We start from the raw sequence: 58,074 nt of genomic DNA, 5'->3' as shown, positions 1-58,074 counted from the left end.
ACTTTATTCACTGTGAAACTTTATATGTTTCTTGTCATGTCTGGTTAGGACAGATTTATCATCAACATCAGATCTGAAAGTGCTGGATATGAAGATGATCTAGTTACTGTGATTATTTTTTGTATGTCTGCGTAGATCAGATGAATTATTGAAACGCTTCCCACATTCAGTGCAGTGATACAGTTTCTCTCCAGTGTGAACCCTCATGTGTTTCAGACTTGATGACTGACTGAATCTCTTGTCACAGTGTGAACACTTGTAGGGTTTTTCTCCAGTGTGAATCCTCTCATGCACTTTTAAACAGTGAGCTGCAGTGAAAGTCTTTTCACACTCAAAGCACATGTACTCTTTCACACCCATATGTGTTTTCTGGTGTACTTTTAAATATTGTAAACATGAAAAACTCTTTCCACACAAATTACAAGTATGTGGCCTCTCATTTGAATGAACTTTCAAGTGTTTCTTCAGTACTGAAGCCCACATAAATGATTTGCCGCATTGATCACATGCGTGCAGCTTCTCTCCAGTGTGGATGTTCATATGATCATTAAGGCTTGATGATTGTGTAAAACTCTTCCCACATTGATCACAAGGAAATGGTTTCTCTCCAGTATGAACTTTCATATGTGCCGTAAGGCTCCCTTTTATTGTGAAACTCTTCCCGCATTTATCATATGTTTACGGTCTTTCTCCAGTGTGCATCCATTCGTGTGTTTTCAGGTCTCCTGAATGATTGAATCTCTTGTCACATTGTGAACACTTGTACGGTTTCTTTCCAGTGTGGATCCTTTCGTGTGTTTTCAGGTCTCCTGACCGACTGAATCTCTTGTCACAGTGTGAACATTTGTAAGGTTTTCCTCCACTGTGAATTCTCATGTGAACATCAAGATGACATTTGTATGTGAAACTCTTTCCACGCTGAGTGCAGATGAAAGATTTCTTGGCTCTTCTTTTCTTTAAATCTTTCCGTTTGGTTTGAGAGCAACTCAAACGTTTTTCTCCAGTTTTGACACAATTTTTCTCTTCAACTTCACTCAATTCTTCTTTCTCCTGGTTCCCTTCAATCAGCTCTGAAATAAAAGTAAAAATTGTGAAACCTGATGTCAAGTAGATAGTTGCTATGCAAAATGTGGATAATTCTGATGTATTTTTATTAACTCTGAAACTTTCAATTAATGAGGTACATTGATCTTAAAAATTACTATTTTTAAAACATCATAAACACAAATCCCATGTTTCTATAGGGAGAACTAATAAATTTGTTTGAGCAACTACATAATTTAATAATATATTTTGTTGAAAAAGTGTCTCCTATGATTTGCAACTTCATCTAAATTAGTGATTTTCAAACTGGGGTACACATAGTGAGGGAGGGGTAGGCCTATAACAACTTGAGGGGGTAGGTCACGATAACAACTTGTTTGTTGAGTGATATATTGCCCCATAAAAAAAACTGCGATAAGCGATATTATTGTCATTTTATAACCATTTTATGCAATTGTAAGAATAAGTCATATATTCTTGCCTTCGAGATCGCAATTATAATTTCTGGTTCAGGTTAGGCTACTGAGCAGAGGAGACCAGGTACCCGGGACCAAAGAATGAGACACACAAAGTGCAGTTCATTCTAAGCTCAATTTTATTATGCCCAGTGGGTCACATATATACTACAGTTTGCGGAAATGAAACAATCAACAGTCTGGAGAAAACTTGCCAGACCAGCATAACTAATTCCATTACATAATGATTAGATCAAAATGTCACAGTCAGCAAGAATTAAGTTTGGCACTTCACTTTAGAGCACAATGGCCCAATGTCCCTAGACACAAGATACAGGATACAAGATGTTCACTCAGAATCTCACAATGGCCACTTTAAGACAGTCAAAGACATGTCTTACTTAATCGTGAACAGTCTTGGGCATCATCTTAATAAACATCACATTTTTGTAGATATAAGACTATATGTGAAATCATCCTTTCAGTTAGTATGAACACTCATATTTGTTAGACATAATGATAATACATCCAATATAAAATCAGTAATCCTTAAAATGTAAAACTTTAACTTAATTAGTCCCAGTACTTATTCATCATTTTCTTCAGAATTTAACTCATATGTGTGTACATAATCTTCCCCTACATAAGTATCAGCATCAGATTCAACTTCATCTGTGTTAATCACATGCATCTCAATTTGTTGAGCATCTGTGTCAATTGGCAAGACCGGATTGGTTACTTGCATCATCGCTTGATAAGTACCCCTGGTAGTGATTGCTGAAATAGAATGCATAATAGAACTACTAATACATTGCATCACACAGGGTGCTATCAGAACCAAAATCAACAATAATACAACAATTGGTACGACAGTATGCAAAATCCAAGTTCCCCATCCACCCCCACAGGCCATCCAGCCATTCCAACCATGAGGAATCAGCCCTCTTTGGGTCAGGGATGGATTCTTTCATATGATCCACAATATTCGTTATGTTGTCTTGTCACACTCCTCCTTGTTGCGAGGTCAAGAGGTCAAGCACTAGTCTGTTTTGGACAACTGCTTCTCTCATCTTCTTTAACTCTTCTGTAATTAATCCTAAAGCGTGAGCAGTATCATTCTCTAATGACAAAACCTGCCAGGCTAAACCATTAATCTTATTTAAGGCAACTGCAGTTCCTACTCCTGGAAAGAAACTAGCTATAGACCATCCTACATTTTCCCATGGAGTGGTCCAAGGACTAGCTATCTTGTAACCATTATAACGATCAGGTATACTCTGAATATCTCGTTTCTGTCTAGTATGCTTTACCTGTTTCCCACAAGTATCAATGTCTTTCCTTGTTAGGACTGTAGTTCCTGTAGAGAGCAGAGCTGGGTAGCAACATCCACGCCAGTCTCCCTCATCTAAATGATAGTAAGCCATTCCTCCACAGGTCCAACTTATACCTGGGGCACTATCCAAATAGGAAAATGGACAATGAAAATTCTCAACAGTTTGATTTTCATACTTAATAGTACAATTATAATTTCCATTTACAGTGTTTTGAATCAGAGTTATGACATTCTTACATGTTGACATTCCCACATAATGTTTCCCTTTGTTTGAACAAATACACAAATCTGCGAAATGTGACTGTACATGGAAAACTGGTCCTTTGAAAGGCAGTCTATCATATGAACAATTATAATCTTGAAGAGAAAACAACAATGCCTTATTTGCTCTTAGATTATTTGTCATCTGTAGAATCTTAGACATCTGTGGTGGTATATCACATCTATCCCTTTCAGGGCATACCATATTTGAAGTTACTGGATGTGTTTTTCATGCTGAATGTAACTGCATACATATCCAACATTCTCCTTCTACTTCCTCTTTCAGAGTTCCTCTTTGTAACAATGCCAGTGCACATGCATAATTCCCTTCACATTTTGCTTTTGCTGTTCTAACTTCCTTAACATTATCACTTAGATCAGAACTCATAATAAGCTCTACATCTTTTTCAGATGCATCTTGTGGTAAATCAATCAGGTTTGGAGATAAATCAGAAAATTCCCTTTCAATGATTTGTTCTTCTTCAGTCATCACAACAGTAATCTGAACACTCTGATACACATCTGCTCCTTGTATAGACCATGCGCAGTAATATCCTCCAGTGTCTGTGTACTGTACCTTGGCTATGGTGATATTTAATAACCATGCATATCCCTTACTCCCATCTCTCCAAATCATTCCAGATTGCTCTTTCTTTACTATGTCTATCTTGAATCTTTCATCAACTTCCCATGCTCCTGTCCCATAGTAAGCTTTAACATCAGACCAACTACAAACTTCTGAACAGAAATAAAATTCAGTACCATACAAGTTTCTAATATTCTTCAGATTCATCATTGGTCCTACACTTACAGATATAGGATCACAGAGAAAACTCTCATCTCTTCCATGTCTGAGAGTAAGTATCAATGGATTGTCATGAGGGAGACTTCCCTTTGAGTTTGATAGTTCCCTCTTTTGTGGGTTTGTGTCATTCTGTCTTACTTTCTCTACTTCCCTTAAGAAAATCACTGAGACAATTATTACAGCTATTGTCACTAAGACACATGTGGTTCCTCTTATTCCACACATACCAGGCAATCTGAATGGGTGCCACGGTTTTGAATTCTCTCCTATTCTTCTTGACATAGGAACGTATAATGTGCTTCCACTAATGATTTTGTGCTTGTATCTATCCTATAAATGATTAGCACTCCACTCTGGTGTACCTCTTTTGGCCTAATTATATTGACTAAAGCAGTATTTGGAGGTCTTCTGGCTATTCTGGTTTGCACCAATGCCCATGCGTCTATTGAACTATCTGGTGGATCTGTATATATTTTAGTAACTCTCCCTGAAATTAGACTTGAAGCAGGTAATCCCAAATTACTTAATGCACTTAGCGCTATTTCATACCAGGTTTGTCCCTGCGCTAATGTCCATTCTCTTACTAACTCAAATAAGGACATTAGATCATTTCGTTTTCAGGATCCCAATATACTTCACTTCTGTATGCTTCAAAAACTCCGTATTTTACAGTAAACAACCAAAATGTGGTTCTATTTGGAAATACTCTCTTTATCTGGAGCACAGTTATGTTTACTCCAGTGCTCTAGATCAACTTGGGTAGGTTGACTCTGCAAAATCTTAATGTCTATGTCAGGTACATTTGTTATATGCACTGCCATAGCTACCTGATTTTTGATTCCCATATCAAATGGTGATTTGATTTGAGCCTTGGCTGCTTCTTTTGCAGCTTCATCAGCTTTTCTGTTTCCTACAGCCTGTTCTTCCTCTCCTATTGCGTGACCCTTTACCTTTACTATGGCCACTTCGGAGGGTAGCTGTACTGCTCTGTTTAACTGTCCTATCAGATTTGAATGTGCTATTGGTTTACCATCTGCAGTTTTGAAATCTCTAGCTTCCCATGTTTTAGCAAAGTAATGTACCACTCCCCAGGCATACTTTGAATCAGTGTAAATTGTTACCCTTTTTCCTGCCATCAGCTCACACGCTCTTATTAACGCTACCAATTCAGCAGCTTGAGCTGAATTATAGTCTAAAGCAAAAGCTTCCAGTGTTTCCCCAGTCTCAGACACCAGAGCATAGCCACAGAGGTAGACACCATCAGAGGGTTTTGAACATGATCCGTCAACATATATAAGGAGTGGGGGCTCGTCCTATGCATGTTCGGGTTACAACTATTGTGAATCTTCTGGAATTGGGTAAGTTTTGTTTGGCTGCTTCGAACTTTGATGGGTGAGGAAGTTCCATTGTGTTTTTGAGAAAAAAAATGGAATTTGATTTAGTAAAGTTCTCACTGTCTCCGTCAATAGAGGAGTTTAATCGGTGTAGAAAGAAAGATCTGTTAGAGCTAGCTGACTTTTACAACATAACACTAACTTCTAGAAGTGCAAAGAAAAGTGTGATAAAGGATGAGTTATATCGTAAATTGGTAGAGGTGGGTACTTTCACAGAAAGAACTGTAGAGCAGGGGATAGAAGCTGTAACTGATATGGAAGCGCCGTCTGATATTTCAGGTTCAGTCAGTAGTAGTGAGAAAGTATCTTCTCTGGATCCTAAAATCACACTGCGGTTAAAAGAGCTTGAATTAGAACTAAAAAAGCAAGAGTATGAGACTCAACGCCTTCGTTTGAGAGCTCTTGAAATTAAAGCAGATCGTGATATTAAACTGCGTGAGCTTGAGACACGATCTTTATATGATAGGCCGGTTCCTAAACCACGTTCCTATCCTGATTCTTTAACTCCTAAAGCTGATCTAGATATTGGTAAATATGTCAAGTTAGTGCCACCCTTTCGTGAGACAGAGGTAGACTCTTACTTTATTGCCTTTGAGCGTGTCGCGACTAAATTGAGTTGGCCAAAGGATATGTGGGCTTTGCTGCTTCAGTGTAACCTCGTTGGCAAAGCACAAGAGGTGTGTGCGGCTTTGCCAATTGAGGCGTCATTGGACTATGACACTGTGAAAGCAGCTGTTTTGAGAGCATATGAATTGGTGCCTGAGGCATAGCGGCAGAAATTTAGAGCATGTTCAAAATATTGTTTCATGACATCAATGTAGGGAATTCTCTTCCAATCAAGCAACATCCATACAGAGTGAATCCGGCAAAGCGAGCGATTATGAAATCAGAGGTAGATATCCGTTGCAAGAAATACAGCTGAAAGGAGAGTTTGCTTTTATTGTCTTGATCCTGGCCATTTGATCAATGATTGTCGAGCTTGGAAACAGAGAAAAAAAGCAACTCAAAAGCCTAGGCATGTAGCATTAATACAATCTGCTCCTGATTTGTGTGCCACGGATACCTCGTCTTTTGGACCGTTTCTTCGGCCAGGCTATGTGTCTTTAGCTGGCAGCCCTAATGTTGAGTGCGTGCAAATTTTGAGAGATACGGGATCAGCACAGTCCTTCATTTTAGAGGATGTGCTGCCTTTCTCTGACGCTTCGTATACCGGCGCAAATATTTTGGTACGTGGAATTGAGAGAAGGAAGCTCTGGCACTAGTAATGGCACTTAGGCATTTTGAAGTCTATGTTGGAGGTAGTTGTACCCCTCTTGTTGTTTACACTGACCATAACCCTCTTGTCTTCCTGTCTCGCATGTGCAATTGGAATCAGCGTTTGATGCGGTGGTCACTGTATCTACAAGAATACAACTTGGACATCAAACACAAGAAAGGCTCTGAGAATGTGGTGGCAGATGCACTTTCCAGAGCCTGTGATGGGGACTAAAGTGTACTGTACATGTAAAGTATTAACTGTTTATAAGCCATGGGTTATAAACTTGGTGATGGGGGTGTTACGTCCTGTGACGTAGTTTGTACTGTTCTGGGGTCAGTCAAGAGCTTGTTTGTTCTCAGTCGTCTTTTTCTCTCCTGTGCTGTGCTGATAGGAGCTGATTACTGACACCTGATACTCGTGATGACCAATCAACTCATTCACTGGCTCCTCCAGAGAGGAACCAGCTATAAAAGCCACCAAGAAAGCACAGTTGGGGGAGAGAGGAAAGGAGAAAGTTTGAGCCATCTCCCTCTCCCTGCATGGACCCTCTCTGCAGCCCCAGACTAGTGTTGTACTTTTGGTACTGTTGTTAGTTGATGCCTAATGCCAATTTTGTGCTAGAGTTTCAGTTTGTGTACTGTTGCTTTGCTGCCCCCACTTAAACTGTTGAACTCCACTCAATATTGTTAATACTTCTGTAGTCCTGTCTTCAATATTTAAGTTGTCTACTTTATAACTTGTAGGGAGGAGGGTGCCTATTTCTTTTAACTCCTTTTCTCCTGTTTTTTTGGAAAAGTTAGGTAGTTAAGGAAGTATATTGTCTTTTTGTTATTTATTTTGTCCCTGTGCTAGGTAAGTTAGTTTCAAAATGGAGTAAGCTGCTGTTTTGTTTGTTATTTTGGCTATGCCCCCCTCCTGAAGCCTGTTTGCTTTGTTCTTGCTACTCCTGCATGTGTTAAAGAAATATAATAAATCAAATTATAGTGGATCCTTTAGTGGTTGGCAGTGTTCTTCAGAGCTGGGACTGGGATGAGAGGCTCCATGTGGATTTTCCTTTTCTTTGTTACGTATTCCTCCATTCCCCTAGACTAATTAAAGAGTGGGAACGTAACACCCCCCCATCCAGGGGCGAATCCAAAAGATTGGCCCTGGAAGAACATGAGGAAGTCAGTTCAATTAAGCAATCATGCTCAGTAACATAATCAACCATGTCAGCCATTCCTAAAACTCCCAACAGTGCCGGGTTAATGGACGCTGTTAGATGAATCATTAGATTTTTGGTGGCCAGCAAAGTTGCCTCGTACCCCGAGCGTCGTTGCGCTGTCATGTCTTGTGTCTGCATATTATGCAAAATTGCGCCTACCTGATGTGACGTGTACAGTGTCATAGCCTTTTACACAACCATTCTCCCAACCATCTGTACCACCAGAGCAGCTGCAGCCACGGCACGAAGACATGCTGGCATACCTGTAACAATGTTATCTAATTTCTTAGACAAGTATGCTAATGGTCTATATGTGGAACCATGCTGTTGCAACAGAACCCCTATGGCTACCCCCTCTGTTTCTCGGACATGCAAATGAAAGTTTTTCCGATAGTCAGGCAGACCCAAAGCTGGGGCCTGAGTGATCGCTGTCTTCAATGCAGTGAAGTGTAGTTCTGCTTCTGCAGTCCAGTTCAGTAGCATAGTGGGTGGAGCATTGTGGTCTCTCAGGCTTCTCAGGTGCCTGTCATGCACCGCACAGTCAGGTATCCAGGATCTACAATAGTTGACCAGTCCCAGAAAACTTTGGAGCTGTTACACAGTTCGAGGAGACTTCATCTTCCTGATCAGCTGGACCCTATCTGTGGATATTGCTCTCAGACCTGGCATAATAATGTATCCCAAATAAGTCACCTTGGACTGCACCCATTGCAGTTTGTCTCTTGAGGCTTTGAATCCTGCCTGAGCGAGCACATTGCAGACTATGATAGAGGCGTGTTCACAGTCATCTTCTGTTTCACCCGATATCAGGATATCATCTGCATATTGAAGCACACAGACTGTAGAGGGCAAATCATTCATCTTTGCTAATGTCCTCTGTACGGCAGCCGAAAAAACAGCGGGAGAATCCACGTAGCCCCGAGCCAAACGTGTCCATGCAAGTTGCTTTCCTTGAAAGGTAAATGCTAATAAAGGCTGAGTGTCTGGATGTACAGGGACAGAGAAAAAAGCTGCACAGAGATCAATGACCGTAAAATATTTGTGCGTACATGGAATAGAATTAATAACAGTCGGTACATCAGGCACAATTGGAGCCAAAGGTGTTATCAATTGATTGATAGCCCTTAAATCTTTAGTCAAACGCCATGTTTTGCCATCTGCCTTAACTATAGGGTTAATTGGCGTGTTATAAGGCGAATGAACAGGTACGAGGACACCCTGCTGGATAAAACTCTCAATCACTGGCTGTATACCCAGTTCTTTATCTTTGGATAAAGGATACTGTTTAATATACACTGGTTTGTTCGTGTTCAATTTAGCTCTATATGGTTCCATGTCTATAAAGCCTGTGTCATCTTTATACTGTGACCATAATGATGGGTCTACCCGAGTTTCCACTGCTTGTGGCATCTCAGACCTGGGCTTACACTCGTGTGGCTGTGCTTCGCTGTCTTCCCAAATCGGTAATGGGTTCACAGAGACCTGTAGACTAGACAGGAAAGAGAAAGAAACCAGGTTATCAGTGAATTTAATGTCCATGTTCAATTTGTGCATTAAATCTCGCCCTAATAAATTTAGTGGAGCTCCAGGGATGATTGTAAATTTATGGAAAAATGGAATTAAACCAGGAGCTCTTACCTCCAAGGGAGGCGTTACTGGACATGGTATGTCAGTTCCTGAAATTCCTACAGAGTTAATTATTTGACTAGAAAGAGGACCCTCATAATGTGCACTAGTCATTGACGTTGCATCAGCTCCAGAATCTAAGAGGAACGTCTGTGGTTGACCATGCACTAATAATGTAATGTATGGCAAATCTTTATTGTTATTTGTAAAGGTGAGGGTCGTCATAGATACATTGGAACTGACTGCACTCTGTAGGCATCCCTATTGTTCTTCATGGTGTGCATGATTTTGCCATGTAGTGGGGTAAGTGGAGTTCACTGTGCCTGTGCCTCTCTGCTGTGGCTGTTCTATTTTAGACTTCCACTGCACTGGGTTTCTCTGAGGCTGACTTTAAGACAGATTTTTCCCTGACCTTCTTTCTCTGTAAATTAAGGATGCACACTATTGCTGAAAAACACAATCCCTACTTAGCAGTCAGATGTCTGTATGCATAATGGCACAGATCCCTAAACAAGGCCATATCTGCAGATGAAACTTTTTTTGTAGAAGCATTTTTTAAACGTGAACTAGCACCTCATGAGTACACCACATTATGTATGAGAAGCTACAAAAGACACAGGCGCAAGTGGAATGCAAAAAAAAAAAAAAAAAAAAAAATTTTTTGTTATTGTGTATTTTCTGGTGTTTTTTTAATGAAAATATAATAGGTGATATATTGTGTCACCAAAATGCACATATATTGTGCGATAAGTTGATATACTGATTATTGCGACAGGCCTAAGGAGGGGGTACATGAACAAAATTAATTATATCACATTCTAAAATAACATTCAACTGAGCGTGTGTTTCTCACAAACAGGTTTTGTGCCTCGCAAAGATCTGTATCCTTACTGCAAATCATGCTTTAAAAACTTGATGCCCTTCCTGACTATGTACCTTTGCATTCTCAGCACTTACTGGCATAAAGAACAACATTGGCACAGACCGATTCTCTCTCCGACACAGCCAAACATTGCAGAGATATCATATCAAGCAAGCACACCGTCTTATTAAATGGGAATTTATTAAAAAAAAAAAACTAAATAAAAAACTAAATAAATATATTAATAGCTTTATAACCATCAGCCTCATTAATGAAGAATTAAGACTAAACACCAACCTGTTTGTTCTTCAGTGTGTTTGATTCTGCAGGGTTTTGAATCTCTCATCTTCTCTCTGTCCTCTTTAATAAACTCAGTCTTTGCAGATTTCAGCTCTTCTGATGATTTGATGCTCGTCTTCACTTGGAAACTGATGGGAATATTCCAGCATTTATTGGTGACTTGCAGAATGTGAGATTGTTGTGAGAGGAGATTCACTGAACATGCATTTCTGTACGTGAAGCAGATTTGCCAAAATCATGTAAATGTTAATAAATTAACTTTTTTTTAACTAATTTACACATTTAAGCATTTATAACCATGTTATAGTTTAACTGAAAGTGATTGTAATATACTTAAACAGAAAGAGTACCACAAACCAAATTTTTAATGCTTTATGTTTCACAACATTGTTAACGAAAAATTAAGAATAAACACCAACCTCTTTCTTCTTCAATATCTTACTGCTTCACTGTTGAAGGGTTCTGGATCACTCGTGTTCTCACTGTACCCTTCAATAAACTCTATCTTTACAGGTTCCTCTTCTTACTGCTGCTTGGCGCGAGGACCAGTATTAACCACTGTTGACCAGTATTAAGAACCGCTGCTTTAGATCATTTATTTTGAAACCATTAAAATTATGTGAATCCATTAGAATTGTTAGAAGACAGAATCGTAATTCATATATGAATAGTATATTGCATTATTGATAACAGTGTTGTTTAATAAAACCATGAAATTAATTGCTTTTGATACTTTATTTGAATTAATATTGCCTCATTGTCATTATATACATATTCTAAATAATTTTAAGGGCTGTTGTTGTCAGGACTGGACCTGTTGTCAAGTGTTTCAGTTCCTGTTTTGCCTTATTTGGTCTGTTTCCTGTCCTTGTTTAGTTGATTATTAGTTGATTCACTGCACCTGTCTGTTCCTCATTATCCTGTCTTTATAAGCCCCAGTCCTTTCAGTTCAGTTTTGTTGGGTCTACCAGTTCCATATGTGTGTCTTCCTCCTGTTCGCCATGTCGGATTTACCCCTGTGTTGGATTAATTTTTAGATTATCCTCAGCTCCGTGTTCCTTCCGGCACAGTAGTGTGACAGTTGTTCACTTAGGTCTGTTTTTTTTTTTTTTTTTTTTTAATCTGATTACTCGATTTAGAATCAAAAAAAGGACCAGTCCTTAATTACCAAAGTAGTTTTTAATTAATATGTATAAAATTATAGCTTGTTTTGTATACAACTATAATAGTAGGTATTATTATTTTAATAGGGATTTAAGTTAATGAACTAAATGTACAACATTGCTCCTCCAAAACGTATATTTTAAACAGTAAGAAAACACATTCAGTGAACAACTTGCCATAACATCCTCTTTAGGCAACCAGCAGTGGGAACGCCTACTAGCAATATTTGGCGACATGAAGTGACAAAGTGGTCGCTGTTGATGTGAACAGGTGGTTTAGAGAGGTTTACTGCGTGTTAAAGTGGCTGACAAACGACCAGGGAATATGGTTAATGCTTTTGTGTTGTTCTTTGTGTGCTTGTGGGGTCTGGTTGGTAAGTTTTTAATTAAAATGCGCCTGCATAATAATCAGTGTTTTTAATTATGACAGTCCATTCATTTTTATAAACAAATGCTTGCGTTATGGTGGTTTTCTTTTTCTTTTTTTTTTAAAGTGTATCAGTTTCGTATCTCTTTAATATCTTTACAAATGTAATTTAGTAGTTTTGACCCCAGCTGAGTAGTAGTGGAAGGAAATCCCAACAAAGTTTGATATTTAGTTTGAAATCAGTCTGACACAAAAACAATTTTTTGTTTCACTTCTGTTTTCATGAGCGAAAAAATACCTGAAACTGAACTTCTGAACTTTCATCGTTTTAATGTCTAATAACAACCACTTTAAATTCTTACATCATTATTACTGCAATTCATTCAATTTTCACTTAAGAAAATGCATAATACAAATCACTTTAACTGATAACTATAGTCTGTTCCCATTTTTCTGTAGATGTGAAGACAGTATCGGTGATGGAGGGAGATTCTGTCATTCTAAACACTGATCTTTCTGAAGTACAGAAATATTTGTTGATTCAATGGATGTTTGAAAGCACAAGAATAGCTGAAGTCGACAGTCTCACACAAACCAACTCAACATATGATGGTCCTGATGAGAGATTCAGAGACAGACTGAAGTTGGATCATCAGACTGGATCTCTGACCATCACAAACACCAGAACCACAGACTCTGGACTTTATAAAGTAACAGTTATCAGCAAAGAGACCAGCTACACACGTTTCAATCTTACTGTCTTTGGTGAGTGAAAAAAAAAAAATGTAAACATGACCATTCTTCATTTGATTTATATTTTGATATTCCTATGGGTCTACTATAAATAAAGATCGAGACTGACGTCAAAGTATCTGTCATTATCAGAACCTCCACAAAGTACTTCATCACCAGAAAGTTCATCAAGCTCCAATTTTCTGTCATCCAGCAGTGCAGTAAAATTTTTTACTGTCAACCAAACTGAGGACACTAACATTACTGAACTCCATCAGCCGTGTTCAGGTACATCACTTATAATATATGTGAGAACTAATATTTCACTCTGAAAGTCAGAAATCCCACTCATGCAGTTGTTACCAAACATATTCTTATGTGTTACTGTTGATGGGTGCTAAACAATCCACCACGTAAACCAATTAAAACTGCAAGATGTGAATTTACATTACATTTATGCTTTTGGCAGATGCTTTTTCTTACATTTCATTAAAGGTTTATTTGATCAGCTCATGCATTCATAGAAAGATTAAAATGTTTGTGCAAATAAGTGCACTTCCTTTTATGTCCTTCTGTGATTTCACTGGAACAAAGAGCAGACCACAGAAGAGCGACAGCTGCAGTGAAACAGGTGTCTGAGCGTGAGCCGTGTTGCTTTATAAAACATAGAGACAAAAAAAAAAAAGATTCACATAATCGCACAGGTTTCTATGAGAGCTGAGATTACAGAAGAGGCTGAAGCTTTTAAAAGAGTCTAGAATTATGTTAATTATGTTGAACAGTTCTAGCTAATGCTGTTTTGGGAAGTTTGGGAGTGTTTGCAAACACACTCAAACATGCAGACAGTAAAGCTTGTGAATGTTTTTCCTTCACAATGAATGCTTGAAAGGAGGTAAATGCACAATTCTGATTTAGCGTTCCTCATTTTTCAGATCACTTCCACTGTTGTGGTTTTATTGAACCTGTGATCCGATTGGTCGTCTCTGCTCTGGTGGGCGTGGCTGCTGTTGCTTTTATTGTTTATGACATCAGATCTACAAGAAGTGAGCTGAACAGGATGGACGAGACTAGATATCACCGTCAGATCCATGGAGTGAAATCAGACCAACAGTATAAAATGAGCAGAAGCGTTAGTTCCAGATATGTTTGCTGAAGTTTGTGTGTAACCCTAGACATAAAACATGCATTAATATGACCTGTACTTGCATTGCTATCTATTAACAGACTGGGTTTTGCTGTTGTTTTTAATTCATTTATTAATATGCACATAATATGATTTTGATTGATTTACAGCATTAGTTGATTATTTAAATAGCTTTAAAGATAATTACCCTAAGAAATAAAACATAACAAATTAATTAAAAAAAGGTAGCACCACAAATGATGCCATTGAATGATCTCAGCTCTTGTTTCTGTTGACTTTCCCAGAGGAAATTTGTGACTTTTCATAAAGATTTAGTTTTACAACAGAGTGAAAGTTTGTGTTTCAATATAATTCTAATAGCGGTTGAATGTCATTTACAGAATTCATGTGAAGCTGAACGACTACATGAAACACAAACCATGCACACTTTGTCCCTGATGTTTTTATGTACATTTATTTTGAGAAAAGATAGTTTGACTGACGGATGAACTGACTGGAATAGACACACAAGACACTGTAAATACAATAATGTCAAGGCTGATGAATAAAGTGAATTACTAAACTGCTAGTGATCTTCACAGTAATATGTTTTTAACATTTTAATTCCTATGGTCAAAATTTCACATAATATGAAATCACTGTAAAAGGCCACTGGACAAACTTGTTTTTTAATAGGATGTTTTGGTCCTCACAGTGATGTTACAATATTTGTGTTTGCACTGGATTGTTATATAAATCAGTTTGACAGGTCTCAGAAATTTCCCGGTACTGTCTGATTACCAGCGCTGAGCTTTAATGACCACTATGGGATCATTTATGTATTCACACATTATATATCGTCAGCCATTAATATCTTTTTCTTTTTTGGTTTATCATATAGATTAAGATGTTTAAACTGTAATATACTGTACATGAAGGCAAGTTTATTTATATGGCACATATATCTGCACACAAATCACTTCCAGTTCAGAGAGCACAGGGGTGATGCTCCATTTGGATGATTCCATTTTACTCAGGTTTGTTAAAAGTGTGATTGAATGATGTTAGTTCATTTGCGTGACAATGTATTTACTATAACAATCAAAATATTTGTAAAAACTGTTGTAAACAAGTAATGATGCAATCCTTTAAATCTTAATTTCTTTAGTTAAGCAGAATTCAATGGATGTAAAATTATGTCACGTGACACATTTTATTTAATGTGACATAAAAAAAGTAACACCAGTGACATATACATAAGACCAAACATCCTTATTCTTCAACTATAATTAAGTAGATACAACTAAATTGTTACATTTGGCAAACATTTGGCATTACTAACGCCCTCTTAAATAACAAAAATACTGTGCCATTGACTTTAGACCAGGTTTTACTTGGTCAATGGCGCTGTCTATTTCAGTTGTCTGAAAATAGCTATGCGCCAACAATGTGTTTGTTTTCAGACCAGCTCGCCCATGAGCACACAAATGAGTGCAAATGCTATTTAAACAATGTGGCACAGGAGGTGAAAATGATAACTGTGTCAGGCTGAAACTAGCTGAGGCCATCGATGCGGTATGTGGGCAGAGGGAAAAGTTGTGTGGACCGGAGCTGGGCCAGAAAACGTACAATTGCTATGTGGGTGTGTTGTTTTGAATTTGAAATTACAAATAACCAATATCAAAAATATCCTTAAACACAGTCGGTTATGTCTTAAGTCCCAGATGGACACATAACCCAAAGATGTTGTTTTTCATGCTAAACATGTTAAAATTTTTGGGGTTTTATTTTTTTTATTTTTAATCATTAGGCTTTTTTTTAATCTGTTCATTATTTTTAATTAGGCTTCTTCTTATCATTGTCGCGTGTTTTCATTGATCTTATATTTCATATTTACACGCTGCAACGTTTTGTGATTTTCAACAAGATATATTACTGAAAAATTAGCTCGTTTTAGTCCTCTGATCCTCACTCAGGAATCGGCTTTTTGAAAAGAAGAAAAAAAAAAAAAAAAAAAAAAAACAGCGCACCTTATAGACGCACGCAAGTGATTTCTATTGATTTTCCTCGTATTATTTCTCTCCTCTCGCCGCTTCAAACTCCAGTCCAGCGGGTGGCACTAAAACACACACGTTTGTTTCCCAAACACCATTAAACCTCAGACGAAGAAGATTAGCTTCACCGCTCTCTATCTGATGTTTTGTCGGGGTGCTAAGTGGTCAGAATTGTTTCTGTAAATAGAAAAATAAGTTTTTGAATCAGGACAGTAAATACTTGTAATATTCTCATCCTCCCAGTCGTGACTAAGTGTTGAATCAAGCAGGAATATCTGGAGGAGCATCATCTGAACTGAGATCTGCTGCTGTGAAGATGGAGTTTGTTAAAGAGGAGAGTGAAGAGAACACGAGTGAACTAGAAACCTGGATAATTAAACACGAAGATCCAGTACCCTGGATAATAAAACACGAGGAACAAGAACCCTGGAGAATTAAACAGGAGGAACCAGAATCCTGGAGGATAAAACAGGAGGAAGGAGGTTGGTGTTTATTCTTCATCTTGACTAGAGTTTTTGCTAGGGCTGTTCGAATTTGGCCAAAAATCATAATCACGATTATTATTTTGGTCAATATTGTAATCACGCTTATTTAACACGATTATGAGTGGTCCATATGTCCAAAACTTTATATGAGTGATTTATTTAAAGATAGAGATTCAGATATATGTCAGGGCTGCAGACTAACATTTGAGAGCAGTGGCACCAGCGCCACTAAGTTCTGATGTTGACAGATGGTTGCGCCAGGAGCAGATTTGGGGTGGTGCGCGGGAGTATTAAAATATAGATAATTTAATCATTAAATTACTATTGTTTTGCATTAATAATCGGGTCAGTGGTTCAAATATTTACTTGCTCTGTCAACATTTTCACTGGCCCTGCCACAAAGAATAAAATAGTTGCTGTTATCATTGTTTTTGATCTGTTATCCTGTATTCTGATAAATAAGCTTATATGACACCAATATTTTAATAGATGCCAATGAAATTTACAATTTCGATACCACAGCAAAAATCACTAGCCAAAAATAAACATTAAGTTTAAACATTATTAAAGACAAGTGACAGCCAGTAAATAACAGTTGAATAAATGACAAGTAATAGCACTATTAAATATAGGCCTATAGCACAAAAATAGAAATGAAATGATGCTTTAGATGTTTATGCTTGTAGATGTTCAGGTACAGAAATTGAAAAATCATATATAAAATAACATTTGCATATTCTTCATTCTGTGTTGCACCCATAGACTGTATAAAAACATGGACGTAGTGTCCGTGACGTCACCCATAGACTCCTGAAGAGCGTTTTTGAAGCTCAAAGTGTGCATCTTGGCAGTGCGTCACCGCGCGACTCTCCCGTATAATCAAAAATGGGCAAAAAGGCGGGAGCTGGTTGCTGAAGCCACGCCCACCTAGCTCGACAGCATTCTCAGCAGCGCAAATCCACCTGTCACTCAAGTGGCCACGCCCTTAATTATGCAGAACTTTAAGGCTTAATATAATTTAAACGGATGAGTTAAAAAAAAAAATTCACCCCCCTCACAGTTGTCATGAAGGGCAAAATTAGCTATATAGACCAAAATCATTTTCTGAACCAGGCTGTAAACAATGTTTTTTCTGCTGTAAAGTTGGGCATTTTAACATGGGGAGTCTATGGGATTGACTCCCTTTTGCAGCCAGCCTCAAGTGGCCAGTCGATGAATTGCAGTTTTAGTGACTTCCTTATTGGCTTCATGAGAGAGAGCGCGAGGTTGCCGCTTTGATTTTTTTTTTTTTTATTGTTGCACTGCCTCTACTGCCACAACTCTTTAAAAAAAAAAAAAAAAAAAAAAAACTTTTTATTCCACATCGCCCCATCAAGCTCTTGCTGGATCCACTCCCCTGCTATCAACGAGAGGAACATCTGTACTTCCACAACAGACAATGAAAATTTTTGGTTGTTAAATAAAGGTGCGCTCATTCAAAACAGTTGCGTTCGATCCTTCGCTGGCTAGCGGTTCTTTTGTGTTTGTGTTGCTAGTTCAGTGACGCAGGTAGCGAATCGATGCGTTTTTGTAAGAAAAATATCCATATTCAAAATGTAATAATCACTTTAATGTAGCTTTTGCCAACAGTTGTACATGGAAGCAGCTCCAGGCGGATGATGTATGAGGGCAGCTTTGCGCATGCGCCAGTGAGTCTTGTGAAAACCAATGTTTGTTAACAGGAGCAAAGGAAGCAAAGTTTTCTTACTTTAGCAAAAGAAAACCAGTCTCCTTTTGGCCTATATCGAAATCCTTCGACATTCTTCCTTACAAATCCTCGTTATGTACTTCTTGTTTTTGAGCGTTGTTTTGTTTTGATCTCTCCCCTGCGCTTCCGCGTTCGTCACTTCTGAGCGGCGCATGCACAAAGCCGTGTACAACAGTGAGCGCAAGCTAGATTCAATTATTATGATTTAAATATGGTTATTTTTCTTACTAAAACGCTACAGGACGCCTTTGTTCACCCCTGGAGGCGTGTGAGACACTTTTTTTTTATTAAGGATGGGCGCTTTTTATTTAAATTCTTTTGGACTGAAGCACTACAACACCCGATGAGTGCCATTAAACAGCTGGAAAGATCAAAGACAATTTTAAATAGAACTCTGACTGGATTCATCTGAAAGAAGAAAGTCATACACTCTAAAAAAAATGCTGGGTTAAATACAACCAGTGCTGGGTGAAATATGGACAAACCCAGCAATTGGGTTGTTTTGACCCAGCGGTTGAGTGAAATGTTTAACCCAACCACTGGGTCAAAACAACCCAATAGCTGGGTTTGTCCATATTTTACCCAGCACTAGGGCTGCACAATTAATGGAATTTCTAATCACAATTACAATTGTGGATGCCACAATTATGTAATCATTCAAAGTAGCAATTTTTTTTCTTTCTACATGTTATCTTAAGGGTTTTTCCCATTATTTTAATTTTAGTTTTAGAATAACATTATAATACCATTCATATTTTTACTCTTTTATAATTTAAAGAAGAAACCAATCCGATGTTTATTTGACATTTGAGGCTTAATACTATAGAAAAGCACTAAAAGTTTTTCAGTTAGAGTGTTTGAAAATGGCGGCTTCTCGCACTAGTGTCATCTGATGTTAACGTGACGTGTGTGCTCTCTTTCACGTCCAAATTCCCAACCCAGCGCCGCTGGGTTATAGATCAAGACCAATTTTTAACCCAAAATTGGGATAAAACAACCTAACATCCTTACCCAGCAGTCTCAGTCCAGCGTTTTTTAGGTTCAACCTCTTCCAGGTTGTCGGCTGTATGGCTTTCCGGCAAGAAGCTTATTTGAAGGCATTTCGATTCTAGTGTACATTCTTTGCTGACATAATGTGCGGTCACTGACATGTAAGGCATCATGTTGCAGCTGGACAACATTTCAGGTGTCAGGGCCAAATATTCCACATCATCCAGCACTCCTGAAATATTTGCTCTAATGCCGTTGTACAACTTTGGGACTGCGGTCTTCGAGAAGAATGTCTGACCTGTCAGCTCATACTTAAAATGTTTGCAGCATGGCCTTAAATGCGCTCTTCTTTACCGTATTAAAAGAAACCATTTCTTTTGCTAGGTAGCGAGTTACAGCACTAGTACACTGCTTCCATCTTTCGCTGTCAGGCTTGTACTTTGTACTTTTGGCAAAAGCCTAAGATATGGTTGGTCCCTAGCTGTTTTGCGACGTTCAGTTGTGCATGATGACATTGGCAATTAACTGTATTCCGCGGAATGGTGCACATGCAAATGGTAATGTAAATTTGTCGTCTGTCCATCTTTTGTGTGGATTACAAGAGCACAAATCCTGCACACCACTTTCATTAGGTCTAAGACCAATGTATTGCCAGGTAGGTGAAGTGGTACCTTTTTTTACAGACCAAATTTGTCAATGCCATTATTAGATCATTATGCCTACTTCACACCAGGGTATTTTGTGTGTTAACTTTATTTTCAGGTTTGGTTATGGGCAAAACAAAGAACATGTGGATCGGATCATGGGTGTTTGATAATAAATATATTACAAACTACAATAAAATATGATGCCAGATTGGTCAACATCGCCCAACCATAAAGCACAGTTTATTTTCGTAATTTTACAAAAGCACATTGTTTTGTTGTTAATATGACTATACTCAAATAAAAGTAGACCCTTTGCGGTTTCAAATAATACCTTATTCGTATCTAAACGATCAAAAATTATGTATTTTTAGTTCTTTTTGTGGTTCATCAAGAAAAAACATGACAGACCACACCAGTGTGGTCTTCGACCCCAGATGGTTAATAATAGTGACAGTTATAAAGTTTCAAGTTGTTTTAGATTAAGTTTGTTGTAATAGAAACTTTAGAGCTTTTGAATAATATAGATGAAGCAGCAAATAATAAGGACACTTTTTTCAACAAAGTATGTCTATAATGTTTAAAAAATAATATTTTGAATATCAGTGTAACTCGTTCATGAAAAGTTTCAGTGAAGTATAATTTATTAAATTGCCTCAAAAGGAACAAGATTTTGTATAGAAATTGTCTTTACACTGTTACAACATGGTTCACTTTTATGTACTTTCACATATCTCTTTTTTCCCCAAGTTACTGACAAATTAACAGTTTTTCCTTTTATTTTAGAGTTTATTGAAGAAAGTGAGGAGAACGAAGTATTAAATGAAGTTCAGGAGAAAAATCATGTCAAAACTGGAGAAAAACATTTGAGTTGCTCTCAAACCATACAGAAAGATTTAAAGAAAAGAGGAGCCAAGAAATCTTTCACTTGCACTCAGTGTGGAAAGAGTTTGACATGCAAATATAATCTTGATGTTCACTTGAGAGTTCATACTGGAGAAAACCATTTACTTGTGATCAGTGTGGGAAATGTTTCACACAGTCGTTAAGCCTTAAGGTACACATGAAAATCCACACTGGAGAGAAACAGTACAAGTGTTCACACTGTGACAAGAGATTCAGTCGTTCAGGAGACCTGAAGAAACACAAGTTAGTCCACACTGGAGAGAAACCGCACACATGTGATCAGTGTGGGAAGAGTTTCACACAAAAAGGAAGCCTTACGGCACATATGAGAGTGCATACTGGAGAGAAACTGTTCATATGTAATCAATGTGGAAAGAGTTTTGCACACTTAACACACCTTAAGGAACACATGAACAGCCACACTGGAGAGAAACCTTATAAGTGTTCACACTGTGACAAGAGTTCACTCGGTCAAGAAACCTGAAGAAACACAAGGTAGTCCACACTGGAGAGAAACCGCACACATGTGATCAGTGCGGGAAGAGGTTCACACAAAAAGGAAACCTTATGACACATATGAGAGTTCATACAGGAGAGAAACTGTTCATATGTAATCAATGTGGAAAGAGTTTTGCACACTTAACACACCTTAAGGTACACATGAACATCCACACTGGAGAGAAACCTTATAAGTGTGCACACTGTGACAAGAGATTCAGTCAGTCAGGATACCTAAAAACACATGAGAGGATCCACACTGGAGAGAAACCGCACACATGTGATCAGTGCGGGAAGTGTTTCACACAAAAAGGAAGCCTTATGGCACATATGAGAGTTCATACAGGTGAGAAACTGTACACATGTAATCTTTGTGGAAAGAGTTTGAAATGCAAATATAGTCTTGATGTTCACATGAGAGTTCATACTGGAGAGAAACCATATACTTGTGATCAGTGCGGGAAGAGTTTCACACAATCAGTACATGTTAAAGAACACATGAGCATCCACACTGGAGAGAAACCTTACAAGTGTTCACACTGCAACAAAGGATTCAATAGGGCAGGAGACCTGAAAAAACATGAGAGGATCCACATTGGAGTGAAACCTTATAAGTGTTCACACTGCAACAAGAGATTCAGCAATTCATCAAGTCTGAAAACACACGAGAGGATTCACACCGGAGTGAAACCTTATAAGTGTTCGCACTGTGACAAGAGATTCAGTCATTCATCAAGTCTAAAAACACATGAGAGGATTCACACTGGAGAGAAACCGTATCACTGCACTGAATGTGGCATGTGTTTCAATCGTTCATCTGATCTACACAGACATACAAAAAACAATCACAGTAAGTAGTCATTTTCAGATCCAGCACTTTCAGATCTGATTCTGCCTCCTCATCAAACTTGAAACAATAATGCATTATCATCTGGATTAATCTGTTCTAACCAGTCATTACAAGTGACATGACAATGAAACATTATCTGAAGTTTTCACAGTGAATAAAGTTCACCTTCATCTTCAAAACCAGCAGATTCAACTGAGATTCAGTTCAACTCAAAGATGGAGTTCCTCCCCAAAGAACAATGTCCAAATGTTTTATTATTGTGTATCATTTTGCTTCATGATATAAATATCACTGTGTTTTCTTATGAGTTTCATATTATGTTCAATTGTCTTATAATGCATGTGTGTCACTTGTTGTTTGCTTACTCTTTCATGAAGGAAAGTAGAAGCTTTTTACAAACTGTTCTTGTTCAGGAAGCTGAAGAAGAGACTAACACTTTAAGAGAGACAGATTTCATTTTAAAATTGTTCTTTGTTGCTTTTAAAATGACTGAATGAGTTATTCTTCTGCTTAAGATGTGTTTTGGAAACGCAGATGCAAGATAAACTGTAATGTAGCTTTGTAATTGATCCTTCTTTGCTTCTCTTGTAAGTAGGAATGGATACCTGAACCCAGTATTAAACGAGCCCTGGGGCTAAATTACAAAAGACCGTAGTATCGATAAGCTGTAATGTTAACTGTTCTACTTTTGGTGCTGGGTATATAAAAAAAAACACAATTTATTATTGGTACATAAATATTATCAAGCTAACTGTATATTGCCAAATGTTTCTACATGAGATAATATCAAGAAATTTGTCACTGATGTGTTTTTGTTATTTTGCAATCCATAAGCGAAATCTCTCTTGTACTTTAGATCTGCTTAATCTAATTTTATTTTCGATTTAATTTGACTTCCAAAGATTATAAAAACAAGATGTTTGAGGAGAAGTGATATTTTAAATAAAATCTGATGTGTCTTGAGGACTTTATGGTCACTGCGTGCGTGTGTCCATTAAGTCCATGTGACCATAATTAGAAGTTTACACCACTAATCTATGATAGAGAACTGGATTGCTGATGATGTTATAGAAGTGAAGCCATTGCACTGCCATATTCCTATTTCCCAGTGCTTCCATATATTCTATTGAATTAAGAGTAAATCGTACCATTTATTGAAAAATAAGCTGTGCATCATCTGAAGGTTTTAGATCCAGTAACTGTTCTCGTGTTTCCATCAGTTTTGTGTTCATACAGACAGTATTCGAGACACTACTGTACAGTAAGCTGCTGTTTGAACGGGACATTTCGAGACTGTAAGGAAATGTGGTTGTCAATCCCTAATGCTATGGCATTTTTAAACTGTGTCGGAGATGTTAGCGTGTCTCTAATAATATCAGTCACAAACATGATCACTGCACGATCTAATGTGACTCGCTGTCATGCATTGTGTGCAAATATGCATTTCTTCTTCCTTTTCATGTTTCGTTGATTTTCTCCACTGCTAAAGAAACTCTTAAGCGTCTTAAAAGTCCTTAGTACTCCTTACAATTTTGGACCTTAAGAGCTCTTTTAAGGGGTTAAGATGCTTTCTGAATTACTTTTTTCTTTACTAGGATCTTTTCTTTAATTTTAAATGGAAACGCACACATTTCTAAGAATTTTGTTACTAGGAGCAACTCTTAGCACTAAGGCCTTTAAATGGTATCTCAGTCTAGTTCTGTAGGCTACACAATCATGGGGAAGACTGCTGACTTGACAGTTGTCCAAAAGACGACCATTGACACCTTGCACAAGGAGGGCAAGACACAAAAGTCATTGCAAAAGAGGCTGGCTGTTCACAGAGCTCTGTGTCCAAACACATTAATAGAGAGGCGAAGGGAAGGAAAAGATGTGGTAGAAAAAAGTCTACAAGCAATAGGGATAACCGCACACTGAAGAGGATTGTGAAACAAAACCCATTCAAAAATGTGGGGGAGATTCACAAAGAGTGGACTGCAGCTGGATTCAGTGCTTCAAGAACCACTATGCACAGACGTATGCAAGACATGGGTTTCAGCTGTCACATTCCTTGTGTCAAGCCACTCTTGAACAACAGACAGCGTTAGAAGCGTCTCGCTTCAAAAAGGACTGGACTGCTGCTGAGTGGTCCAAAGTTATGTTCTTTGATGAAAGTAAATTTTGCATTTCCTTTGGAAATCAGGGTCCCAGAGTCTGGAGGAAGAAAGGAGAGGCTGAAAGGAGAAAATCTATGGGGTATTGTGAAGAGGAAGATGCGATATGCCAGGCCCAAGAATGCAGGAGAGCTGAAGGCCACTATCAGAGCAACCTGGGCTCTCATAACACCTGAGCAGTGCCACAGACTGATATTATATAACCAACTTCCAGAGCGGCCTGATTTTTATGACGAAATGCAAGTGGAATCCTTTTATGGGCAACAATTATTCAAGATTCTTTTAAGTTGAGACCAGTTACCGAAAGTGAGGTTCTTCTGGGATAGATGATATTCCTGCTAAATTTTTTAGGCACTCCACTAGAGTGATTGCTCCTTCTGTATAATATATCTTAAATTTATCAATTGGACAAGGAAAAATACCAAGGGAGTTTAAAAGTGCTAGAGTTATACCATTATATAAGAAGGGTTGCAAGTTAAATATGGCTAATTACAGGCCTGTCTCTGTTTTGGGTGCACTGTCTAAGATTTTGGAAAGAGTTATCTATGACCAAATTGAACAATATATTAGTAAAAACAATATTTTATATGATTTACAGTCTGGATACAGTTACACTCAACTGAGACTTGTATGTTATATATGACTGATAAAATAAGGAAAGCGGTTGACAATGGTAAATTATGTGGGATGGTTATGTTGGACCTTCAGAAGGCATTTGATACTATAGACCACAAAATTTTACTGTACAAGTTAAAGGCAGTTGGTTTTGATGAGAATTCTCTTAGGTGGGTTCAGTCCTACCTTGATGGTAGATGCCAGAGGGTTGACATTAAGGGTATATTGTCTAGTCCTTTATTTATTAACTGTGGAGTTCCTCAAGGGAGTATTTTAGGTCCCTTATTTTTTATTTTATATATACATGATCTTAAAGCAGCATGTTCAGAGGAACTTATTCTGTATGCAGATGATGCAGCAGTTTTAGTGTCTCATCAGGATAAGGGTGTCCTAGAGGAAACTATGACATTGCAGCTACAAGAGTTGTCTAAATGGTTTTTAGATAATAAACTCTCCCTACATGCAGGAAAGACTGAGGCTATTCTCATTGCATCTAAAATGAAATTAAATAAGGATGATACCTTTTTGATTAAGATTAACAATATGGCAATAGAGGTAAAAAATGTTGTAAACAATTTTGGTTGTTTAATAGATAATAAATTAACATGTGATTTTATGACTATAAAGGTACTTATAAAAATACGTGGTAAAATTAGGCTTTTAGCGAGGCAAGCCGATTTATTAGATGTTCATTCCTTAAAATTATTGGCAGGTGCCAACCCCATTTTGGTTATGCTTCCTCCTTTTGGTATAGTAGTTGTTCCCAAGTTTAAAAAATAAAAATAAATTGTAAAAGGCTCGAAACAAATTAGTTCAGATAATTTAAAAAGTGCGTTCTCAATCACATTTGCATAGCGAAAGTTTTAAGGAGTTGGGTTTATTGACTGTGGAAAAAAGGGTGTTATTTTTTAAAAATGGGTATGACGCATAGAATTGTCAATAATGTGGTTTCAAGTTATTTAGAAAATTACTTTTATATGGTGAGTCAACAGCATTCCTATGATACTAGGGGTAAAGATTTTAATATTTAATATCCATGTAAATTTAAGAGTTAGGTTGGGAAAAATATGTTTTTATATACTAGTGCTATAGCATGGAATAAATTACCAGTTTCAATAAAGGACGTAAAAGATTTTTTGAGTTTTAAAAGATTGGTAAAAAGATGGCTGTTTGGTGATGGTAATAATTATTAGCGTGTTTTGTGGTGATTTTATTGTCAATTCTGTCAATTAGTGGTGTTTTTATTGTCAGTTGTGATTTGTATTTGTTTAATTGGTGAATTATCCATACTATGTTGATAATAATTTTATATTATATATGATAATATTATTAGGAGATACTGTGGTTTCGTCTGTTCTGCACTTAGCCATAACCTTTATATTAACATTGAGGGCCGCAGTGAAAATAAGCCAAGGGCTTTATTGTGTTTTTATCCTCAACAGTTTTTCTAAAGTGTATGGGATATTTGTATTTTGTACAGTTTTATAAACTTGTCAAATAAATTTCAATTCAATTCAATTCAACGATGCACACATTGTCCCTGATGTTTTTATGTACATTTATTTTGGGAACAGATAGTTTGACTGGAATAGACACACAAGACACTGTAAATACAATAATGTCAAGGCTGATGAATAAAGTGAATTACTAAACTGCTAGCGATCTTCACAGTAATATGTTTTTAACATTTTAATTCCTATGGTCAAAATTTCACATAATATGAAATCACTTTAAAAGGCCACTGGACAAACTTGTTTTTTAATAGGATGTTATTGTCCTCACAGTGATTTTACAATATCTGTATGTTTGGACTGGATTGTTATATAAATCAGTTTGACAGGTCTCAGAAATTTCCCGGTAATGTCTGATTACCAGCGCTGAGCTTTAATGACCACTATGGGATCATTTATGTATTAACACATTATATATCATCAGCCATTAATATCTTTATCTTTTTTGGTTTATCATATAGATTAAGCTGTTTAAACTGTAATATAATGTATTATATTATATAATGTATGCTATATTCAGAATTTAAATAAAACTTGTGTTTTTCATGCTTGACAAGCACCCACATACGAGACAGAGAAAGCTAACTACTATACTATACACTATATACATTTACATTTAGTCATTTAACAAAAGAGAAATGATATACAAGTGCTATAACAAGTCTCAGTTAGCTTAACGCAGTACACATAACAAGGGCTTTTTAAATAATATAATAAATAAAAAGAAAACAGAATAGAAAAAGATGGAGCAAGCTAGTGTTAAAGAGTTTTTTTTTTTTTGCTTTTGTTAATTGTATAATAAATGAAAAGAAAACAGAATACAAAAAGATTAGAAAGCTAGTTCGATTTTTTTTTTTTTTTTTAAGAATAGATTTAAAATAGAGAGTGCTAGATTTAGAGGATCAAATAAAGATGGAAGAGATGTGTTTTTAGCCGATTCTTGAAGATTGAGTTGGGCAGGTCCTTCCACCAGGTGGGAACATTTAATTTAAGAGTCCGTAAAGGTGACTTTGTGCTTCTTTGGGATAGCACAATCAAGCGACGTTCACTTGCAGAACGCAAGCTTCTAGAGGGCACATAAGTCTGAAGTAATGAATTTAGATAAAGGGGTGCAGAGCCAGTGGTGGTTCTGTAGGCAAACATTAATGCCTGGAATTTAATGCGAGCAGCTATTGGAATCCAGTGCAAATTGATAAACAGAGGTGTGACGTGCATTCTTTTCAGCTCATTAAAAATTAATCTTGCTGCCATGTTCTGGATTAATTTTAAAGGTTTGATAGAACTGGCTGGAAGACCTGCCAAGAGAGCATTGCAATAGTCCAGCCTGGACAGAACAAGAGCTTGAACAAGGAGCTGTGAAGCATGTTCCGAAAGAAAGGGCCTGATCTTCTTGATGTTGAATAAAGCAAATCTGCAGGACCGGACAGTTTCAGCGATGTGGTCTTTTTGAAGGAGTTATTGTTGATGTGCCTAACTGGATGGTGAAATTGTGATGAAGCGATGGGTTTGCTGGAACCAGAAGCAGTTCTGTCTTGGCAAAGTTGGAGGTGATGGTCCTTCATCCAACAAGAAATGTCTGTTAGACAAGCTGAGATGCGAGCAGCTATCATCGGATCATCAGGATGGAATGAGAGGTAGAGTTGAGTGTCATCAGCATAGCAGTGGTATGAAAAGCCATGTTTCTGAATGACAGAACCTAATGATGCCATGTAGAGCGAGAAGAGAAGTGGTCCAAGAACTGAACCCTGAGGCACCCCAGTAATTAGATGTGACTTGGACTCCTCACCTCTCCAAGGTACTTTGAAGGACTTATCTGATAGGTAAGACTCAAACCACTGGAGTGCGGTTCCTGAGATGCCCTTTGCCAGTAGGGTTGACAGGAGGATCTGGTGGTTAACCATGTCAAAAGCAGCGGACAGATCAAGCAAGATAAGTATTGAAGATTTGGATTCCACTCTTGCCAGTCTTAGGGCTTCAACAACTAAGAGCAAGGCAGTCTCCGTTGAATGTCCACAACTGTATAGAAAAAGATAACTTCAGAAGCACAGATGTGATTCTGCAACCGATCTGGTCCAAATGCAGGATTTAAGTGAGGAAACGGTTATTATTTGGCTGCCATGCCAAATCATGCACACCTGCTTGCTTTTCTGTTTAATTTAACAGTGTTTCTGTGAACATATATATATATATATATATATATACTTTATTATTCGGGGAAGTCGTGGCCTAGTGGTTAGGGAGTTTGACTCCTAACCCTAGGGTTGTGGGTTCAAGTCTCGGGCCGGCAATACCATGACTGATGTGCCCTTGAGCAAGGCACTGAACCACAAACTTCTCCCCGGGTGCAGCAGCATAAATGGCTGCCCACTGCTCCGGGTGTGTGTTCATGGTGTGTGTGTGCACTTTGGATGGGTTAAATGCAGAGCATGAATTCTGAGTATGGGTCACCATACTTGGCTGTATGTCACGTCACTTTAACTTGTTTTCACTATTAACAAATAATTGTAACACTTTACAATAAGGTTTGATTAGTTAATGTAAGTTAATGAATTAAACATATTAATTACTGTAAAGTACTATCTAAATAAAGTATATCGAGTGTTATCATGCTGTTTTTTCCAAAGGGTGTTGTTTTCATGCTAAATCTGTTCAAATTTTGGGGGGTTTAGTTTTTTTTTTTTTTTTTAATTACTAGGCTATTTTTTATCTTTTATTATTTTTAATTAGGCTACATCTTATCATTGTCGCGTATTTATTGATCTTAATTTCCATATTTCATGCTGCAACGTTGTGTGATTTTCAATGAAATATTTCACTAATAAATCAAATCGCTCGTTTTTTCCTTCTAATCATCACTCAGGAAGACTGTTGATTTTGATCAAATACCATGCGAGGCTATAATTTTAAATCCTTTTCGTTTATTTGTGCAGATTGGCTTTTTGTAAAGGAGAAAAACAAACAAACAAAAACACAGCGCACCTTATAGACGCACGCACCAAGTAATTTCTATTCATTTACTCATGACAAGAATATGATGACTAAATTATATGGGAAATAACTAGAACCAGAAGATGGCAGTAATGCAACGTTAAGGATGCAAGCTGCCGTTAAAACCCAAAGCAGAAGAAGAAGAATTTCTATTCATTTTCATCGTATCATTTCTTTCTTTTCGTCGCTTCACTCTCCAGTCCAGCGGGTGGCGCTAGAGAACATACGTTTGTTTGCCAAACACCATTAAACCTAAGAGGAAGAAGATTGTCGGGATACTAAGCGTTAGAACCAGAAACCTGCAGAATAAACCACGAAGAACAAGAAACCTGCAGAATAAAACAGGAGGAACCAGAAACCAGGAGAATAAAACACGAGGAACCAGAAACCAGAATAAAACACGAGGAACCAGAAACCAGAATAAAACTCCACTAAAAAGCACATAAACTATTACTCCTCAACTATACCAAAAATCAAACTAGGGCTGCTTGATTATGGCAAAAATCATAATCACGATTATTATTTTGGTCAATATAATCCTAAGGTTATTTAACACGATTATGAGTGGTCCATATGTCCAACTTTATATGAGTGATTTATTTAAAGATAGAGATTCAAATATATATAAGGGCTGCCGACTAACATTTGAGAGCAGTGGCACCAGCGCCACTAAGTTCTGATGTTGACAGATGGTGGCACCAGGAGCAGAATTGGGATGCTGGAGTTTTAAAATATAGATAATTTAATCATTAAATTACTATTGTTTTGCATTACTAAGTGCAGTTACTAATAATATTACATGCCAGTTTATTTTTCTTTTGTTTATTGTTTATACAGATTTGACAGTAAAGCAGTAAAGAGTTAAGATGCATACAAAATGTACTTTTATTAACAACAGTAACAGGTGCAAAATCAAATTTTTATATCGAAAAATTATATATTCCTCTCTTATTAAATAGTTATGTGACATGCTTGAAAGTCATTGAAAAGTGCTTGAATTTCTCTCTCAAAAGCAGGGATCAACACTAAGGATTTTTTTCTACTTGCCCAGTTGGGCCAGTGTTTAAAATTTGGGCCAGCTACAAAAATATATATATATATATATAGTTGCTGTTATCATTGTTTTTTGATCTGTTATCTTGTATTCTAATAAATAAGCTTAATTGACACCAATATTTTAGGTACAAATTAAATTTTACAATTCTCCCTTTCAATTTCGATACCACAGCAAAAATCACTAGCCAAAAATAAATATAAATATTAAGTTTAAACATATTTAAAGAAAAGTGACGGCCAGTAAATAAGAACAACTGAACAAATTACAAGTAATATATTAACACCTAATCATACTGTTGTTGCATCAAAATGTGAAGTAAACAGGCAGGAGACAATGGATACATTTATTTTCTAAAAATAACTCTATCTCAAAAGAATGATGCTCTCCTATGTTTCTGGCTTTCAACATCTACAAAAACAAACATTCTTTTACTGTTAGTAAAAAATAAAATACAATTGATATGATGGAATTATGAACTTTACTTGCCTTAACCGTCTTTCCCTCCCATCACATTTGTTTTGCTTAACCTTTTTATTTTCATTTTTTTTCTAAAAAATATTTTAATGTCATACAAATGTAATCGGCCTGAGGAAATTGTACCATTAAAGAAATGTGACATAAGTAGTGTAGTAATTTAGGAGGTGAACATACTGTGAAATTACATACAATGGCATGTCATTTGAAAGCATTACAACTTAAGATCTATGAAACGTCAGTCAATAAAGCACTTTTTAAACCATGACACTTACATTTTTTAACTTAAATATTATTGCAACCATAGCTAGACTATGAATGAATGAAAATGCATATTTTTCAGTTAAAGAAAACTTAGAGAGTGCGGGCTGCTTCTGGTGCTTGGATTTGTGCTTCAATAATATACTGAAGTTTAAGAATACGCTAGAAGCTAAATGTTGTAAAATGTATTTTTTTCTCTTTCTCTATTTAACAGCATTTACTTACAAAGAGTTATTTCCTCAGTTAGATTTAATGTTTTCCTACATTGCTGGATGTTTTGCTCATGATTAATAAGTTGTTTTCATTTGCCCAAACTGATTTGCCAAAATCAAAATGTGGACGGTGAAGAGAATTGCCAGTAGTGCGATTCCCGTTTGCTGTGAAGCGGGAGCAGCCGGCAGAGGATTCTGCTTGGTCTTAAATAGAGCGCGACCGATATGGGTTTTTTGGGGGCCAATACCGATATTTGGGTGTAAAAAATGTGCCTAAGACTTTTGCACAGTACTTTACATTTATGCATTTAGCAGACGCTAAAAGCGACTTCCAGTGCATTAAGGCTAACATGTTTTACCTAACATGTGTTCACTGGGGATCGCACCCACAACCTTTTGCGATGCAAACACAATGCTCTACCACTGAGCCACAGGAACACTTTAAACATGACATTGTTGCTACTTTATAAAGAATGACCATACAGTCATTCACAGAACTGATGTAAAGACAGTGACAGACAGCACTCATTTTATAAATATCAGAGTGATTGACAGAGATACAGTAGAAACATTATGTGTGGTTTTGTATTAAATAATGACCCAGATCGTGAACATTTATTATCATTAGAGAAAGGGAAGCACAACCTAGGAAATGAGAGCATCCAAGGAGCGAGTGAATGCTATGGATTTATTTTAAATATTTTGAGTGGTCTTTTATGTTATCCATAGTTTTTTTTGTGGCCCCCCGTAAAAAACCCAATCGATACCCAACCCAAGTAATAAGTGCCATATTCAGACAAAGAAACACTGACAACAGAACAACAGACAGCAGAATTAAGTTATTAGAGATTAAGGGTGTCTATGAAGTGTATGTATGCAATGAATATAATGTTAAACATTCAGTATTAATGCCTGTATAGCTGACGTGAATTGGGGATTGAGCGCGCGGCGGCGGCGGAGATGCGCGAGCTTGTCGAGTGAATATACTTCTCATCACTAGAATGTTTGTAGTTCGGTCGGACATGTCAAAAACAAGTAAGTAAAACAATGCAAAAGTTACTTAACGGTAGGTAGTGTGGAAGGGAGAGAGAGAGAGCGCACTTCTGTTGTGTGATCTCACTCACTTAGCACACGCATCATTTGGATTAAAACTAAATCGTAAAAATACCACCATTTATAGGGGCATTCACTATAAACATTTATTTTCAACCTTAGGCATACATGACTTTTTGGCAAAGTGAATCTAGCAGCCTGTGTGTAATGCGCTTGGCTGTACTAATTGTCTCTCTCTGCACCAGTATAAATACATGCACGCGTTGCGCGTTTTGCTTGCTTGAGTGTTTCTGTATTATATGAGCGGCTTTGGAATATAAATCGCAGCACGTTTCAGATAAAAAAAAAAAAAAAAAAAACGCAACTTCTATTTGTGAAAATATCACAGTTAGGAGATTTATAATGAGTGGTTCCCTCTGTTGTTACAGCAAAGCGCGTGATTACAGCACTAAGCAGCGGCAATGAAGCAGCTCTAATGCTATTAAATTAATGATGATGAACCATAGAGCAAAAAAAAACAAAAAAAAATGTAAAGTAACAAAAACTTGTAAAATACATTTTATTTTTCACATAATTAAGTGTGAAAATAAACAAAGGATGTAAAGTCAAACCAAAAAGACCAGATATAATTTCTGATCATTAAGGCTAAGGGTTGCCCGACTAAATGTTGATAGTTGTTTAAATACTGTCACACTAACAGCTGTCTGATTTTTTTTTTTTTTTTATTGAAATCCATTACGTACCTTTCTATCAAAGTTATCTAACATTATCAAGCTAAATTTGTTCTGACACAGTTTAACTCTGAGTTCTTGTCATATTATATTACCATCTTCTGAACTATAGAGAATAAACTGTGATAATGTGAGAAAGGTTGAAGGTGTCTGAATACATATAGGTTTGACTGTATCTATTTATTAAATTAAGTTAACCAGCTAACATTATGCATACTCTTTTGGTTTCTGTACCCAATATTTAAAAAATGTACAAATGCAATAAAAATATTGGTATCGGTACTCGGTGTCGACAAGTACCAAAAATAAAAGTATCGGTATCGGGTAAGTACTGGAAAAAGTGGTATCAGTGCATCCCTACTTTGTACTTTTGGCAAAAGCCTCAGATATGGTTGGTTGGTCCCTAGCTGTTTTGCAAAGTTCAGTTGTGCATGATGACATTGACAATTAACTGTATTCCGTGGGATGGTGCACATGCAAATGGTCATGTAAATTTGTCATTGGTCCATTTTTTGTGTGGATTACAAGAGCACAAATCCTGCACACCACTTCAGACGTGTCTTTTGACTGTCCTCTTTCATTAGGTCTAAAGCCATAGTATTGTCAGATTGGCAAAGTGGTACCTTTTTTACCGACCAAGTTTGTCAACGCCATTATTAGATCACTATGCCTACTTCATACCAGAGTCCCACCAAAAAAGTGATTGGCAGATGGTATTTTGTGTGTTAACTTTATTTACCCGTTTGGTTATGGGCAAAACAACGAACATGCTGGTCGGATCATGGGTGTTTGATAATAAATATATTACATATTACAATAAAATACGATGCCAGATTGGTCGACATCGCCCAACCATAAAGCACACCCTGTTTATTTTCTTTATTTTACAAAAGCACATTGTTTTGTTGTTATGACTATACTCAAATAAAAGTAGACTCTTTGGGGTTTCAAACAATACCTTATTCATATCTGAACGATCAGAAATTATGGAGTATTTTTAGTTCTTTTTGTGGTTCATCAAAAAAAAAAAAAAAAAACTTGACAGACTGTGGTCTTCGGCCCTAGAGGGTTAACAATATTGACAGTTATAAAGTTTCAAGCAGTTTTAGATTTTGTTTGTTGCAATAGAAACTTTAGAGCTGTTGAATAATGTAGATAAAGCAGCAAATAATAAGGGACACTTTTTTGCAACAAAATGTTTGTTACATAATTTTGTTGTTGATCAAACATATTTAATACTAAAAACATGGGATTTGTGTCTATAATGTTTCAAAAATATTTTGAATATCAATGTAACTCATGAAAAGAAATTGTATAGAAATTGTCATTTCTATGTTACAACAGGGTTCACTTTTATGTACTTTCACGTATCTTTTTTTATTCCACGTTACTGACGAATTAACTGTTTTTGCTTTAATTTTAGAGTTTATTGAAGAACGTGAGGAGAACAAAGAATTAAATGAAGTTCAGGAGAAAAATCATGTCAAAACTGGAGAAACACATTTGAGTTGCTCTCAAACCAAACAGAACGATTTAAAGAAAAGAGGAGCCAAGAAATCTTTTACCTGCACTCAGTGTGGAAAGAGTTTGACATGCAAATATAATCTTGATGTTCACTTGAGAGTTCACTGGAGAGAAACCATTCACTTGTGATCAGTGCGGGAAGAGTTTCACACAATCGTTAAACCTTAAGGTACACATGAAAATCCACACTGGAGAGAAACAGTACAAGTGTTCACACTGTGACAAGAGATTCAATCGGTCAGGACACCTGAAGAAACACAAGTTAGTCCACACTGGAGAGAAACCGCACACATGTGATCAGTGCGGAAAGAGTTTCACACAAAAAGGAAACCTTATGACACATATAAGAGTTCATACTGGAGAGAAACTGTTCATATGTAATCAATGTGGAAAGAGTTTTGCACACTTAACAAACCTTAAGGTACACATGGACATCCACACTGGAGAGAAACCTTATAAGTGTTCACAATGTGACAAGAGATTCACTCAGTCAGGACACCTGAAGAAACACAAGTTAATCCACACTGGAGAGAAATCGCACACATGTGATCAGTGTGGTATGAGATTCACACAAAAAGGAAGCCTTATGACACATATGAGAGTTCATACAGGAGAGAAACTTTTCGTATGTAATCAGTGTGGAAAGAGTTTTGCACACTTAGCAAACCTTAAGGTACACATGAACATCCACACTGGAGAGAAACCTTATAAGTGTTCACACTGTGACAAGAGATTCAGTCGGTCAGGACACCTGAAAAAACACAAGTTAATCCACACTGGAGAGAAACCGCACACATGTCTTCAGTGCGGGAAGAGTTTCACACAAAAAGAAAACCTTATGACACATATAAGAGTTCATACAGGAGAGAAACTGTTCACTTGTAATCAATGTGGAAAGAGTTTTTCACACTTAACTAACCTTAAGGTACACATGGACATCCACACTGGAGAGAAACCTTATAAGTGTTCACACTGTGACAAGAGATTCACTCAGTCAGGACACCTGAAGAAACACAAGTTAATCCACACTGGAGAGAAACTGTATCACTGCACTGAATGTGGGAAGTGTTTCAGTCGTTCATCTGCTCTACACATTCATACAAAAAACATTCACAGTAAGTAGATCATCTTCAGATCCAGCACTTTCAGATCTGATACTGCCTTCTCATCAAACCTGAAACAATAATGCATTAAGCAATAGAATATCATCTGGATTAATCATTTCTAACCAGTCATTACAAGTGATATGACAAAGAAACATTATCTGAAGTTTCACAGTAAATAAAGTTCACCTTCATCTTAAAAACCAGCAGACTGAACTGTGAAATTCAGATCAACTCAAAGATGGAGTTCCTCCCCAAAGAACAATGTCAAAATGTTTTACTGCGTACCATTTTGCTTCATGATATAAATTAATTCAATGTATTTTCTTATGAGTTTCATATTATGTTCAATCGTCTTATAATGCATGTGTGTCACTTGTAGTTTACTTACTCTTTCATGAAGGAAAGTAGAAGCTTTTTACAAACTGTTCTTCTTCAGGAAGCAAAAGAAAAGACTAACACTTTAAGAGAGACTGAGATTTATTTTTAAAATTGTTCTTTGTTGTTTTTAAAATGACTGAGTTATTCTTCTGCTTAGATGTATTTTGGAAATGCAGATATACATAAATTTCTACATATGCCATGTCATGCCATAGCATCATTAAACTACCATTTAACGATGGACAACAGTTTATTTTTTTTCCTGTAACCTATGGTTCTCTGACCATAAAGGCTGCTTTGTAATTTGTCCCCTGACTAAGCATTTAAATAATTTAGGGGAAGCATTTAAATAATTCTTTGAATGCCCTTAAAGAATGAAGTGTCATCAATCGAATCGAATCGAATTTAATTGTGATTCGAATCTAATTGAATCATTCTGAATTAGCAAAAATTGTTCTTGAATCGAATGGAAACGGGGCTCCAAGAGCCATTAAAGATAGTAGAGAGTCTCTGTTGTGACGGTTTTGGAATAAACCGCACTGTTTTTAAATATATCAAATGTAAGAGCCAATCAGGAGAAAGGTGTGAAGGATTATGAGTGGAAATAGATGAATAAAAGAGGAAATTGAAAAAAAAAAAAAAAAAAATGGTGACGTGTTGAGTTGCAGGGAGAGGGCAGGTCGGCTGCCGAATTGCGGGTCGTTTAAATTATGTACACGCCAGTGTTGCAAAATCTACTACAGCACCGAAAGCGGAATGGTTTACCTGCTGAACTTGTTTGATCCTGTGTGTCTGACGCGCGACTGGAGAGCGTTACTTGACACGTACGACAGAGAGTTGCTTGTTCCTAGCGCTTCCGTGATTGCTGAGCTCCTGCGTTTCTGACGCCGACTGTGGAGCGTGAGTGGGTCCACGCGCTGGCATTCTGTCTGGGGTCTTTGATTTCGACGGACAAAGAGGATTAATCGCTATCCTATCGTATTGCCTCATCGATGTCCATAGCAGAGCGTGCTGATTCATAAAACTGCCGAGTCTAAACTCAACTCAACTCAACTCAGGTATTCATTACCAACGATGCACTTTAAAACTTCCAAAATCTCCCGCATCATTATTCACACACAATTCAAGAATACACACACACACACACACACACACACACACATTCTCCTTTGCCTTCAAAGCTTAATCTTTTTTTGTTTTCTTTTTGGGGAAACCTTTAAATCTTTGATTTTGAACTGTTTTTTGAATATTTTGATTTTGTCTGTTTGATTATAGAAATTATTGAAGTGTTTTTGCTATTTTTTTTTTATTTTTTTGAGAAACAAACTCTTTACCCCATGAACTAATAATTGCTGGTACCTGATGCACCACATCACATGAGTTGATTTGTGTATATGCCTTTGATCTTCTGTAAAAGTGTTTTTTTCATCTTGATATTGCACATTACAATTTGATGAAATTGAATTTTTTTTTTGTGTGTGTGATTCATTACATTGACATCTGTGTGTGTGTAAATGGTGGATTTACGTCTGCCTGGCGCCCGAATTGAAGATTATTTTGAGAAATTAACTTTTAAATTAATTTCCCATCGTTAGGGTACCACCGTTACACTGTAATCTGGCTCATTTGACTTACAATGAAGAGAACAAGAACCTCACGCTAGAGACTTTGTTTAATCATCCATCCAATGTCATAATTTTTTACCTTAATTAGGGGTTCAAGTGCAGTAGTGACATCTACACCTGTGACTCATGTTGTACCAGACACACTCTGAAGGCCAAAATGCATCAGTGTGAAACAGTTTAACTATTCTAAATGTTTCTATTGTAGTAGCCAGTTTGTGAATAAAGCCTTTTATAACCCTTTTTTTGTGGAACTGAAGTGCCTAGGATTTATTTCTATAATATACAGTCATGTGAAAAAGATTTATTTAACTCCTTTTTATTCTTGATCATTTTCAGTGCTCTTAAATGCATTAATTACATTTATTCTAAAAATGCATTGTTTACTGATGTTTTTACAGAAAACTTGTACCGTTATAAAGTGCCATGAAAATAAGTATAAAATGTGATGCTTTGTTTTTGAGACAGAAAGAACTGAGCAAGCGATTAATAAATGCTCAGAGCTCAGAGGGGAAATTGTTGATGCTCCACTCCACTCACATACTCTGCCGGACATTAATGTTGAGTATATAAGAATAGGTGATAATGTTGTTTTAATATCTCCGCTATAGAAGATGACACAATTAGGGCTGTGCAATTAATCGAATTCGATTGTCGTGCGCATCTCGTCAGTAAAGACGGTCCCGTGATTAGTACTAAATCAGCATCACCTGCTTTCAGATGGAGCGGCTTTCACTACACAGAGCCGTATTTTACTGACAAATTAGGCGATATCGCGTTCGAAATCGAATGCGATTCATCTGCGATTATGAGGGCGATTTTGCCTAATTGTCAGTGAACTACGGGACCGGCTTTACTGACGAGATGCGCACAACAATCGAATGCGATTAATTGCACAGCCCTAGACACAAGTATTTTTTATTAAAGATGAAAACCAGGTTCTGAGTGTTCTGAAATGACTGAATCTTTTTTCAAAAGCTTCAGGCCTCCTAATCAACACAGACAAGAGCGAAATACTTCTGTTCATGACTCCAACAAAACAGTTATCAGTGGAATTAAGGTCAAGCAGAAAGTGAAACATCTCGGAATAACAATTAAAAAATCAGCTAAATTAAAGACTGGATAACAACTTTACCCCTAAGCTACAGAAAACAAAGACCATTTTTAACAGATAACAAAGGGATTTAACTATAAAAGGAAGGACACTGCTCTCAAAAATGGAAGGAATTTCAAGAATGGTTTACCCTGCTTTATCGTTATATGTGGACAAAAAGGCAGCAACGTAAATCTTTTGTTCAAATTTATTTGGAAAAACAAGACCGAATATATCAAAAGAAAAACAGGGACCATGCTGACAGAGGCTTTAAAGCGAAACGGAAAAAGAGGATTGTCTTTTTTTGTGTCAGTGATCGTCTTGTAGGCAAGCATCAGTACCTTGAATTTGATGCGAGCGGCTACTGGTAGCCAGTGTAACCTGATGAGGAGAAGAGTAACGTGAGCTTTTTTTGGCTCATTGAAGACAACCCTTAATGGATATATAAATGGAAATAATTCATTTATTTGTCTTACCTGTGTTATTTTCCACTTTCTTTTCTTCATGTTTTCCTTGGCTGCATTCATCACTCTAGAACATTCTTTTAGAGCTCCTGGGATGCAACCTTATTTTCGTCTTGCATGGGGAATGCATAAACCTAATTGTAGCCTATATGTTCAATTATATTATTGAAGGGGATCATGATTTTGATGTTTAAATGCTAGAAACAGACTCCTGATTTGATGACATTTTTAATTACAGAAGTTACTCCTATTTTCTTTTCTCGAGAAATCATTTAACATTAACTTCATTTAACAATGTATTCAAATCTAAAATAATAATATCAATCTGCAAAACAATTTTTTTTTCATTCTATTATCACAGTTAAAAAGGGGGGGGGGGTTGTTGTTTTTTAGGAATGATACCCTTAAAAATCCAATAAGGGTTTATATTTTAGTTTAATTTTGTCAATTCTCTGTCTGAGTTGCAAGGTGTCAGGCATGGGCATTGCTAGGCCATTTTTAGGGGGGCTATAGTTTTCGCTGCGTTCCCTCATCACACTACAGCTGTTTCCTCCAGTGAAAATGGAACCCTTAGGCTTATATGAACGATCATACTTTATGAAACGATCATATTGCCATTTTCATTTGAAAAATTACAGTGCATGTGCAAAGAGGGGGCAACTCACAGGTTCGGGTCTCGGTGCTGGCAGGAGTTGTAGGTGGGTGGGGAGTTAATGAACAGCACTCTCTTCCACTCTTCCAGAGAGAGAGAGAGAGAGAGAGAGATCAGGAAGACTTGTATTTGGCTTATTCAGTACTCAAATGTTATACTTATCTAAGCAATACAATGGAATACAATAAGTTTATACCACCCATATTAGTTGTTATTGTTATTCTTTGTTAAAAGCGCTATATAAATAAAGGTGACTTGATTAGTCAAAAAAAAAAAAAAAAAATCATTTTATTTATATATTTATAATTTTTTTGTTATTATTAATCTCAGTGGGGGCTGAGCCCCCCTAAGATTAAAATCATAGAATCGCCCCTGTCAGGTGTGATGATAAAAGCCCACGCATGGGCCACTGGATTTTTCAAGTGCTCTTATGGAAATGGCAGATGAGGGATGAAACAGGGACGTTCGCAAACTGGCTCGGACGAATGTCCTCTGAACGTCCGCCAGCAAACGTCAAAAAGAGGACCAAATGCGGACGTATGTGGACGTCATCAAAACGTCCGCCAGCGAAACATTCATGCATAATTTAAATACATAATCACATGAAATCAGATAAACAATAAAATATTTCAGAAGAGAACGCAGCACCACAGTTGTCTGAACCAATGAGCATTAAGCCTACTCGCCGTCGCGAGAGTTTTTTTTGGCACAATTCAGCATGACATCAGAGCAAGTCGGAAGTTACTTGGACACTTTTCTAACCGGCATGCATCCCGCGGTGATCGGTTCTGCGCAGATTTTGCTAATCTCAAACAAGCCTAGTTTTAACGTAGCAGTCTATTGAAGCCATGGAATAAAATAATAAAAAAAAAAAATCATTTTGAGCTTATATTTCAAAATTCTTTTTCTTGCAATTCAGATTATATCTCACAATTCTGGTAAGAAAAATCAACTCGTCATTCTTTCTTTTTAGTTTATAATCCTACTCTTCCTGGCTGTTCCCCCTCAGAATTGACAAACTCGCAATTGTTTACTTGAATAAAGTTATAAAGTCCGAGCTAGGAGATATAAACTTGCATTTGCAAGAAAAAAAAAGGTAGAATTGTGAGATAAAATAGGTAAATGTTATGTAAAATGTTATAGGTTTAAAAAGTATTTCATGCATGTATTTCAACTGTAGGGCTAATACAATCTGTCATATCATAATCTCTGAATATTATATAGACCAATTGTTTAAATAAAATGTATGCTTTAAAAGTAGGGAAATCATTGCAGGTTTCATCCATTGTCTGTCCGTTTAAACATCTGCGTTTAGCTTTAAATAGCATCTTTGAGGACAGTATTATATAAAAATAATTTGCATTCCGATTCTGACATCCAAAGGCACAACAATTAAATTTTTCTTTAATACCATGGATTTTACCCGTTTCCCTCCACATGTTCCCAGTGTTTTTCGGACACCACTATGCACGCGTAGCTGCAAGTGATGTTAACTTGACGTCTACTCCAAATTGGTCTATACCAGCGGTTCCCAATCCTGGTCCCGGAGAACCCCCAACACTGCACGTTTTTGGCGTCTCTCTTATCTGACACAAACATTTGAGGTCTTGGAGTCTTCAAAAATGAGCTAATGAGTTGAATCAGGTGTGTCTGAGTAGGGAGATGTCTTAAATGTGGATTGGGAACCACTGGTCTATATAAAGCATCCCGCACCTAAACAGGAGGTGTGGTTGAATCTACCGGTGGGGGCGGGGCCACAAACCTGTGCGTTTACAAATGGATTGGAAATTTGTGGGTACTGCTTATTAATCCATGGGCATGATTTGTTAAACCAAGGGAACAGTTTAAGAATTTGTGAGTACAATTTATAAACTAAGGGGACGGATTGCAAAACCGTCGGCACGGTTTTTTTTTTCTCTCCTACGGGTGACTTCTTGGGCTCCGTAGATTTCTCCCACGGTCAAAGTGGGACATTCATGTGAAAAATAATGATGACAAATCTGATTAAGCTCACGCAGTTAGGAAATGGTGCATTTTAGTGATTATTTACAGTTTTTCGTGTGATTACTGCAGTCTGTTTTTAGTCCAGAAATAAATGTAGAGTAGCCTACTAAAGTACTGGAACGATTTTGCGCAAATTATTTCCCAGTACCATTGAAAGGGTTGCATTCACACCGACAGTGTGTACTAGGAAGTAACGTTGTGTGCGGCATTCAACAACGAAAACAAAGAAGAACAACTTTAACAACAGGAGGATGGAGGACGCTGTGATTGGAGCTGTGTTTTTGTTCTGTCTCGCGGGTTTCTCAATAATGGACATGGAATGTCGATGTATACGTAAACCGATTGAAAAAACGGAAAGGAGGACTAAGATTCTCCAACGACAACTGGAAGTGCTACATTTGCTACAAGTGCATGCACTTCAGCGTCCGTCCATCTATTGCTGTTGTCCATACTTGCAAAATAAGTTGACACAATGTTTACTGTATGTTTACACAGCGTTTTAAATCATGGCGGGTGAGGGTGTTTTCGTACGTGTTGGCCAATGAATGTATTCTTACGTCACAGATAGTCCCAGTTGTGCTGGTAAGACCTTGCTCCGGAGTAGGAGCTAATTTGGGCTGCATCTGAAAACTTAAGCAGGTGACTTGCTTTCTCGCTGCCTTATCAGGCAATGTCTTTGCAGGCAGCTTTTTTGCATGAAGACACCTCATGAAACTGATTTTGGACAGGCTTCTGAGGCAGAGTAACGGTTTAAAGATCTACAGCAAAATATAGAGAGCTTTGGTGATAACTAAGTGGATATTTCATTACTGCAATATTAATTTCTCGCTAGAAATGACATGAAAAGTGAAAAACGTTGATTAAAAACATATATTTACTCACAAACTGACCACCGACTGCAACTTTCATCTCAGGAGACAGGAACTGAAACTAACGTTGTATTCGGACATGCCTTGATGCCTTCCTACCTTGGAAAGCGTCCTCCGAAGGCAGCATTTTTCAGTTCTCGGATGCAGCCATCGTTCTCGAAAAATGCAGTCCGGTACTAAAATCGTACCCAGTTCCAGCGGTGCGAAAATGCCAAAAAGTGGGTAGTTCCACAATTAGTTCTAGTACTATGAAAAGGTTCCTGCGGTGCGAAAGGCCCTATAGACTGCTAAGCGCATGACATTGTATGGCTAATACTTGTTTTGTGCCACTCCGGTGAAGCTGAGGAAGAAAAAAAAAAAGGTGTCAGCAAGAGAAAGCTTCTTATGCTAGTAATGCTACTGACTTTTTTGTGGGTAAACATTCTCTGAAGGTTTCCAGAACGTTAACCTCTTTACTCTGGTACTGCTGCTGTACATCAGTAGCCTAATCATCCACTCCCACTAGCAGCATGGAAGATGGACGGATATGTACCTCAATAATCAATAATAATCCATGTCTTGTTTAAACTATTGTTTAACCCTTTAATCAGTCCTTGGGGTCCAGCTAACCCCATTGAAAAAATCTTTTCAAATTTTAAAAAGTGTTCCCTTCATCTCAGGGGCATAAGACTCTATGAGTCCATATTGACTTCTACTGGATATATGTGGTCATTGCACTTTCTTTCTTTAACTATAATTCCTTAAATTTTTCTACAAACTTGTAGATTGCAGTATTTGATCCCTAACAAATAGAGCAATGTTCAAATACAATTTAGATTTAATTAAGATCATTATGAAAGTTGTAATATATGTTATAAATTTTTCATAAGGCAATTTATGGTGTAGTTAAGTAATAGTGCAGTAAATAGGTAAAAAAAAACTACCAAATATCCACAAAAAGACAGCATAAATGTATAGTTGAGAAAAAAAAATATTTCCTTATGCAATCGCTCTGTAAAAGTTTGGGGTCTATCTATATGTAATCCCTACTTAAGCGACGATTAGGGTTAATCATTAAAGATAATCAGAGCACATTTAACCATCATAAGGAGCATTAAATGAGACTGAATTATCCGTTCTTTATTATCCGTTCTTAACCATGTACCATAATAACCCAGATTTTACACTTCTTAAGCACCAAATAATGACTTCAACAAAATATTGGGGTTTAAAAATTTTTTTTTTATTGAATTTTATTTTTCCAGACATTAAAAACGAATAACATTTATTTGATTTTAAGTAGGATAACATTACATTAATTTCTTACCACTGAATTAACGATGATCTCCCCTCTTTACAACAAAAAAAAAAAAAAAAAAAAAAAAAAAAAAAAGAAAAAGAAAGAAAGAAAGAAAGAAAGAAAAAAAACTCGGTTAACATGTTCTCTTCAATAAGACGTGTCAAATCTCTCTGAAATCACAATGTTTACTCTCAATTAAAAGTATTTATTCAATAAAGAGACCAATAAACAAATGCTGGTCAGTCAGTAAAACGAAATGACCATTGTTATTTTGTTTTACTGACTGACCAGCATTTGACTCCTGGAACCTCACGGTAAACCACCCGGCTGGGCCAGCCCCCCTTGTCTCCACCCTCACAATTGGGCCACCCTCTCTACCCAGCACTTCAACAGCTGAGTGGGCTTCCATTGTAAGGTTCTCAGACCTTATTGAATTAACTTCAAGAGAGAGGGGAAAGAAGAGGATGATGTCGAGGCCACCCAGCTACCACCTTACAAGCCAGGAACACTTCAACTTTGTCCAGGCCAAAGCAGACAAAAAGAAACCAAAAACAACCAAAGTGCGTAAGCCTGCTGGTGTCCGCCCCCAAAAATCTGCCATTCCTCCCCTGCAAACAGTTCAGGGAAGTGACCCCTGTACTGGTTGCAAGGGGGTCTATGGGGATGCAAGCAACCCAAAGGCCAATGAGGAACGGTGGTATCATGAGTCCTGCGGAGAGCTCAACGGACTTATGGATGATGATGACTTCATCTGTCTTGGATGTGTTCACTAAAGTTGTTAAAAGATGGTAAAAGGATGTAGACTTAATGAAAGTTTCATTCATTGAATGTAGAGTGCAGTTTACAATGTTACAATTTTTGCATTAGTTCCAGAAGTGCGTTTTTAAAAAATCCTTCCAAGTATTAATTACTGTTTTACACAACGTCCCAACTTCATTGGAATTGGGGTTGTATTTCTCATGTTCATTTTAACCATAAAATAGTGTCCCACTTTCCCTAACAAAGTGTCCCACTCAACCTGATTGCTTCCAGTTTGCTGAAGAGGGTGTCAGATGCTTAAAAGCTTAAAACTTTGCCGATGTTTCTGGTTAAATAGCATAATTATATTATCATTGTGCTATTTGACTAAATTGATGTCTACACTTTATTAAAAGCTTATTTCAGACATGAAACTCTACAAAAAAAAATAAATAAAATTGTTTGCTTATGATTATAAAAATACACATTTCAGCGAATAACCAGAAACATCTGCAAAGTTTTAATCTTAAAGATAACCTGCAGGGAATGTTCCCTTTAAGTTATAAAAATAAAGTCTAAAAATAACCCACAGGCAACCTTCTGGGAACGTTCCCTTTAGATTATAAAAAATAAAATTAAAAATAACCTACAGGGAGCGTTCCCTTTAGGTTATAAAAATAAAATCTAAAAATAAACTACAAGGGAACGTTCCTAGAACGTTCTTATTTGGTTCACAAAAAATAACAAATGGGAAACTGATGGGAACGTTAGGGGAACGTTCTGTGTTTGTTGGGTATAACTGATCATTAATTAATTATTATTATCTTATCTGTCTATTATTGCAAATTCATCAAAACTGGCTTATGGCATCAAAACTACCCAAAATCAGTTTGTAATATGCAGTATGCATGCTATCATACAAACTAGTATTAATTTCTCTTTCGAAGCTTCACACTCCAGTCCAGCGGGTGGCGCTAAACCGTCTGTTTGCCAAACACATTAAACCTCAGAGGAAGAAGATTAGATTCACCGCGCTCTGTGTTGTTTTGTCTTGATGCAGTGTTGATACAAGCTGTTAGAAAAGTTGTTTCTGTATTTTCATCTGCATAGTCGTGACTACGTTTTGAAGTAATCAGGGATATCTGGAGGAGTATCATCTGAACTGAGATCTGCTGCTGTGAAGATGGTGTTTGTTAAAGAGGAGAGTGAAGAGAACACGAGTGAACCAGAAACCTGGAGAATAAAACATGAAGAAACAGAAACATGTGGAATAAAACACGAAGAAACAGAAACATGTGGAATAAAACACGAAGAAACAGAAACCTGTGGAATAAAACACGAAGAAACAGAAACCTATGGAATAAAACACGAGGAACAAGGTGGTTGGTCTTTTTCTTCCTTCATCTTTAATGACTGTTTGTGGTATATTAGGTTTACAAAGCTTTAACCCTCTGCAGTCTGAGAGGGTTTTGGGGACCTGCAGAAGTTTTGACATGCCCTTGACATTTGTGTTTTTTCAGTATCGTAAAAAAAAAAACATATTAATGGTTTAAGTCTGATGCCTAAGCATTGTGATGTCATATTGCTCAGAGAACTAAAACGGCATGACTAGTAAGACTGATTTGGATTAAAGGAGTCATAAGACGTTGCTAAAAATAGGGTTGCGCAATTAATCGCATGCGGTTGTCATGCGCATCTCGTCAGTAAAGCCGGTCCCGTCATTAGTACTAAATCACCATCACCTGCTTTCAGACTGAGCGCATATTCACTACATAGAGCCGTAGTTAGAGTTGCCACCCCTAACAAAAATGACCTGTGGTGTTCCATGTGGTAAAACATTAATTTATGTGTAATTATGTGGTATTGTGTTGTTTTTTGGGACGCTTTACCACAGCATTTGTGTTGTACTGTATGTAATATATCTGTGATATTCTTGTGGTACTACTGTCATATTTCTGCAGTAATACCTTTCTTGTAATAATCCTGTGGTGCTTTTGTGATATTTTTGTGATATTCCTGTATTAGCATACTTGTCATAATCTTAAAAATGTGACACCATACTATCTACTATATTAGATTTCAACATTTATTCACTATGTGTAACAACATCATCTGTGTACCCTACAAACTAGGGTATTTGACACAATGAAACAGTGTAAGGCACAGTGAAACAAAGCATGAACATGTAAATTCACAATATTCAAACATTATAATTTACATATATCAAAATTAAGCTTTCGCTTATTTGATAATTTGTTTGTGAGCAGCCTCTCTCAGGTATCTCATGTCCACATTAGGAAAAGCACATCTCACTTTTTCTGCGGAACAAAAAAAGGAACATGAATAATATACGTGAATAAATAAATGACAAACAAGAAACAACATCTCTTAACAGGCATTTAACATTTTAAATCATTGTATTTAATCTCAGATAAACCATTAATATATTAATGAAGATTGCTGAGAAATAAAAATATTTTTATAAATATTTAGTAATTATAGTGTATGTGTATGTAATATTACATTAAAAAAATCCATATAGACACACGCACAATAAAAAAGTTTTCTGGTAGCAGTTATTTTGTGACTAAAAGTCACAGGGCAGCATTGTCAAGTTTCTGTGCTCCTGATTGTATTAGTGTGTGCACGATTGTCTGTGTGCAAGTCCTTTTGGAACTACTTTTGCATTAAGACTTAGTTACAGATGTCATGGTCATGCTTTAATATAGCCTAATTGTATATATGTTATATGATTGCATGATTTGCCTGAGGCTCTGGAGTACAGGTAATAATGCTGTTATTAATTAAGTTATTAGAAATAGACCGAGAGAGACAGACACACAGAGAAAGAGAGAGAGAGCTTGTGTGAATTAGGCTTCCTCTGTGCGTCCCTCAACAGTGTTCTGCAGCAGCGTCTCTTAACAGCGCTGTTATTACCTCGCTAGTGATAAATGTCATGTGTATTTACTTTCGGAAAATTGTCTGTCATGTTGTTTTTGTTAGTCCTGTAATTTCAGTAATTACAGTTTTAGATGCGAAGTGATATGGAACTGTAATGCGGTCAAGAGAGCTGGCTGGAACTACGTTCGCTGTGCGTTTCCCAGAAAATAATTGCACACTTCAGAACGTTCGTCAGCCAATCAGATTCAAGCATTCAATGGCCCCGTAGTATAAGCACTTAATAATCTACCAGCAAAGTACGTCACAAGATTCAAAGTCTTCTCGCAGTGGGCCAGCCGATTACTTCCTTCAGTAACATTAAATCCCATTCTTCGTTGTTTAATGTTTGGAAGTGAATGTGCGTGTCTTCTATGTAACACGACAGACCTATTTTGACTGAAAAAATAATAATCAGAAATGCAACATTTTACAAGACTCTCTGGTTCCCGGGTTGGCGGTTGAGAAAGGCCGTGCGTAAATTGCTCAAAATCCAAAAGTGCGCCAAAGTAGAAAAATCCCCATTGCCATGGAAACAGGCATTAACGAAAGAAATTTTGTGGCGGGTTGCTGCCAGCGAGTGGAGGTCGGTGGTGATGAGGATGATGATGATGATGATAATAATAATAATAATAACAATACAGATTTATATATATAAAAAAAATGTAGCCTACCAAAAGGAGCTGACTAAGAAACATAAATGGCTGTGTATAATTGATGTTATTATGTTAATGTGTATAATTATAATAATTTATTATTTGTGTGTGTAATATAACTACACACACACACATATATATATATATATATATATATATATATATATATATATATATATATATATATATATATATATATATATATATATATATCTATATATATGCGTGTATATACACACACAAACACAATATTATAAGTTTGACTCCTAACTCTAAGGTTGTGGGATTGAGTCTGGGTTAAATGCAGAGCACGAATTCTAAGTATGGGTCACTATTCTTGGCTGTATGTCACGGCACGGCACAATTAAACTATACTTCATTCATAAAACTTACATTTTGTGGGAATGTACTAGCTGTTCTAGAGAATTCATTTATTGTTAATTTTCAATTCTGATAAAGTGAGACTGCATTGTTTAAATTGTAAAAATACTTTAGCAGTTGAACAAGCATTTTTATATATGAATTCAGATCTTATAGTAGCCTTTAAAAGATCACATTACTAGGCCTATTTAATATACTGTACTCATTATATTTCTTTATTTCCGCCAGCCAAATGTCAGTTTTGGAAATATCAGACGAAAACAATACAAATATGCTACCATACAAATTTCAGAGCTTGTTTTTATTTATTATTGTTATTTTATTATTATTTTGTCTTGAAAGTGCTATGGTAATCATGTCATATTTATCTTTGTTCAAACACTTTGGTAATGCCACAGAAAAACAACAGAAAACCACATACAGCATCTAATGGTAAATTCTTGTGATACTGTACAGCAGAAACCGTGCTGTGGTAATCCTCTCATATTTAGCTCTGCTCATTTGTTGCGTGGTAAATTATGTATTTATGTGTGGTAAATTTATGTTTTGTCATATACAGATCAGTGGTACCACTGATCTGTATATGACAAAATGCGCAAAATATGATCGTGGTTTTGCACAGCTTGTCAGTGAATATCGGCTCTATGTAGTAAATGCTGCTCCACGTGAGAGCACGCACGTGTAGAGATTTACTGCTGATTACAGAACCGGCTTTACTGACGAGATGCGCATTAATATCGTGCCGATATTTATCATGCATCCCTATTAAAATGTAATAATCAATTTAATCTAGCTTGCGCTCATTGGTGTACACGGAAGCATTTCCGGGAGGATGACGTATGTGGTCAGCTTTGCGCATGCGCCATTCAGAAGTGACGAAATACAGAAGCGCAGGGAAGAGATCAAAACAAAACAATAGTCACTAATTAGAAGTACAAATCGAGGATTTGTAAAGTAGACTGTCGGAGGGTTTCGATATAAGCCAAGAGGAGACTGGTTTTCTTTGCTAAAGTAAGGTAAATTTGCTGCTTTTGCTCCTGTAAACAGAGTGACACAAGTGTAAAAGATGGTATAAGTCATTATAATCAGTAATTATGTCCCCACTGGATGCTATAAATGCCTCATTTATAATGGGTTTTATTTGTTTTGTCTCATTGCTCTAGGACTCGGCATCACAGTATGTTAAGTGGCTTAACATTTCCGTCACACACTTGAGGTATTCGGCCAATCACAATGCACTGTATAGCTGGCCAATCAGAGCACACCTCGCTTTTCAGAAGCTTTGTAAAAATTAGCACGTTTCAGAATGGCGGGGCATAAACGAGTAACAACAATGTACAGTATGTGGAAATTTGTGTTTTTTTGAACCTTAAACCACATAAACATTGCATTACACCGAATACACAAAATGTTCTTTTTAGCAAAGTCATATGACCCCTTTAACTTATTTGTACATTATGAAATATCATATTTATTATCCTTTCCTTATTGTGTTATGAATTTCGGTGTCAATATTTGTGTGTAGGCTATTTATGTAGGATGCATTCCTCGGCATCGGCTGTCAAAAAAGATATCGGTCAACCACTGATTATGGCTATTTATTTTTCCTTTCTTTGATAATTAACTAATATTGTATTCAATAATACATTAAAATATTGTTTTTAAGAATACTATCATATTTCAGAGAGATAAAAAAAAAATAATAATAATCTCAGGTAAGTGTATTTTTTTTTTCTTACCTCTCAGGCAGAGTCAGGTAGGCATTAGCGTGTCTCCAATACATACTTGTTTTCTCTCAACAATTATTTTTCAACACATGCAGACGGCAACGCAATCAGGTGAACAGTTAATACTTAATTCAGTGACACTATAAGAACCACCGCTCACATCCGGTGTAGAATAGAACCTATTATAATAAGTGATGTTGTCTACACTGGATGCAGTAAACTGATGCCTCGTGCTGACACAAATTTCAAATGATTTTCAACACTTGCATCATGTTGTGGTGCAGACACGGTGTCAGCATAGTTTGTCAGTACAGTCAGTAATGTAGCAGATTGAAAAGTTAGTATCTTTTCGCAGTCGAATAGACAGCAATGTGGTGGTGACTTGAGTCTGCTGAATGGTGATTTAATGCTACGTTGTCACTTAGTTGGAAGGACTCAATGCTAAAGTAAGTAAACAACAGTGTCCCTGTCTTTTACTCTCACAATGAGCTTCTCATGTTCGTTTGCTACATTAGTAGGGGCCTATGATTTCCGCAATGCAGAAAACATGGACGGAATCGCAGAATCAAGTCATAAAATCAGAATTTACTGTATAACACAGAATTTCATGGAATTTCTGTTAAAAATTATTTTTGATGAATAAATAAAAAATTGGTCATACATAGACTGTCTGTGAATATAAAACTACAAAAAAGACTTATTTAAATCCGAATCCTCAAGTTCTTTTTTTTTTTTTTTTTTTTTACTCCGTAATATCGTATCGGCATCGGCCCCCAAAAAACTCATATCGGTTGGGCTCTAATTTTATTACAATAATACTGTAATACAATTTATGTGCAGTTTTTACATTCTGCAGTTATTACATTGAGTTGCTACAGAGTTTACTTTCATGTTCACATTTCTCAGCTTTTTTTAACTTTTATTTTTACTTGTATTTCAGAGTTGATTAAAAAAACCAAGGAGAATGAAGACTCAAGTGAAATTGAGGAGACAAATCATGTCAAAGCTGGAGAAAAACCTTTGAGTTGCTTTCAAACCAAACAGAAAGATTTAAAGAGAAGAATAGCCAAGAAATCTTTCACCTGCACTCAGTGTGGAAAGAGTTTCACACGCAAATATGGTCTTGATGTTCACATGAGAGTTCATACTGGAGAGAAACCATTCCCTTGTGATCATTGTGGGAAGAGATTCACACAAGCAGCACACCTTTATGATCACAAGAACATCCACACTAAAGAGAAGCTATATGCATGTGATCTATGCGGTAAGATGTTTTTATGGGCTTCAGTCTTGAAGCATCACTTGACAGTTCATACAAAGGAGAAGCCACATTCATGTCATTTGTGTGGAAAGAGTTTTTCATGTCTACCAAATTTGAAAGTACATCAGAAAATACATATTGTTGAAAGAGAGTACATGTGCTGTGAGTGCGGGAAGACTTTTACTACAGCAAACTGTTTAAAACGGCACCAGAGGATTCACACTGGAGAAAAACCTTATAAATGTTCACACTGTGACAAGAGATTCAATCATTCAACACATCTGAAAACACATAAGAGGATTCACACTGGAGAGAAACCTTATAAGTGTTTACAATGTGACAAAAGATTCAGTCAGTCAGCAAATCTGAAAACACATGAGAGGATCCACACTGGAGAGAAACCTTATAAGTGTTCACACTGTGACAAGAGATTCAGTAATTCAGGAATCCTGAAAACACATGAGAGGATTCACACTGGAGAGAAACCGTATCCCTGCACTGCATGTGGGAAGTGTTTCAGTAATTTATCTAATCTACACAGTCATACAAAAGCCAATCACAGTAAGTAGATCATCTTTAGATCCAGCACTTTCAGGCAGTGGCGGACTGGCCATCTGAAGCACCGGGAGTTTTCTCGGTGGGCCGGCCCATTGCGTAAATGAACAGAATGAATTATAGTAAATGTGAGCTGAGGTAAGATGTAAGCAGCTATGGCAAGACAATTCTGCAATATTTACCAACTGTGTACAATGAAAAAACAAGTTAAACGACAGACACTCATTTTCAGGGATACAAACTACTGGCCTTTTCAAATTTCTTAATGTCATTAACTAGGGCTACACGATAAATCTAAATGAAATCGAAATCGTGATTAGACAGAAGCTGCGTTTGTGATGCATATCTTTCAGCGAAGCACGGTTCTGTGATCAGCAGTAAATCTCCATCCGAAGGCCAGAGGGCGCTCTCGCGCTGAAACTCCAAATACGCCTCCAAAAGAAAACCCAGAAAATGCCTATAGTGGTAGCTAGATAAACAGAAGATTTAACTGCTTTTATTGATTCCACGTGACTAATAAACACAGGACTACGACAATATATGATTTATCTGAGTTCTTATTATTATAATTTTCATTATAATAAAGTATATTTATAATGCAATGCCTTAATTAACGCTAAGAATACTATGAAATGTGTTGTGCGGCTTATTCTGTGTAAGAAGTCACATCATCTCACAGAAGGATTTATTTCAAACACTCGACTGACGTTATGAAGTAAGTTTGAAGTAAAAACATGTTATTAAATGTGGTGTTTTCATCTGCTTTCAGATTTTTTTAAAGCAAAATTTACTACGCAAGAAGCTATGCAAACAGCTGTCATTATCGCAAATGATTTCTTAATCACGCAATAATATCGTCTGCGTTTTTTGCATAACTTTTTTTGCATAACTACGGTTCTGTGTAGTAAATGCTGCTCCATCTGAAAGCACATGATGATGATTTACTGCTGATTACAGAACCGGCTTTACTAACAAGATGCGCATGACAATCGCATTTGATTAATTGTGCAGCCCTAGCATCATTGTTATTCGTCACAATATAAGATAAGAGTGAATGTAAATCTCCTGTAATTTGACATTTAAAATATATCATTATCAAACCTACTCTGTCTAGAACATGGTAAATGTGAAGACTTTCGCTTTCGAAGGGCCATGATAAGGAAAGTAGTATATATTATAATAAAAATATAATTTGCTAGCCTATTTCGCATAAAATACACACTGTGTAATGTCAAATGTTTGAAATAAGTATAATTTATTTTCTGAAAAAAGACTGGATTTGATCAAAAATACAGTAAAATATCAATATTATGAAATATTACCACTGAAAAGGTGGTTTTCTATTCAAAATATTTTATAATGTAATTTATATCTAATTAAAATTGAATATTTAGGATCTTTACTCCAGTCTTCAGTCTCACGTTCCTTCAGAAATCATTTTAATATGCTGATTTGCGGCTTAGTTATTGTCGGATATTATTTGTAATCAATTATTACTAACGGTTCTTATTATCAACAATGCGGAAAACTGTTTTTGCTTTATTTTTGTGGACACTGTGATGCTTTAACTTTTTCAGAATTCTTTGATAAATAAAAAGATAAATAAAAAAACAGCATTTATTTGAAACATAAATTATCTGTAATAAGTAATATCTTTACTGTCACTTAATTTAATGCAATCTTGTTAAATAAAAGTATAAATTTATATAGACTGTTTTTAACCTTACCCATAAAAATATGAAGCAGCACAATGGTTTCGAACATTTAAAATAATCAGAAATGTTTCTTGAGCAGCAAATCAGCTTATTAGAATGATTTTTGAAGGGCCAATAGAAAGGCACCGTAAAACCAGGCCACATTCTGCAATAAATTCCAAGTCTTCTGTGTAATTTTTTTTTCTAAATTATTTACTATTAGTCACATACTCCAGGAAAAACGAATTATAATGTAAAGAAGTATACCACCAGTCATTCATTAATGTTAAAATAGATGGCATTTTTATGACATTTTGATCGGGGTTAGTGAGCTGCTCTGTGCCAGAAAGTCTGGGCCCACTTTTTAGCCCCAGTCCGCCCCTGCTTTCAGGTCTGTTGCTGCATCATCACCAAATGTGACACAATAATGCATCAAGCAATAAAATATAATCTGGATAAATCCTTCCTTAACCATCCATTGCAAGTGACATGACAAAGAAACATTATTTAAAGTTTTCACAGTGAATAGAGTTCAGCATCATCTTCAAAACCAGCAGATTGAACTGTGAGATTCAGGTCAACTCAAATATGGAGTTCCTCCCAAAAGAACAATGTCAAAAAGTTTTATTGTGTTTTCTTATGAGTTTCATATCCTGTTCAATTGTCTTACAATGCATATGTATCACTTGTAATTTGCTTGCTTTGTCATTAAGGAAAATAGAAGCTTTTACAAACTGTTCTTGTTCAGGAAGCTGAAGAAGAGGCTGTAACACCTCTCAAGGCCTGAGATTTAATTTTAATTTGTTCTTTGTTGTTTTTAAAATTACTGAGTTATTCTTCTGCTTAAGATGTATTTAGGAAATGCGGATGCAGTATATACTGTCATGAAGCTTTGTAATTGATCCTTCTTTGCTTCTCTTGTAAGTAGGAATGAGTACCTGAACCCGGTATTAAACGAGCCCTAGGGTTAAATTATGAACGTTTGTAGTATCAGTAAGCTCTAATGTTAACTTTCACCCAATGAGTCAACCTTTTTAGATCTCAAGTATTTCTGTACATTCTTACAATGCAAATGTGATGCATGTAAAAGGTTATTTGTTTAGTGTTGTGAATTGCCCTTGCGTCTTAAAAAAATGAGTTATATTAATTACAGTAGCAAACAACAGATGAACAGACTTAAAGACATTAATCTTAATTTCCAAGATTATCCATGGTAAGCTTTGAATTTAAATACAATATAGAGCAACATAGTAACAAAGGCTTGTTTGGAATATTTATTGTATATTCGAATCAATTTATGATACTAATACCAGAAATATGTTTAATATTTCCTGCACAATTACCTAGAAATCAGTTACCTGTGTCGTAAGTGAGAATCAGACACACCCACCTAAACTATTTCAATATATTGCTTATACTGCCGAAAAGACTATAAACACTGCAGATAAAACCTGAAGCGAAAATTAATTTACACACATATCCTAAAAACTAATTATGTGTGACTGATACGCAGAGCCATAGCTGGGGTTTGCGGGGCCCCGGTGCAGGTTGTACCAGTGGGCTCTGTTTGAAATGGTTTAATTTGTATTTTTATTCTATTTATTTATTTGCGTTATTTACACAATTTTTACGGTTTTTCAAGTTTGTAGGTGTCCAGGTACAGAAACTGAATAATCAAATGTAAAATAGCACTGAATAGTCTTCACTGTAAAAATTAAATATACAGTCAAACCAAAATTTATTCAGACACCTTCAACATTTTTCACATTATCACAGTTTATTTGCTATAGTTTAGAAAGTGGTAATAAAATGTCAAGAACTCAGATTTAAACTAATCCATTACATACCTTTCTATCAATCAACCAAAAATTCAGACAACTGTTAGTATGACAATATTTACACAACTAAAAAGCAATGCTTCATTTTGTTCAGTCTGTGGTGTAAAAAGTTCACATTAGCAATAAAAAAAAGAAAAACATGGTCAGGTCAAAGTGTCAAAATAAGTTTTGGTCTCAATTTTTTTTTAATCATTTTTACTGGTAGTCCACTGATTGAAGGATTTTTGGGTTTAATATGTCACAATTTACTTTATTTTGCTATCCTCACTTACATAAATGAACTATAGTGTCCTACACCCACTAGTATTTTTTTAATAATGGTTTGACTTTGGATTAATTCTTGTTAACACTAAAAAGTAATTCAGTCAAGAGCAGTGAATGATTTTCTTTCTTTGATTTTCTTGGATTAACATTAAGGACACCAACAGCAGCTAGTAAATTAGGCACAGTCACTTCAATAGACTGATACATATCTTTCTCCACTGTTTACTATCACTTAAGACATAACCCAATGTTTTTGAAAGTTTTTTTGAGGATACTTTCCAAGACTGTTATTTTGGCATAATTTTGTATGCATTTGTCGGTACGAGAGCAAGAAGAGGCAAATTCGGTGTTCAAGCGCTTTGACATGCATCTCTCTGTGTGCGCACAGAACACCACGCACGGGTGCTGAATTGGGCTCTTTCACATCTTTTTCTGTTTGCTTGTTTAAACTGCGATTTGTATTTGTTCATTCAGGTGCAGGAGGATGCAAAGGATAGCTCGGATCAGTGTTGCTGTCCGTGAGATGATGCGCTCTCTCTACGTGTGCACCGAACACGGTGCAAGAGTTCTCAGTTGAGTTTTTCCACGTCTTGTGTTTGAATGCTTAAAATTATTTTTAATGTTTAAATTGGCAAGGCTTAAAAACATGTGCAAATGATAAGCTTTCGGGACGAAGCACAGCAGTGGCCCATCAACTGTCCTGAGCGTCTTTTTTTGTAGCCTTGCCTCACCCATATGATTTTAGATCCATCTTTTCACACTGATTTATTTTTTAGTGAGCAAATGTTTCAAAATGTTTAAAAAAAAAACTTGATGGTATTGCATTTTACCTCAACAGCAATATTAAGCCCCTTTCACACCAACACATGTTGGTCCCGGGAAAATTACCGGATTGCCTTCTGTGTGAACGCAAACACATACTGCGATTGATTCCAGGGTCGATCCCGGGTCAATGTCAATGTGAATGTCCCACATTAGGTCCTGAGAGATAGTGGTGCCCAGGAACCTGAATGACTCCACTGCAGTCACAGTGCTGTTCATGATGGCGAGTGGGGGGAGAGCAGGGGGGTTTCTCCTGAAGTCCACGATCATCTCCACTGTTTTGAGTATGTTGAGCTCCAGATTGTTGAGACTGCACCAGGCAGACAGCTCTTTAACCTCCTGTCTGTAGGCAGACTCGTCACCGTCCTGAATGAGGCCGATGAGTGTGGTGTTGTCTGCAAACTTGAGGAGGAGCTTGACAGAGGGGTCTTTAGATGTGCAGTCGTTGGTGTACAGGGAGAAGAGCAGTGGGGAGAGAACACAACCATGAGGAGCTCCAGTGCTGATTATACAGGTGCTGGATGTGTATATTCCCAGCCTCACTAGCTGCTGCCTGTCTGTCAGGAAGCTGTTGATCCACTGACAGACGGAGGTGGGCACAGAGAGCTGAGTTAGACTGGGAAGGTGGAGGTTTGGGATGATAGTGTTAAAGGCCGAGCTGAAGTCCACAAACAGGATCCTCACATAAGTCCCTGGTCTGTCTAGATGTTGCTGAACATAATGCAGTCCCATGTTGACTACATCGTCCACAGACCTGTTTGCTCTGTAAGCAAACTGAAGAGGATCCAGCAAGGGTCCAGTAATGTCCTTCAGGTGGGCCAGCACCAGTTTTTCAAATGACTTCATGACCAAAGACGTTAGAGCCACAGGTCTGTAGTCATTAAGTCCAGTAATTGAGCTTATACACATGTGTACCGAGTTTGGTGAAGATATGTCATTCCGTTCAAGAGTTACAGCTTAAATAACATTTGGCTAACATTAGCATAGATGCTTTTTGGGTTACTGTCTCGTAAGAATCGAAATGTCAACTTTTTTTTGATAATTATTAATATTG

At 36.7% G+C, this 58,074-nt stretch overlaps 3 protein-coding genes and 2 pseudogenes across 3 annotated transcripts in view; 4 read left to right on the top strand and 1 right to left on the bottom strand.

The window, feature by feature from the left end:
* Positions 1-99: 99 nt before the first annotated feature.
* Positions 100-2,244, bottom strand: LOC109054733 (annotated as a pseudogene).
* A 10,065-nt stretch (positions 2,245-12,309) lies between these two features.
* On the top strand, positions 12,310-14,665 carry LOC109082681. The gene is made up of 3 exons (XM_042719398.1): positions 12,310-12,837; positions 12,958-13,092; positions 13,737-14,665. The coding sequence occupies exons 1-3, from the start codon at positions 12,552-12,554 to the stop codon at positions 13,955-13,957; spliced, it is 642 nt and encodes a 213-aa protein (XP_042575332.1). The 5' UTR covers positions 12,310-12,551; the 3' UTR covers positions 13,958-14,665.
* A 1,404-nt stretch (positions 14,666-16,069) lies between these two features.
* On the top strand, positions 16,070-36,957 carry LOC109053086 (annotated as a pseudogene).
* An 8,915-nt stretch (positions 36,958-45,872) lies between these two features.
* On the top strand, positions 45,873-55,075 carry LOC109053180 (zinc finger protein 239-like). The gene is made up of 2 exons (XM_042719397.1): positions 45,873-46,264; positions 51,527-55,075. Exons 1-2 carry the CDS (start codon positions 46,069-46,071, stop codon positions 52,414-52,416), a joined length of 1,086 nt encoding a protein of 361 aa, XP_042575331.1. The 5' UTR covers positions 45,873-46,068; the 3' UTR covers positions 52,417-55,075.
* A 2,841-nt stretch (positions 55,076-57,916) lies between these two features.
* The window catches only part of LOC109090338 (gastrula zinc finger protein XlCGF8.2DB-like), a 9,286-nt gene continuing 9,128 nt past the window's right edge, over positions 57,917-58,074 (top strand). Inside the window, exon 1 of the mRNA XM_019104178.2 lies at positions 57,917-58,074. This exon is cut by the window's right edge and continues 919 nt beyond it. The gene's annotated coding sequence lies outside the window, so the exon portion shown is untranslated.

The sequence above is a fragment of the Cyprinus carpio genome, chromosome B3 (assembly GCF_018340385.1).
Source record: "Cyprinus carpio isolate SPL01 chromosome B3, ASM1834038v1, whole genome shotgun sequence".
NCBI classification, from domain to species: Eukaryota; Metazoa; Chordata; class Actinopteri; order Cypriniformes; family Cyprinidae; genus Cyprinus; species Cyprinus carpio.
This window is presented reverse-complemented; position numbering and strand designations above follow the sequence as displayed.

Excerpts from the sequence above, each read along its gene's own strand:
- LOC109082681 (XM_042719398.1), top strand. The coding sequence starts at position 12,552 with ATGGAGGGAGATTCTGTCATTCTAAACACTGATCTTTCTGAAGTACAG. Across the intron at positions 12,838-12,957 it reads TTTCAATCTTACTGTCTTTG|AACCTCCACAAAGTACTTCA; the intron begins GTGAGTGAAAAA and ends TGTCATTATCAG. Across the intron at positions 13,093-13,736 it reads ACTCCATCAGCCGTGTTCAG|ATCACTTCCACTGTTGTGGT; the intron begins GTACATCACTTA and ends CTCATTTTTCAG.
- LOC109053180 (XM_042719397.1), top strand. The coding sequence starts at position 46,069 with ATGGTGTTTGTTAAAGAGGAGAGTGAAGAGAACACGAGTGAACCAGAA. Across the intron at positions 46,265-51,526 it reads AATAAAACACGAGGAACAAG|AGTTGATTAAAAAAACCAAG; the intron begins GTGGTTGGTCTT and ends CTTGTATTTCAG.